Source organism: Akebia trifoliata, chromosome 4 (genome assembly GCF_017979445.1).
Source record: "Akebia trifoliata isolate Shusen 1 chromosome 4, ASM1797944v1, whole genome shotgun sequence".
Taxonomy (NCBI): domain Eukaryota; kingdom Viridiplantae; phylum Streptophyta; class Magnoliopsida; order Ranunculales; family Lardizabalaceae; genus Akebia; species Akebia trifoliata.
The window spans coordinates 15,549,840-15,621,928 of NC_141378.1; the positions used below are offsets into that span (position 1 = coordinate 15,549,840).

Here is a 72,089-nt window from a genome sequence, read left to right on the forward strand (position 1 = left end):
ATAATATCTCAATTTTGAAAATCTAGAAGTGTTTTTTTTATTTATTTCGATGATTTTTTTTTTTTTTTTAAATGAAGAAAAAAATTGAGATTCAAAATGTTTTGATGATTAAACTATAATTTTTTATTTGCAACTATGATCTATACATTTTGGATGTGTCGCGGAGATTTACCCAGTATCAAAGTGGGAAAAATGAAGAATTTTTTTTTGATCTCAACTTTGTTCTTCAATTTTTTTTTATAAATGATTAAAATAAATTAAAAAAAATGTGACTAGATATTCAAAATTAAGAGAACGTCATCTTCATTCGTCATTTATGATAAAAATTGTCGGAAATGATCGCAATTACCATTGGAAAGCCTAATTATGTGAAGAAGATGGTAAAAGGGTAATTTGGATATTTCAATGACATTATACATGTGAGATGAGGCCTAGAGACTGTACAGAAAAGAAAAGTTTACTCAATGAACTATTAAAAGAGCACCCAAAACTTAAGGACTATTTAGAAAAAAGGCCCTCTGCCCGGTCCTTTAAGTAATTTTCCCTTGAAAAAATGAAAAAAAAAATTGTGAATTTTCTATGAATTAAATGGGAGATTGTGACAGCATTGAAGGGGGGGGGGGGGTGGTTTCAATTTGCACGGGTCTATTTGCACACACCGAAATGGCTCATTCCATCCACTTGCTAGCTATTTACAGCTTAATTTTATAATATCCCTTTGCACACATCTAATAATCAGTTTTTACCTCTATTTTCCACACACCTAAAGGACCGAACATTTTTCTTCATCTCTTCTTCTTTTCCTTGTCTTCTTCTTCTTCTTCTTCTTCTTCTTCTTCTCTCTCTCTCACACATTTCTTCTTCTATTTTTTGCATCTAATCGATGAAGGTTTTAAGCTTTGATCTTACTTATTTTTCTTACCCTAAAACTTTCAATCGACATGAGAAAGTTTTATTCAATAGGTATTTACTGAATCTATTCTATAAAATTCGATAGGTATTTACCGAATCGGTTTTGTAATGTTTGGTAAAAAATTTTGTTCAATAGTACCTACCAAATGTATTTGGTAATATTCAATAGATACCTACTAAATGTGCTAAAACAAGTTCGGTCTGAACCTACTGAACAAAACTGTCAAAAAATCTTTGTAAATGCCTAATTTTGATAATGTGCAAGGAAGATAATGTCTTTGCACACATCACAAACCAAGTAACACTTAGGTAGTCCCATCACCACTTAAACTTTGTTTCATGGTCGTTCGGTGTTGATATTACGCCACATTGTCTCCGTACAGTCCTGGGCTATGATGCCTTGACTATAACTTGAATGTGACGTAGTAAGTACTTAAAAGGAGGGGAGAGAGAGAGAGAAAGAGAATTCAATATAGAGATTTGTTCATGAAACTCATCCAAAATCTGGACTACGTTGTTTACAGTGATCTTCTTTGTTGCCCTAGTGTCTTATTTATAAGCACAAAAGGATATGAAATAACGTAATCACCCCTTCTCCCATTGATTGTGCTTTCCACCTCACATATGATTAATCCACGTGGACCCATTCAATTTGCATCATTTATAATCTTCGAGTTCTTTGATTCAAAATTATCGTTTTAAGGTTTTAATAGCAATTTTCCATCTTTCTTAATCATTAAATATAAAATTTTAAAAAAAAATTAAAAAAAATAATAATAATAATAAATTAATTAAATAAGGTCACTTGAAAAAAAATATCTAAAACTTAATTTCCATTGAATCACCGTCTCACAAAACTTAGAAGGAGATGAATATGAAGAAGAGGAAGAAGAGGAGGATGATGAGGAAAGAAAGTAAAAAGGAGGAAGGGAGAAGAAGAAGAAAGTGGGTTTTGAGTTTTCGTTCGGTAGGTGATGGTGTGTGCCAATACTAAAATTAAACGGTGAAATGATAATTACCTTTTTTTTTTTTTTTTTTTATATATATATATACAAAAAATCACATAAGAGAGTGCATTCAGCCATTTAGGCGTATGCAAATAGCCACCTGGGCCAGGCCATCATTTTCATTGTGTTTTTCAACTGCCAAGCCCTTGAACTTTGCCCTCAAGTAAGACTATTGTAAAATGACCTAAATGCCCACATATCCAACCCATAGCAAAACCCTGAACTTCTTTATGTTTCTTCCAAAAATCCATGAACTGTAAGGTATATCGATCCATCATCTTCAATCTCTTGTCAAAACCCTTATTTTTTCTACTTAAAAATGAGAATTTCCATTGGCACCCCAACTTTTACTTATTACACTCCTAAATTTAAAATTTCAAAAATTTACAAGATGAGAATAACATTCTGTCAATTTATGAAAGAACATTAGGTGTGGATATTTTCTTCTCTTATCAAAGAGTGAAACGCACGAGATCAACATTAAGAGGTAGGAGTAGACAATCATTGAATATCAACTTGTTCTTTTTTTATGGGTTATCGTATAAAGTAGCAATTCATGTCCTTTTTTTAGTATCTTGTGCAAGCATTATGAAAAGAATTTTGATGTAGAAATGTTAATAGAATTTAAAGGGTGTGTGTCAATTTTAAGTCTGGTAAGTAAAAATTGGATAAGTAAATGTTGGAGTGCCAATAGAATTCCTCCTCAACAAAAAAAAAAAAAATACATCATGTCTGTTTACCCAAAATGTCTCTGGCTCTTCAGTTTTAAAAATTGGATAAAATAGACTCAAAAGAAGGAAAATGAGGGTGAAGAATTTTATCCTGGATATTGAAGATGGATTTTGGGGTCGAGCTTGAAGATGAGTGCAGTTAGAGGTTGAAGCCATATCATTTCCTGAATGAATCATCGTGTCACATCATTGTAAAATTGCGAGACGAACTGCAACATTATTGAAAAAAGAATAAAGAAAAAAGAGCTTCAATATATTAGAACACATGGATCCTTAATAATTATGCTCCAATGAGCATCAACCAGGAACAAGCATAGTAATGAGAGAATGAAATCTATCTTTCTTTGCTTTTTTTAAATAAAAAATTATAAATTATTGCAACACAAATTACATCAACAGTATGCAGAAAAGAGAAAGAAGAATTGAAATCTATAGATCATCTGCGCCTTTGCCTAGAAAAGCTGCCTGGTGATCCAACAGGTTGATTTCCTCTGTAATTTCTGCTTGGAGAATCCATGTGTCCCCTGAAGGAAGAGTATGCAGATTTGACTGGTTCTGGAACTGAATCTAACGGAATCGATTCCACAAAGCAAGCCGTGTTGATACGTGTCCTCTCAAGTTCTGCCTGAAGTAGCTCGGAACTGTATTGTTGTGCAAGCGCCTGAAGCAAATATAAAGAGCCACTTCAACATAGAGCACAAAGTTTAAAATATTAAGAGAAACCATTCTCCCTTGCCTCCTTCACAATGTTGTGGCACATATTCAAGGGGATTTGATCCACCATTCTTTAGGTCCTACTAAGGAAATTTCTTCAGCCAAAATGACACCTTTAACTACCCTAACCATCCATATTCATTTTGGCACTCTGAAAAAGAGAAAAAAGGGAGAGGGGGCGGGGGCATTCCAAAAAAAATCTAGGGTTATTTAGACAGACCGCATATGTTTACAAACTGATAACATGCCCCCACTTGATAGACTGATTAAAATTTACCTGAATGCCCCTCATCTTCAACCTCTAGTAAAAATCCTTGATTTTTCTTCTCAAAATCATACTTCTTCAACCCTTGATTTTTCATTTTCAGGTAAGTAGAAAAAACAGAATTTTGGATAGAAAAAATCTAGGGTTCCTACAATGGCAACTTGAGGTTAAAAATGATGGATTGAAGATAAGGGTAAAGAGATTAGAAGAAATGTTGAAGACCTTGAAGATGATATATTTTGGGAGAAAAATCAAGGGCTTTTCAGCCAGAGGTTGAAGATGAAGGCATTTAAGTCATTTACCATTTGTGAATTATATAAGACCAATGTCAAGATGGCCATGTCATCGGTTTGAAAATAAACGTGTGGTATGTCAAATATTTACCAAAATGTGGAGGGGTACGTCTAAGTCACCCAAAACTTTGTAGGCTAGGCTGGGTTAAATTGATCAGATTTAGACAAATTCTAGGCTAGAAACATCTAAGTGGGATCCATTGATTGATGGGTTCTCAGCTCTCTGACGAGGAGGCATAGAGTGGACTTCTTACCATCCTCCTATGTTTGACATGATTTTTTTTATAGGTCCTATCTGGACATAATTATTCTCCAAGGTTCAAATATCCCATACGAATCATATGAGGGGGAGTCTTACAAGTAGGTCATCTGGTGACACGGTCATTCCTTGATGTCTGTCATCAGCAATTGCATCCTCACTCCCACGAGTTGGCCGACGGTGATGCCCTGGATTCTCCGTAGCCTCTGGTACACTCTCACAGGCTTTCTCCAACAACACCGCTTGCAAAGACTTCAGAGACTCACTCGCATCAGGTGTGATATATGGATTCAATATGGTTTCAAAATATTCAAGCTGCAGACACATTAGCAATACAATTATTTAATTGATCCTTGTGCGCTTGAAACAGTTACAGGTACCTAAGATGAGACAGAATCTCTGCAGGATGCAATCTTAAATCTCATCTCAAAGTTTTTCTTTTCTTTTTTTCCCCTAAAATTAAACACCAATTTTCAACTCTCTTTAGGAAAATGACAGATATATTTGTAACAATGCCTTGAAGTTTCAGAGCAATCAATGATTGCATTCCATGATGTTCATTAAGCATGCAAATGAGGAATGCTGATATCATAGTCATAGTAATGATGATAATTCACCTCAAGCATGAGCTGACAGAAACCATTTGAATCCAATGACTTGAGTTCTTTGCCTTTGTTCTCATGGAAAAGGCTAAGGAAAGTATCAATCAAACCCTCCACAAGTGTGCCCAAGGTCTTATCGAGCAGGGGCTTCGCACCAGAAAAAACCTGCAACAGTGAAATTGTTATGTGGTCATAATCCAAGATCTGAAAATGAACTAGTTAATTTATAAATAGGTTTAACACATCCAGTATTCTCCAGTAAGGCCAAGCTCAGCCTCAAACTTGAGTTTGATAGCTGGAGAGATGAGAGATGAAAATGAGACATAAGATTAATGAAAACGTAACATAATAATTATGCAGGTATTTCAGTCCATGAAAATATTATCTTAACTAACTTATACAGGAATAAATATTTGTAAGTATGGGTGTCAGTGTGGATGTTAAAACTAATAAACTTTGACAGTTGGACACTATATTCACATATTCATATTTATTTGAAAGTCATGAACAGTGTAAACATAAAAAAAAAATATGAAAGAAACCAAGTAAATTAATGAACGTAAAGCCAGAAGTGTACCTCTGCATGCACTGCAACAAGAGTATGCAGTAACTCTACAGCCGCGTCTCGCACACCCTGCAAGGAATATGACATTTATGAGTTCTTTTGAAAAACAAAGCAGGACTTGTATTTGATACAGAGAGAAGAAAAAGGACTAACTAATGTGACTATTGTTTATTCCTTACTTTGACAGCAGGTGCCCCTCCCCATTGAATTCCAGCATCCAGTAGATAGTTCACCGCAACTATTCTGATCATGTTTGCCTGATGGGAAGGCACAAGGGAAGCACAAATCAAAAGTGTGTATTTTTGGAATTCTTGACTGCTTAGAAGCTGCAATTAAGAAAGTGAAGACCTCGAGTTTCCGAATGCAAAGTGTAAGCAAAATGCCTTGAAGCATGCCCCCAAAAGGCATATTCCAAGGCACCACATTTTAAAGACTGCTTGATGCATATCTTTCCTTGATAAGTCTATGTATTATTACTTGAAATATTATCCTTCTATTCTTCACACCTCCGTCTAATAAAACAAAGCTTGAAAGACCTTTTACATAACTATCTTAAGTAAAGAAAACAAAATCAATTCTCGAAATTCAATTTGAGAGAGGATAATTTTTCCAAGATCTCAGGTCCAGTGAGTATGGTGTAAAACCCTTTTGTCAACAATCCTCATCTTTTTAGCAATACAATATTTTTTCTTTGCTATCGTTCAGCTGTACATTGGGGGGATTGTATTCAATACTTGTTAGAAAATTAATTAATTAACTAAATTATGGTCAATGTGCTTTACAAAATCAGAAGACATGTTTCCCCTTTTAGTACTTCTGAGTTGAGGGGTTTTCAAACATCAAACTTGGATCCCCTGATCTGACAAGCATTTTTCCATATTGCACCCTACCTTAGCAAAAGTATACTCTGCAAGGACCTTTTCCTCAAGAGCCGCAAAAGACATTGCTAAATCTCGTATGTCAGTATCCTCTTCGTCCTTTTCCCTGCAACAGTGGAAAACAAAAATAGCAAGAGATATGTTAACTTCGAGAAGACCCTAAAATTTGCAATATTTTCAACCAAAAAGGAACAAAGTTCGAAGTACATACCTAGACTGCAGCCAGGTATTTTTGTACTTATTGTATAACTCATAAGAAAGTTCATCTTTGCAGTACCCAATATTACTCAAAATGATCAACAGCCTTTGATGTGGATCACTCACAACGCTGCCAGGGTGAAGACCACATGTTTTTTCTTCAGGTTCCTGTAAATATCCATTTTGTAAGTGTGAAGTTTCTTTGTTTGATCTATTCTGAGAGAGTTCACCACCAATGCGCTCTAGATGACCTGATCAATGTCCACATAATGAAAACCCAGTCCTTTTAGTACTAGAAGAAACACGTCATTAAGTCAATGCTTAAAAATGAGAATGTGGCAACCAATTAACAAAGGGAGAAAAGAAGGGGCGGGGGAGGAATTGAATGTATCCTCTTATACCAGCAAAATCAAGGAAACAGTTCAAAAATGCAAGCCTAACAGATTCCTGGATTTCTTGAAGCTGCAGAAACATATCCTCAGACTTCGTAGCTTCGCTCCTTAGACTCTGAAGCATTCTGGAACAAAAAAACAATGATGTAAGATGGGGAAAAAGGAGACCCATTAGAAGTAGGTGAACATTGTTAAGCACATTTTACGACACCTAGAAGAAGCACGCCATTAAGGCCCAACAGGCTCCATATGACAACAGTAATTGGCCATTGTACATACCAATTGACTAAGCACCTGACTGAACAAATACAAAACTTGGCAACACATTTGCACATGATCACAAACCAGGTCACGTGTGTCACAAAATTGATTGCGCCACAAGACATTCTCCCAAGATTGGATAGGAGATCCACTAAAAATGATGCAGCCGTGAGGTATGATACAATCCCAGTTGTTCTAGCTGTGTGGGCCTCATACTAAGCTGATACTAATTTCTCACATAAAATTAACCGTTGCTATCATCCAACTTGGGTGTGTGATTGCTTCCCACTGATTTGATAGTTAGAAATCACTTATCATTTTAAAAAGTATACTGGTGTGAATAAATTTCAGGTATAAAGATGAAAGATTCGGTGAAAATTTTTCAATAAACAATAATATACAACTAAAATATTCTTTTTTGAATAATAATAATAACAAAATTATAAGGCCTATGTAGCTAATGTGACATTACCATTCTAATTTTCATGTAGAATTTAGTAGTTTTTTTTTTTTTTGATAAGTATAATATAGAATTTAGTAGTTTTTGGCTACTGGGATCTCAGAATATCACTTCAAAGTATAACATAGCAGTTTTGATTAAAACAGGTTGGTTCGGGACGGATATGAGTATGTTCATATCCATATCCGAATTTTTTTATCTAGATCCAAATCCGATTCGGATCCGAATAACTAAAATCATATCCGAACAATTTTGCTTTCATTAAATCCATATCCAGATTCGATCCGACCGAATTAATTGATTTGGGTCAGTCGATCGGATAATGTCAAACCGTTAAGGTTATTTCAAATAAAATTGCTAAAATGTGGCTAAATGATGACTTGAACTCAAAACTTCTCCAATTTGAAGAGAAACCTTGACCACTACACCCAACCGTTGTTGGTTGATAAAAAGATAACTTTAAAAATATATAAAATAGAACCTGCAATGTAATATACCATTCGGATCTTGGCGGATATAGGGATGGACCTGGATCCGACTCGAGTCAACGGACATCAACCCATATCCGAACTATATTTTAATTCGGATATATTTGCAAGAACCAATCCTACTAAATTCAGATTCGGATCACTCAAATTTCGGATAAAACCCATCCCATTTTCAGCCCTACTTTTGATATTCATAATATATACTCCATATGGTTCTTCCTTATAGTTTGTTGACTCGTGAGTATGTTTCCACAAATATTTTATCATTTCCTATGGTTTCAATGAAAATTTTATCAGTATTTCTATCATTTCCACAATAGCTCCATTATTTCCATGAAAATTGTATTAATTGTCGCCAATATTATCAAATAGCATATGCAATGTTGTGCGATAGCATATGTTTTACGCATATGTGATCAAAGAATAATATATGCGTTTGCATGGCACAATTTTATTTATTTTTTGATGTTTCTAAGAAAATAGAAGAAATTAAAAAATAAAAATAAAAATAAAAAATAAGTATAGGACAAAAAGAAGAATTTTTTTGCAATTATTACAATAACCCTGGAAAAAGTATCTTGTAATTTTTTATTTCCAATTTAATTATAATTTATTATATTTGCAAGTTTTATAAGGATGAAAAGGGGATAAACCCAAAATTTGAATAAAAATGATTTTTTTTTATTAATTTGACTGTGGTTAGTGAACATACAAAATATATAAATGAGCTTGAATATTAAAATTTATTATATTCTGCATGCTTACTTGTAGTCTTGTAGGAGCTAATATAGAAGAAGTCCAGTAAAAAATACAAGTTAAAGACAGTATATGAGAGTAGAAGAGTGAAAAAAAAATGGCTTAAAGTAGTGTAGGAATGGTGGTATTTAAAGAAGAATATAGATTAAAAAACTTAAGTTAATGCTCTGTTAAGTGTATATTTTCCTCCACTCTCAGGTGTGTCAAACCCCAGTGAAGCCCCATGACACTCTCATACAAGACTTTCTGATAGAGGATAGTTTCCAGTACAGCAGGAAGGCTTAGTTAAAAGGAAAGCAAAAGCACTTTCAAGAGATCCTAGGCCGAAAGCAATTTCTCAATAGTTTAGTGAGCCTCTAGTACCTTAATCAGAGAGTCAAAACTTTCTGCTTAAAGAAAGATTAACATAGAGACAACTGATATAGATGGGACAACTCTTTTAAAAGAAGGAACTAAGGGATTCGATCAAAGAAAGAGAGAGAAAGGTTCACGGGCAGGTATACAAGAAAGATTGACCTTTCTTTCGCTTCATAGTTCTCACCCTCTCCAACAGATCAGTCTTTCGGAGTAGTTTGTTGGTCAACATGGTATTAGAGTGCTAGGTTCATTTCGTAGAGGTCATAGGTTCGTTTCGTTCCACCCCTATGGGTGAACGGGAGTGTTCAATCTATATTTTCCTCCACTCTCGGCTGTTATACCCCAGTTAAGCCCCGTGATCCTCTTACATTCATAGTTCTCCCCCTCTCCAACAGATCGGTCTATTGGCGTAGTTGGTTAACATACTCCAATGGTCAAATTTTTTACAGATGGCATATGCAAATTATGTGACCCAAAATTGCATAAGCGACTGCATGACACTTATGACTGCCACACTGATCGAAATATTTCTGTTCATAGGCTGACCAAAATTGGTACCAAAACCTTGTTTCTTTAGAAGTAAAATTCGATACCTTGCTCCTAGTTTAAAAAAGGGGAGAAATTATTGAGAAATGTATAGGAATAATAGTATCTATGATAGTAAGCTTTGGAGACTTACAAATTAATCTGATCCATTGCCGAGGCTATCATTGTGCGAAATGCTAGAGGCAAAAAGGATATTGTGTATGGAGATTTGTTCCTTTCGAGAATAGATACAGGGACCCATGATTCATCTTTTGATATTTCCTCTGTCGTGGCCCGCATCCATGAGCAAAGCCTTAATATGTAGACCTTTGTGATTTCCGAATGAAGTGCACGCAAAGTAAACACTGGCAGGCTCAAGAAAATGGACATGGAATTAAAGTTAAGTCCAAAATAGAGTAAACTGACGCTTAACAGTGATAGTAAATACCAGCACTAGGTGGAGCAGACTCTTTCCCTTCAATGGCTTGGCACGCTTTAGATATTTCCTTTATGGCATCACTCATGTATGGGCAGAGAATATTAGCCTCCTCAAAATCGCGGAATGTGTTATGGACCTGTAACAGGAGTGGTGAATTCATTTGAATTAATTTCTAACTGCTGAACCAATAGTCCTAAAACAGGGAAAATGAGTGTGCTAAGGAACTAACACGGAAAATGAACACAAGAGTAATGAAAAAATCTTCACAGATAAAACATAAAAGTATATGTAACCAATTAAAAGGTAAAGGGAGAGTTGGAAGGAAATGTAGTGAGTCAAATCTTTCAACTGATGGAAACAGATGAACAAAAGTAGGATGAAAAAATAAAAAATAATGATCCATTAAAAATCATAAAGATCAGTGCACCAGAAACAACACAAGTATATTAGATGCTTGGGAATCAATACCATCAAACATGTCAATGGTAATTTAAATGGACCAACAGAATCTATACAACCTGTATCTTTCTCTTCAAGTAATAGAGTAAATAATAGCTTCAACAGATAAAGACAAAAAAGGATAAGGTACATTGGTTCACATAGCAAAGATCATAATAACTTTCCAGTCCAGTTGCAAAATTTTGACAGATAGTACAGTGTGAAAAAAGGTAACCAGCTCAATTAAAAGTACACAAATAAAGGGCTAATAATCCAAACAATATAAGTCATACCATAGAGATAACATTGCAAGATCTCTGGAGCCAAGAAATCTAGAAAATTGGGGACTTGCATAGCTTTTAGAGTAGAGCATGTATATTTTGGAACTGAATGGGCAGTTTTGGATTAGCATCGGAGACTTCTATTTAACAAATGTGCAGGGAACTAACAATAAAGTTGTCTCTATAGATCTTACATTTTTGTTTCCTTTTGCAAGTAATGGAGAATTGAATAGATTTCAAATAAGGGTAGAAAGATTGGGGAATAGAGGTCCTTATATAAAGGCCATCTTTATTTACAACTTCTCCTGTCAAGGAACCCACCACATGGTCGAGACTGTATTCCTTGGAGTAAGAAAATTATGGTCCAATCCCAAATTAGCTGTCTAATGTGAACTACATTATTTGCAAACCTCCAAGGGTAAATGGCAGCACTAATGGAGTAATGGGCCACTTAGCATTAGCAGAATCACCTTGTACAATTAGGGGACACTTGGCTTTGATCTCTGTCTCAATGGAATCGGACACTCCAATTGGACCAGAAAAGGGCTTGATCATTTCTCCACAATTATTCCAGACAGAACATTCTATAGATTTGTTATGTGTCTCCTTCTGCTTGTACTTTCGTGTTGGTCACCTCGACCTCCATTTTTTATTCTTCCAATAAAATATCTTTACTTATCAAAAAAAAAAAATTATATGTCTCAATCTACTGCCTAGGGAAACAGATGAAAGATGATTATACGAAATCCTCCCCCCCCCCCCCCCCCCCAAAATAAGCAACATACTTTTTGTTACATTCATCAAGTGATGGTTTCCCAAGCTATAAGAGAGCACAGATTAGCTATGTTGCACAGTAAAATACATGTAATCCACGAAAGCTAGGGACGTAAGCATCATGAGATTAGCTGGTGATTCTGATAGTTGGGAGAGAATAAACATAATTTATACTTACACTTATCAAAAAAAATAAATAAATAAACATAATTTATACCGCAAAAAAAAAGCACCAAAGATGGAATCCCTATGAACAACCCAAACTAGAATTTTCAAACAAATCCAAGAATGCAAAATTCAGTTTTGTGCAGCAGTTTAACATACACACTCTTTATAAGATGATTACAACCAAAAGGAGAAGTGATTGCATGTTTCCAAGCACGATTGTTGGATGATTTCAATGCCTATAACCATGTCTGCTCTAGGTTCACTCTATTGTTGCCATCAAAATTAGGCTTTGAGAAACCACTAAAAGAAGCATCTGGATATCCCTGCAACAGACTGCACTCCAGGCAGGAACATAGACAAAGCTAAGAACAATCAAATTCATGTTCACAGCAGCAGTTCAATAAATATGCATAAGATGCCCTATTTTTCCATGTAAATGAAGGCATTCCAAGTGATGAAAATTTTATAGTGTAAACAAAATTGAAAAAAAAAAAAAACTATGGTGTAAAAGTGTGGATTTTGGATGATGATGACAGAGAACAAAAACTCATCACCATCCTAACCTTGTCCCAGCTAGCTGGGGTTGGTTATACAAGTCCAATTTCAGCATTCTATTCTGTTGAGGACATTTCCGAAAGCCAAAAAAAGTATTTCATAAATTACATGGCTCACTTGTACAGAATTCAAACAGTTTTAACAGACTTCATTTTCAAGGCAACAACTTTATACGAACTCACTAATAACTTGGTTTACACAGTTCATGTTTAAGAAAAAATAAAGCTATAACTTCAAGCTCTATCATGTAGAAGTAATGGAATAAAGTTTAGTTACCTTGACTTCGTATACAGATATAGTACTGTGTATCATTCCACCAACTTCATCAAGAGAATGACTTGAGTACTTCACATCACCAACTTTATCCTCAGTCTTACTCACTGCTGATTTAACATTTGTTTCAGCAGCAACTTGGGAAGACTGCCATAAAAGATATATTCACTTTAAACAAGGGAACAGAGAAATCTTCGCTTTGCAATGACAGGAAAGCAAAAAAATTAACAAAAAGTAGAGCATAAAAAAGGATTTTTCCCACAAGATCTAGAAAAAAAAACTAAGTCGATGGTTCATTGGTCAAGCTTGAACTAATATAAACATGAAAACATGCCTTGAAAACTGAGCAGGACAGATCCAGATTACTACATAAGCAACACTTGGTATTTGTTATACGGAAGGAAAAAACTAATAGATAGTTCAAGACAGAATCATCATAAGTATTAGGCATAAATTCAAGGACTGTAACAGCAGGGACTCTATACTGTTATGTAACCAAAATGAGTACAAAGTGTTGTTAATGGAAGATTCCAAGACTTTTACGGATTGTATTGAAGATCAAAACAAAATCATGAGGGTGTCTACATCTTGCATCAAACAGAAAAGAAAGGGAAGCCAAAAACCATCCCCAAGTTGTTGATAGCCCACCAGGCAAGTTCATGAGCAACATTGTTGAAGATTCTTGGTGATTGGCATAAAATGGAAGCAGTCACAGAGTGATAATCCAGATTGGAATTCGATGTATCTACCAAGATTAACCTCCAATACAATCAGTTTTACTGTTATCAAGTTCAAAATTAAGGGAGTTTCTGAGCATCTATGTTGTAGAAAGTGAAGATAAAAACAATTTCACAGATACAGATACGGGGATTCAGAGTCAGACACAGGTACAAAGCGTTAGTTTCATCAAAAACCGAAAAAACAGGATTCATACCTTCGCATTATATTTCAGGTAATTTTGAACAAATTAAACTTTTGATGGGGTTGTGCATGTCAAAACAGATTAAATTTGCAAGTCTGGTCTCCAAGGTATGGGCATTTCACCGCACGGTTGGATCATCATCAAACATAAGCAGGAGTACAAATATTAAGTAGAGACTAACTCTTTACTATTATATTTGCTATAGAGAAAATTTCAACTGGAAAAGCATAACTCATAATCTAGATAAATGTTAAACATAATCTACAGTTCCAAGCTCTTTTGAGAGACTACACTGTAATAGAAATAACATCGCATCCCATTTACCATATCAAAGGGTTCTAGATGAAGTGAAGAATACCTTGGCAAACTTCCCGTTAAAGACAGAGAGGACTACTTTCCAGAAGGCTGGTATATGATGGATAAGGACAGAAGTTAACCTGCGGATATACCTTCCTCTAAGAGCATCCACTTCTTCACCATTTAAGTCAACTGGTTGTGAATCTATTTCAGAACTATCCCCAAGAGAAGTGGAATAGTCGACATCTGACTGATAGTGATACAAGAGAACAAGTATTAGCTGCCTTATTTTAAATAATTTGTGTAAACTGCACTTCTATTCATAAAAAAAGAAGTATTTAACTACATTTAAAATAGAATGATATAGTGTCATTGATTAGCTTTCACATAAATAACTTAATACAATCCAATTTGATGTTTGTACATACAAATTCATTCAAATTTTGTTGGATTTGCCTCCACCTTGCATCAGACAGTGCTCTCTCACGAATCTTGTTATGCAAAGCTTCCATCCTTTCTTCATGATCCATGGTGCATCTTTCAAGCAAACCTCTAATCCTTTGATTCTGACCAAAAAATAAATTCAAACTCAACATTAACTTAAAACAATATCATAGATGAAACTGAAGAATGCAAGAGTTTGAAGGAAAATATTGAAATCATGCAGCATGTGAATATATGACTTCTCAAACCAAATTGCAAAGGTATGATTATTTATCAAAATCGCCAACCTGAATATTTAGATAATGCCACACGGGGTCTGATCCAGGTTCCAACTCCAACAGCAGTCTCACAGTGTTTTCAAGCTATGAATAGGATATAGCATGAGTTAGAAGCATAAAAATTATGTCACCAAGTAACATGATCATAAATATGACTAGACCTTCAAACTAAAAGCAAGTAATGATAGAAATTGGGCACAAAGATGGTCGATGAATAGAAGATTGGCCAGTACCCATTTTTTTTTTAATTTTGACAAAGAGAACAGACAAGGCAGAGTTTACAAACGTATTTTTTTTTTTTTTGAGCTAAAGGCTTTTATTGACAAGCAAGAGAAAGATTGGAAAAAAAAATGAGGTCAACGAGACCTTCCTATAAAGAAACTAAAGAAAACAAAGAAACCAAATAAAACGCAACTAATAATGGAACATTGCTGCCTACAATGGTACCCTATCTCAGAACAATATCTTTCAAGAAGAAGTCCCTGCACTCCATGAATTAAAGATAATCGACATGCATTATTTCAAATGTTTGCACCACTTGACATGCTAATTGCAAATGAAGAAGGAAGAATGTGTTTTACATCAGCTAGATCTATCTCTGGATCTTCCATTAACTTATAAAGCATGCCTTTGAACTCGTGCATAACTTTTTCCACCTCCTCAAGAACACGTTTTAGTATCCCCACCTGAACATAAATAACATATTATCATTAAATAGTGCATAACCGCGACCACAACGAGCTATGGTGGGAAGAAACCGTACACAAACTAAATATATCTTTTATTCAACCAACTGCCTAAAGTAAAAACATTAAAGTTCTACACAGATTCCCAAAAAATCTACCGTTTATGAACTCAAAGAAAATGTAAATGATTTGATAAGTAATCAGAGCTAGATCATTCCATCGACATGATCAACCTGCAAATAAATTACATGAAAATATATGTACTGTTCTAGAATAAAATTTAAAAGAAGAATTTCATAAAATGGATGATAGACATTTGATGGCTGCAAAAGGCTTACGATCATGTGAGTTGGGACTTTTTGGAATATATGATGGGGAGAATGGGGTTTGGGGCAAAATGGATTAATTGGATTATGAAATATGTTACAACAGTTTCCTACTCAATTCTTGTCAACGGGAGTTCGGCTGGCATTTTTAGGGGATCGAGAGGATTGAGGCAAGGGGATCCGCTTTCTCCATTCTTATTCCTTATTGTAGCAGAAGCTCTGGGTAGATTGTTTAGGAGAGCAGTTGAACTAGGAAGGCTTTCAAGGTTTAGGGTGAAATGATGGGCTGTTGATTTCTCACTTACAATTTGCGGACAATACCTTAGTTTTCCTGGATCATTTGAGGGATCAAGTGAGGGTGTTACGGGTCCTTTTGTGTTATTTCAAAGCCATTTCTGGTTTACATATCAATTTGCAAAAGAGCAACCTCTTTGGAGTAGAAAACGTGAGTGATATACATTTAATGGCTACAACCTTGGGCTGTGGGCATGATGTTTTACTAAAGACTTATTTGGGATTACCACCGGGAGCACCCTACAATAGCATCAAAATTTGGGAAGGGGTGTTGGAGAGAATGGAGAAAAGATTGAGTATGTGGAAGGCCAAGTACCTATCCAAAGGAGGGAAAGTTACCTTGATAAAAAGCACCTTGACGAGTATCCCGATTTACCTTCTATCCCTATTCACGCTTCCTAAGTCGGTTGAAATCAGATTGGAAAGGCTTATGACAAACTTTTTATGGAATGATAAGAGCGGTAGGAGGAAGTATCACCTAGTTAGATGGAAGGTTATCTGTATGCCCAAGAAGAATGGGGGGGTTAGGGATTAGGGGTCTTAGACTTGCTAATAGAACGCTTTTAGGAAAATGGCTCTGGAGGTTTGGAGAGGAAAGGAGTAGATTGTGCAGGAGGGTCATTTTAGTAAAGTACGTGGAAAAGAGACTGGATTGGTATAGCGGTGAGGCTAAAGGCTCGTATGGGTGTAGTGTTTAGAAGGGTATTTTGAAAATGAGTGAGGAGTTAAAAAATGGATTAGATTAAAAGCGGGTACGGGTAATAAGATCAGATTCTGGGAGGACAGTTGGTGTGGCACATCACCTCTAGCAGTTCAATTTCCGTCTTTGTACGCCTGTTCTACAAAAAAGAACTACTCGATTTAACAGTGTTTGATTCGCAACGATTGCAGTTCCACTTGGGATTTGGAGTTCAGGAGAAGCTTTAATGATTGGGAGCTAACAGATGTGATATCTTTCGTTGATCTTTTGCACTCGTGTCCTCTCAACAAAAGTGAACAGGACAAATGGGAATGGAAGAGGGCTAAGGACTTGAGATTTTCTTTCAGCTCGTTTTTTAAGTGCCTCAATCCTTTTGCCGAGCAATCCCCCTTGGGATTTATCATTTAATCAAATTCCGTCCCATCTAAATATCCTTTTTTGTTTGGTTGGCTTCCCTTGGGAAGATTCTTACATTGGAAAATTTGATTGCTCGAGGGTGAATCACTCCTAATTGTTGTCCTCTATGCATGAAAGATGGGGAGTCTGTCGACCATATTTTAATTCATTGCACATTCTCTCACCAAATTTGGTCAATATTCCTTGGTCTTTTCAGTATTCATTGGGTCCTTCATTGTAAGTTCTCCTTGTTATTAGAAGGGTGGGCCAGTAATGCTTTCTCTTCCAAGAAAAGATTTTTGTGGGCTATTCTTCCCTCAGCTATTGCTTGAGGGGTGTGTAATGAGAGAAATAACAAGGTGTTTAACAATAGGATGAGAAACTCTCACAGCATATTCTTAGAGATCTTGGGCTTATTATATCTTTGGGCGAAGCAGAACATCGACCTCAAGGGGATCACTTTTGATGACTTCGTTTTTAGATAGAACTCTTTATGTAGTCTTTGATGCTTTATTTTCTTTTTGGTTTGTTGCTCTCTTAGAGGCTTTCTCGGCCTCTTTGTACTTTATTTTCTTTCATTTAATATATTACACTTATCAAAAAAAAAAAAAAAAATTTCACAAACACGCCCCAAGAACTATGGAAAGCACAAAAACTTGAAAAGATAGGACTAGCTGCCCCTAGAAAAGATCCTATTTTGCCAGAATGAAGAAACAACCTAAACTAAATTTTAATCAGAAAATATTAGCAATTAAGGGATTTGTTTTACTGCAAGATTTCATTAAGTGCACACCAGGATGGCCAAAAAGCTTTTGTAAACTTTTATCCCCTTTTTTTATGATTGTTAATTAGATCAGCAATAATCTGCCCCACCCCAGACAACAACTTATCCCAAAGATTTGAGGTCAGCTAAAAGAATCTTGTTCCTCCATTTCACTCTGTCCAGAACCAACTGATCTGTAACTGAAAGTTGGTTAAAATTTTTAAAAGGCATTCTTTCTTACGTGAGAAGGCAGAACAATCGACTTTGCTTTCATGTATTCCCTAACTGCCAAGTCATATTCCCCCTTACTGATGCTCCCACGAATAGCACTTGGCAAGTTAAATAGTGTTCGGAACCTTTGGAGCATTCCTTGAACAGACCTGATCTTCTCAGCTTGAACCTGCATTTACATCAGTGAACAAAATTCAAGCTTGTGCGACTTAGTTGGTACCTGATAAGTTCATAATCAAATTTTGAATTGGTCCAACCTGCCTCTCAAATAGAGGTTCAAATGCACGATTTGCCAGTGTACTGACACCCTGTATAGTTTTATACAAGTGAGCAGTTCCTGCACCTTCGGGATCGTCCTCTATCCGCTTCAACTTTGACTCAATATCTGTAATTAAAATGATAAAAGTACATAGTTAGAATTGACCAAAACTCAAAATCATTTTGACCACCCACAACTGAACAAGCACTAGTCACAAAGGAAAATGAGCAGAAAGAAATTAGGCAAACAAAACAAATTAGGCAAGATAAAATGGTGGCATACCATCAATGGTTGTTTTGCAGGAGACAAAACAGTCAAAATTCTCTTTAACTAATTGCTTCTTCTGTTGAGTCCTCCCTTTCAGATCAGTTTTTAAGGCAAGAGCGCCAGCTTCTAAATCTGCTGCAGTTGTATTTTGATGTATCCGTGATAGGAATAGCTTTGCATCAAATTTTTCAGAGACATACACCAACTTTTCTGCAAAAAAAAAAAAAAAACAGGTATGGACTGTTATCAAACTACTGGAACCATGAAAGTAAGCGTCAATAATCAATAAGGCCCCAACTAAAAGTTGAAGATGTTCAAGAGATACACATTTTGAGCATACCGCGAAACCCTGCAAACACCACAGGAGTGTCTTATGACAACAAAGGGGTTGACATTTTATGAAAAAATGGTTTTTAGAGAAGGAGAGGAGACAAATTAGCAATGCTGCACTTGGCCTTTTCCTCTTGAGGACAGATTCTTTGGAGATCACTTCCATTTGCAGTACTCAGGGTCTATGGAAGGAATGAAACAGGAGGACATTAGAGGGAAAGGAGGAAGAAAACCAAGATATTGTTTTAATTTTAAAACATTAAGGTCTCTCTGTTTTTTTGGTCTAAGTAGATACAAAAAATGAAGAGCATGCATGCACGCATGGATTATATGGAGATTAGTTCCATTTGCGTTAAGTTGGGGTCTTGGAAGGAATTAAACAGGATAATATTCGAGAGAAAGGAGGAGGAAAACCAAGCGATTGTTTTTAAAGGTACGGTGTCTGTTTTGGGGTCTAAGGGGATACAGAAAAGGATGCATGCCTGTTCGCATACTTAAGTTCACTGAATTAGTTGGACAAATGTTGAATAACTTGGCAAAATTGTAAACATTTTCTTTAAATAAAAATTGTAATATTTTGCTCAATTCTATGTTTTACACTTCAACCACATATTATGAAGTCCGAAAAATGTTTAAAAGACGTCACTTCACCTTCTTTTTTTTTTTTAAATCTTGCTTTTATAGGGTCCTATTTAAGAAAATAAAAACTAACCACCAAGAAAGTCGAACCCATTTTTGCCCCGGGCATAATATTGGCCAAAAAAGCCCGTCCCCTTACAATACTTGTCACAGTATGGGAAAAGGAGCCCGGCAAGAGCTTTCGAATTCGTTTTCAGAGTTTGGCTTGTTGCCCTTGATCATCGTTATTCAATTGAGGATTTGAATCAAAAACAAGTTTTAGCTGGTGATATCAAGATCGGAAGCTCCTCGGATAAGGGTCCTTTGAATTGTTCTTCGAAAAATTAATTTCGTCCTAATTTCTTGCTTCCTTCATAGAGATTTAATCTAGATTGATGTTTTAGATGGGAAGAGGTGATAAGGTTCGGTTCTAGGAAGATTGGTGGTGTGGTGAGTCCCCTCTCCAATTTAGCTTTCCTAGCCTATGCGTTATGTCTACTTAGAAAATGACGCATGTCTCTTCCTTCCTATTGCACACGGATCAGGTTACATCTTGGGACCTTGGATTTAGAAGAAACTTTAAAGATTGGGAAAATCACAGTGGTTTCATCCCTTCTAGGCCTTTTACCTTCTTTTGACCCCCCCCCCCCCTCCTCCTCTGTTGGAGGATCTTGGACCTAGGTAGATAATTCAAATGGAATCTTCACAGTAAAATCTTTCTATGATCTCCTTATTTTGACTGAAGGCACCTCAGTCCATGTTTCTTCAGTGTGGTCTAAGGATCTTCCCTCAAAAATTGGCTTTTTCTTGTGGCTGGCAGCTTTGGATAAGGTCCTTACTCATGATCACCTTAGAGTGAGAGGTGTGATCCTTTCCGGGTTTTGTTCTTTTTGCAAGTCTAATGGTGAATCTGTTAACCACCTCCTTATTCATTGTAGGGTGGCTAATCAAGTTTGGTCTCATTTTTTATCTTTTTTTAATCTTTCTTGGTGTGCCCCTCACTTTGTCCTTGCTTTACTCGATGGTGGAGGTCCACGGCTTTTTTGGGTAAGGATAGGATTATTTGGAATTTTCTTCCCCCCTACTATTTGTTGAGGCTTGAGGAAAGAAAGGAATAGGTGTATATTTGATGGAAATGACCTTACTACCCAGGAAATCATCTTTCGTATTGTGGGATTGTTGTTTTATTGGTGTAAGCAGTTTCAGAAGTTTAAGGGGCTTAAGTTTGGAGATTTTTTGTTTCGATGGAAGTTGATTTGGAACGGGTGATTGCAGTGGGTTGTTTTTTACCTTTTCTCTTTGTTGTTTGCTCTCTTTTATCTGTTTTTTCTTGCAGACTTCTTGTTCCCTCTTCAATAAAATTTTGGTTATAAAAAAAAATGATGGAAATGAGCTTACTACCCAGGAAATCATCGTTAGTATTGTGGGGTGGTTGTTTTATTGGTGTAAGCAATTTCAGGAGTTTAACGGACTTAAGTTTGAAGATTTTTTGTTTAGATGGGAGTTGACTTGTAACAGGTGATTGTAGTGGTTTGTTTTTTTTCCTTTTCCCTTTGTTGTTTGCTCTCTTTTGTCTGTTTTTTATTGTGGACTTCTTGTTCTCTCTTCAATAAAATTTTGGTTATCAAAAAAAAATTGCACTCATCATCCAAGAATGATGCAATGAGCACACTACAGTTATCTAATAATATGAGTTCAGGCATGAAGATACACATAGATATAGTCCAATAAGCATCCCTAATCTTGCGTTGGATATAAATCAAGATTACAGTTCAAATATGGATAACAATGTTCTTTAGAAGACAAACAATAAAAATAGAGAACCTCTACTGCCACAGCAACCTTTTCTTATGGCAAACCAATTATTCCCGCCACCAAATTGTTATTATCACATACCAATATATATATATACTTCCTTTGCTTGGTCCTCAATCTTTCTCTCTCTTTGCTCTCCTCACCTGTGATTATTAACTCAAACTCCTGCCCCTCCTCTTGTCCTCAATATTTCCATTTAAATAGTTTGGCAAGATCGAACATCACTCCAACAAAAATGCACAGGTTCTCAGGCAACAACATTTTCAGAAGAACACAGATTTCTAGTAGTAACGAAAGGATCAATCGTTAGAGCCTCAAAGAAAGAAGGATATAGTCCCCATACTCTTTCCATAAAGATCACTTCAAAAATGATTGACGACCAAGTCAGAGAGTGGAGATGGAGATTAGTCTAAAAGTCTAAACAAGGAATTCGGGAAAGCAAAGATATAATAATTTTCTGAGTTTTTTTTTTGGCTCCTCTCAATTGATCTTCCATGATGCCTCAATGCTTCTACTCGATCCTAGTCTAAATTGCCATGGTTTCTGTGATGATCTTTGCTCCAATATATATACCTCTCTATCATCTTTGATTTTTTTTGTTCGACTTTTCCTACTCGCAAACCCTATCCCCTCTCTCTTTCTCCACTTCTAAAGTTTTGGTTATCTTTTTTTACTTAAAAAGAGAAAGATCGGGATGTCATGATGAAAATTTAGAGACAATTATCCCCACATTTTTTAAATTTCTATATTTTTATTTCAGGGAAAAATTGGTGTGGCAATAGAAGTTCTCTCAAAGTAAGAACAAATACAGTCCAATACTCAAATAGTCTTCAAAGGAAGCACCAAAACTGAAATTCCATCTTAGCATCAAGGAAATAAAGTGAATCAATCTGGAATACCTCGTAAGCTATTATCTGAATTATCTTTATCAAGCTTGGCTGGAGAGCTTTCTGAAGCTTCAGTGATTAACCTTAATGACTTGTTGTCTACAATCCTGTCAGTATACAACATAAAGTTATGCTTGCCAAAGAGGAAGACAAAAGGCACACTATCTAGATATGCTAACAAATGATAAGGTGGAAAGAAACCACAACAGCCTTTAAGAAGAAAAAATTAGAAAAATATCATCACAGATTTGATGAACTGCGATAATATAAACAGTACTCATAACTCAGGATGTAATCCTTGTTTCCATGATGAAAATGTTGAAAATTTAAGTTGCATATAATCAAAAAGCTTGTAAAACAGTAAAATGCATCCAACCAATTGAAATATTTGACATGTCAGCATAATATTAAATTTTGACATATTTCCACCAATATACAGAAATATTTCAATTTCCACAAGGCTCAACATGGAATTTAACTGCCATCTCTCTGCATACATTTTAGCAGAAATCACTATTCATTTCACAAAATATATCAGTGAAACAATAAATTTTGACTGAATTAATCAAATTTCAAGTATAAAATGCATGGCGTCAGTGAATATTTTGATCAACAATAAAAATCAACCAAGATATTGTTTTCTGAAAATACAAATTATTCTAAAAATATTGATAAAATTTGTAAAATCAAAAAAATTGCAAATTACTTATAGAAAGGAATTGTAAGTTATACATAATATTCATTCATTAATTGAAATGAAATTATGATTAATTAAGCATCTATGTGTCATTTTTTTTATGTATTTCAGCATATTTGCACATTTATATAAGCTTGCGCATACAATCATCATTGTGCTGATTGGTCGAATATACAAATAATTACTTTAATGTACATATATATTTAGAAAATAAAAGATATAGATGATGTGAATGTAGTGACAATAGCTTTCAATAAAAAATTTCATTTAAGCAAATTTGACATATTAAGAGGTATATAATTGATAAAGTGCCATTTCCTCAAATGCTTGTCAACATGTAGCAGAACACAAATAATATTTATTTCCATACTCCGATAGTTATTTATAGTTTGATGATTTACGAGTGTGTTTTCATGTCTCTTTTATTATTATTTTTTCATTTTTGTTTTGCTAAGTTGTCTCTTTTATTTTTTCGTACAATGTCAATGATAATTTTCTCAATATGTCAATCATTTCCACAACATTTTAATGAAAATTGTATTAATTTTCTATTGATCAATATTTCATTCTAGGAAGACCAAAATAGGCATTAAAACTGAAATGTAATACCTTGCATAATACTAGATTTTGACATATTTCCACGAAATTTAACCAACAGATTATTTGTATATAGTTTAGAGCAAATCTATTCAATTTTTGCTAAATATTTAGTTAACAATGAATTCAACTGAAATAACAAAATTCTCTGCATAAAAAAAAATTCTTAATATGACTATTAAAATGCAGTGAACATCAGATTCGTAGCAGTCCATAGCATAAACTATTATATTCTATATACCACTTAAATTCTTGACTAATCAAAAACTAAAAATAAAAGGTATTAATTAATAAGCACTCAATCTTAGATATGTTGAAATATGTGCCTAAAGCTCACATAAAGAATAAAACGGGAACAAGGATATCCTTAGTATTATAATGAGAAAAGACGGAGTTCACCAAAATTTGAGTGGGTATAAATGCCCTCTCTTATATATTTGAATTTAATATAATCAGGGTCATTTTGGTATATAAAAAAAAACAAGAAAATTGACAGAACTTTCAGTGGAAACATAGAATAATGTCCATTGGCCATTTAAAATAACAATGACGATTTTGTGTTTGCACAATCTACCATCATCGGGCATACCAGGTGACACAAATGCTTCTGATGTGACATTAAACTGTGGTTTGAGTCCTTTGGATTAATGAGCATGACTATATAGAAGTAAATCAACTTCAGTCCCCTTGGACGGACAAAAGAAAACAAAACCACAAACAAGAGTTAATGATCACTAAAACCAGAAGCCGCCCATGAGCATGAGAGTGTAGGACACGCATTTAGAAAGAGAAAAGAAGGTTACCCTAGTCCAAGGGGATCCACACATTCCATGCCTCGAGGAAAGGACAATAAATTGGTTAATCCCTTACGAACCGTTGTTGTTCCCTTCTGCTCCAAACTTTGACCCACTGGTACTACTCTTGTCTCTCTCATTTCACGAACTCTTCGACCAAGCTGTCAACAAAAGCATAATTGAATCACCAAAACATTTTCAAATTGTTAACAGAAACATATGAATGGAATAACAAGTATTCAGTAACAAAAGGTTTAGCAGATGTAGCCACATAAACCTATGAACATATTATGAAAGACAAATGCAAAATAAGATTATGATCGAGAACAACCACTTCAGGAAAATTCCTGCAAAAATGTCATCCTCTGATTGATATGTATGAACATGGTTCAAAATTTCACAGAACATTCCAATTTTGGCAGAAACCGGAATGAAACATTAACCCCGAACATGGACTGTTAGGGAATGTTTCGGTCAAGACCATTTTGGTAATTTCCCAATTGAAATATTGTGTTGAAATGAGACTTTAAGGCTTGTGTTTAAATAATGGGAAGAATGCAGAAACAAGAATTACAAAGATGAGAAGGCGGAAGATACAAAGCAAGGATGAATGATTATAAACCAATAAGAGGCCAATATAGATCCCATATCCACTCTATTTCTATTGCAAGTTTCATAGTGTCAGTTATATATAATTCTTCGAGGAATAACATTCATAGAATCCATTCGCACCACAACTGATTAGGAAGAAATTAGCCAAGTAAAATATCTTTTATTTTCAAAAGAGATAACACCTCGACTTTCCTTGACTAATAAGACCCAAGAAAGCCACCACACATAGAGATCACTAAGACCAAGCATAACCCGAGCTGTCAAGGGAAACCACATCAAAATTGAACTCCAATGCCCCTTTTAAGGAATCAATTTCCATTTCCTCGTATCTTTCTTTTTATCTCTGATATTCTGTTATTCTACTCTTTGCACAACTCACAAAAGATGGCCACTAGGACTGACATACGCAAATTTAGCCTCAATCAAGCAATATCTCAAAAAACTTAACAGCTTGTCTTGGATTTTACGTCAGCTAAAGAATAAGAACACCTATTCAATATCCAGTCTGCTCGTCCAATTTATTTGAGTTGTTTGATTGGTTTTATATTAATCTGATTTGGGAAAAAATAATTTAAGTTTTAGAATTAAACTGTGGCTTAGCCAAGATGGAGTGAAAACTCAACAAAAGCAACATCAAAGACAAGTGATTCTGGTTAGCTTCTCAGAAAATGTACCTAAGCGAGGACATATGGTCGAACCGATTATCATTACACGTGTTCTCTTCTCATCATGTCAACCCTCAACCGATTATCATTATACGTGTTCTCTTCTCATCATGTCAACCCTCAAATCCCCTTACTTACTTCAGCAAGAATCTAATTTCCCATTTTTCCAGAACAAAATAGTTATGAAATTCCCATAGCTCACCAAAAAGAGATAAAAATTTAAAGGAAAAAAAAAAAAGGTATGGAGCAAATTGAACAGATATCATTAAAAATCACAGCTTTTTTGCATCCGAAAACTGGACTCGAACGTGCAAAAATTTCACAACAAAATTCTCCAATTTTCTCGAATTTAGCATACTAATTCCAGAAAAAACGCAGAAATTTTCTACTTAAACTACAATTAACAAAAATCGATATCATAAACAGCACCAAAACTACATAAATAAGTACCTCAGCCTCATCAACTTGCTTCCAACGATTGGGCTCGGATCCATCCCACCCACGATCGCCATCATCTTCACCTCCTCTTGAACGATTTTTGGTGGCGATTCCACGATCCTTTGAAAAATCCTCATCACCAGATGAGATACTGAGTAACTCGACCTCCGAATCATCTTCATCAACATCCACAGATTGTTGACGAGGTTTTTTCATCTGTGAAGGATTGGAGTTAGGATTTTTGCGAGGAATTGGTGGCGGTGGTGGTTGAATGAGATTGACAATTGGTTTGGAGGGTTTTTTAGAGGAGGAAGATGAGCTTCGATGTTTCTGGTAATTTGTTTCTCTCTGAGATTGCTCCTTTAAAGCTATCTGTAGAAGCTCGTCTTCATCGATTTCGTCACTGTCGCTTGACATTTTCGGTTTTTCTTACTTTTCTTCTTCAGATCTGAAGTTTAATTATGACTTTGGAGATAGAGAGACAGAGGTGATCAACTCGGCCGAGATAATCCACATGGATTATCTCACTCGTTCATGAGGGAGACCGAGATGAGTCGGACGAATCATCTTAGTGTCGGACGAGATTTGAAACCATGATAGTAATGCCCCTCAAGTTTTTGAGTATTTAGGGCTGGACTATTTGCACCCACGTTTTTGCTTGTCTCATCCTCTAAAACGTAATTTTCTAAATTACTCAGTCAAACCCATTTTAAAATAGAGTAATTTTTTTTTTTTTTCTTAAGTAGATTAACTTTTGGAGAAAATTATTTTAAGGATCCTTACGGAGGGATTTATTTCTAAATAGTCCCTAAGTTTTGCATTATAGCAAGACATTTAGTAAACTTTTTATTTTTTTAATGGTCCCTCGTTATTTGCGACCTCACCATTTTTTTATTTACTATCGAGTTCATCACTTTTTATTTATTGTCAAACTTGACGATTTTATATTAAGTGTCGAGTTCACAATTTTTATTGTAGAACTCACCATTATTTACTATTAAATTCATCACATTTTGTTATTGTCGAACTTGACACTTTTATATTTAGTGGTTAACTTGACACTGGTAAAACCCACCCATATTCAATTTTCAAGGTTTTTTTTTCTAAAGTACATGGAAAGATCGATTGAAATTTTGAGATAACAATTTGTTTAAATGATTTTAACCCAAAAGCATCATTCTTGATCGATTTTCATCCAATCACTATAAAAATAAAAAATAAAAAATAAAAAATAAAAAATAAAAAATAAAAAAAATTGAAAAAATCATAATTTTTTACATACATATTCAAAATGTTTTGAAAGTGACTTCTTCTTACTTCATAAATTCTCTTCAACATAATGGAGTCTTTGAAATTCGATTGAGATGCCAATAATCCAATTTTTTTTTTTAATAAAAACAATAAGTTCCAATGATTAGAGCATTCAATCATAAGAAATATGGGAGATGAAGTCTAGAGACCATCAAGAAAATAAAATTTTGCTAAATGGACTATTAAGAGACCACCCAAAACTTAGGGACTATTTAGAAAAAAAAATAACCCTCCACTAAGATCCTTTAAGTAATTTTCTTTAACTTTTATTCAATAAAAGTTATTGAAAACTTTCATTGCGACTTGATCTTAGTAGGATCCTATTGGAACCACCTAAACAAGCTCGATAGGAAGTTACTGATCAGGACACAGTACAAATTTTGTTGAATCCTTTTTGGTATGTGAAAATTGTAAAATGGGTAAGACAAGTAAAACAATGGTTTTTCAGATAACCCTTTGGGTATGTTTGATTGCATGGAAAGTGACTTTCTATGAAATTTGAAATCCATGAAAAATAGTGGTGGAAAATAGGTAGGGTTGGAAAATCAAATTCCATTGTTTGATTTTACTTGGATAAAATCATGGGAAAAATATGAGAAAAAAGAAGAAGAAGAAGGAGAGGAGGAGAAGGAGGAAGAAGATGAGAGGAGGGGGAGAGGAAAAAGAATATGATGAGGAAGAGGGAGAGGGGAGGATGTAGCGACGACGGCGACGGTGACAGTGGTAAGTGAGGAAAAAGAAGAGAGAACGTGGTGGTGGTGGCGGCAGCGGCAGCGGCGGCGACGGAGGTAAGTGAGGAAGAAGATAACGAGGAAGGTGAAGGGAGAACGAGGTGGTAGTGGCGGCGGAGGTGAGAGAGAGAGAGAGAATGTGGTCGGAGATGGTGGTGTCGACGACGACGAGATTAGTGTGATTATAGTGGTGGTAGGGAAAAAGAAGATATGAGTGGAAAAGAATTAGGGATGAAAAATATTGATAAATTTCACTTTTCCACCTTTATAAGTGGGAAAGTGAAATCCATATTTTTGTGAACTTTTTGATTGGGATGGAAAATGAATTTACATTTCCATGTGCAATCAAACATTAAAAAAATGTCATTTTCCATGGAAATTGATTTCCCAAATTTTCATATGCAATCAAGCATACCCTTTGTGTTTTTCAGATGACACATCCCTTGATTGTTGTCTTCTTTGAGAGATTAATAACATATGACCTAAATACTCTCATCTTCAACCTCTAGCCAAAAAAAATATTTATTTTTCTAACATGAACAAGTTATTTAAGAATTGTTTGAAAATTATTTTTTTACCCTTTTCTTCAACCTTAAGATTCAATCTCCTTGCCAAAATTGTATTTTGGGGATGAAAGATTTCTTTTATAGAAAAATCAAGTAGTTTCTATAAATAAATAAAAAATTGTAGATGGTGTTAAATAGGTGGGAAATAATCTAGCCTAAAAGAACTCGAAGACTATGGTTTTTGGGAGAAAAAAGTTGGGGGTTTTATTAAGTGAGGCTGAATTGAGGGTATTTAAGTCATCTTTGGATGGGAGAGGAGAAGACCAGATGACAAACTCTGAGAAAGTTAGATCGAAGGAAATTAAAAGAGATTTGTGGAAGGATTCAGAAAATGAATCTTTTGGTCCTTGCTCCTACTCCAGTTTCGGTTCACCTCGTTTTCAACAAAAGGGCAAGAATTAATGATATTGAAGAAAAATGGCACCACTTCGATTTTTCAATCATTAAAATTTCTCTTAAAGCCCAAACTCTAGGAAAACTCATATCCATTGCGAATTAGAACATCTTTCACCACTGATTTTTATTTTATTTTATGTTATAGTGCATAAAGGGAGGAAAATGGAGTGCTAGAGCCAAATTGCCACACCACTTGTCTTCCCAAAATCTCACCTCTTGTCTCCTCTTCCCAACTTAAATTGATCCTCTCACTGAAATCTTGAGACACTTTCTAAACTCATTTCCACAAGCTACAACCATAAGACTACTTTGCCTCCCCAGTCTCCCACCCAAACCTTTTCTCACCACATTTTGCCCAGATGATTATTCTCCACAAGTTTCTTCCCTCCTCTCCTCCAAATCTCCATTGTTGATCAATTTGATAAATTTTCGGTTCGATTATTAAAACATTGATTATTATTTTAGAGAGCTATTAACACATCAACTTTACTTATAACACACCACTCTAATGTAAATTTTAATTTCAAAAGGATTGGTGTGTTGTCAGTTAAAGTTGGTGTGCCAATAGAATTTCTCTTATTTTGCTGGTTTTCGACAACACTAATCATCGTTAGTTGTACCAATGGAAATTATCGGACAACAACAAAAGGAATTCTCAACAATAGTTCAAAGAGATTGTAACCATCCGGTCTATATTGTTATATCAAATAACAAGAAATAAATTCAGGTAAATAAATAATAATAAAAACCATAGATTTGATGGTCGCGAACATGTTGATATTGGTGTAGAGGTTTTTCCAATGGTTTAAATCATCAAAGATCAGATTCTAGTAACAACTGGTAAATACTTGTAATCTAGTTCAGACCCAAGGATTGATCAGGCTGTTTATGGGGAGCAAACTATCCCATAACATTGACAGGATCTGATGGAATTGGGCAGGGATAATGAGTCCTCCATATTTATTTAAAGAATACCATTAATGAGGTTTGAAGTTAGTCCGTGCTTGCAGAACGCTTGTTTGGCCCATATTCATGCATGAGTAAGCATTCCCACTAGAGATGAGCTGCGAGAATGGGAATCTAAAACATGAATTTCCATCAATAAATTGTATTTTCTCATTATAAAGAGACATTATGAAAAGTTTCATCTTGTAAACAGAATATGAGAGGATGGGTACACTACAGATGGCATTTGCAGATTCATGCTTTCTTCTCTTCAGCAGCATAGAGCACTTTAATTTCTTCAACATCATCATAGCTGCCCAGGAAGATTGGGGACCTCTCGTGGATCTTCTTTGGAACCAAGTCTAGTGCCTGCCAACATGATTGGTGTAATCAGTATAATATCTTAAGTACATACAAATTTTACCATTGTTCAAACTTCAAATTTTAATTTTGCGAGAAACTGACCTAAATTTTCTCCCTTTTTAGATTAAGCAATGGCTTATTGAGGCTTCTTCTAGATTTTAACTTGAGGCATGTAACAGGAGTTCTAAAGGCACAGAGGTGTTAATGAAACAAAACTTAATTCTACCATGTTTCAGGCTATAGAGGGTCCTGACCAAGTGAAGCAACGGCTATTCAATTTTTAAAGTTCACAAAGTTCCATTTCGAGCTATAAATTTAGTTCTTTTAGGAATAAGCAAGACAGTTCACAGTTTTTAGACTGTCTCGTAAGGTTGGTCTCCTCACCATGCATATCGTTTCCACCAAAAAAACAATCAATTTTTGAACATTTCTCAAGCCTTATGAAAAGCGGTACAAGTTGAAAAAAAAATCAGAACTGTCAATGGATAAATCATATTTAAGTCATCAAGATGCAGTAACAGATAAATCCTATATAAGTCTTGATATGAAGATATACTGTATCCTCTTTGGAGTTAAAGGGGTAAAAGAGGAAAGATAGTGAAGTTGGAGGCGTAGTATCAAAAAAGGGGTAAAAGATGAAAGATAGTAAAATTGGAGGGATATTATTAAAAAATGGGAGAGGGGAGATAAAATACAATAAAGTTGAAGGGGTAAAGAGGAAAGGCAATAAAGTAGGGTAGTGTGGACCCCACTCCACCGTATCTGGAGTGAGACATTTATACCCCCAAACGGTAGTAGCTAGAGTAGGGCCCACCATCGTGTTCTACTATATAGTTATCAAAAAGAAACAATAACATATTAAAACAAAGTTTGATTATCTAACAAGTGATGTGACAAGATAAAAGTCTAGCAACTCCAATAGTCATGAAGGTCTTATAGTCCATACCCGTTGCTTGCCCGTAAAAGCTTGACCACCTGCTTGTTCCATCAAGAACGACATTGGAAAAACTTCATAGAGAACACTGCACAACACCAAGTATAACAATATCATTCACATAATTCAGCGTACCGAAGAAAGATTGTGAGAAATCCTCAATGTAACAATAAGATACGGCAAAACATGCTTTAATTTCCTATGTAGAGAAATGCGAGCTTCCAAAATAACATACCGTAGTTTTCCACTAGGACTCTTCTTATCTGCAGGGTACAAAAAGATACCTCCGTAAAGTAATGTGCGGTGAACATCAGCGACCATGCTGCAGACCAATTTAGGGTTATTATAATAAAATCCATTCATATGCGAAGGTAATAAACGATCCATTCACAAATAGCAAAACTAGACAAGTCCATTGTTGTAATCAAGTAGTAATTCAATAAAAGCTAATCAAGAACCTCAAAAGAATTCCAAGCTTCAACTTTCTCTTCTATTATAAATCACATAGCAACTTCTGTATACAAAAGTCAAAACTAAAACCATAGAATCTCAATACCAGGCAGTGATGAAGCAGTGGATGAATGGAGATGGTTTCATATATGCTAATATTATAATACACATAATATGCCAGGCAGATAAAGTACCACCAAATTGTTGAGTGGTCAGCAATAACATACAGAAATTAGGGTTCGACACGAAGGTATTTAAATTTCAAGGTTTTCCATGCCAATCTTTGTTAGGGACTACCTATTTTTGCTTGGCAAAGCGGGATTATTGGTCAGTAATTAGTAGGTGAACCCAAGTGGTGGTGTCGACCCTTGGACTTTAACCAACTTAGCCAGCTGGCACCATATTGTGGGAGCTACCTACTTAATCTGTTGAAAGAATTATCCTCAGTTCTTCAAGGAGGCTATTTTCATGAAAATGGCTATGCATTTTGTACTTTCTCCATTTTCCCTATTTTGGTAAATACTTTCTCCCTTTTATTAGAAATAACTTATGACATGGAATGGTATCCAAGAACATAAAATAAACCAAGATAGACGAAGCCCCTAAAGCGAACACTTTTGGTACATAATCAAGTGTCAAGGAAACAGTCTTGCACAAATCTGGTTCTACATGAGGAATTTACCACCGAACTGGTCCATAAGCAGATCCAACAAGAGAATAAACAATTAAATTTCATTAGTTCAATGATGGTATGTCAAGTTGATGAGTGTCTTATATTATTTAATGATTGTTCAAATAACAGAATCCTTCTTTAAGATAAGGGTGCAATACATTCAAGAGTGTGGACATGAGCGGTTGGTTAACTACGTAGTAGTTGTGATATCTTAACAGAAAGAATTCAGAACCCTATAAATTTGAACATAAAAATACCTTCCAATGTATCTAAGGGACTTTGAAGAAGAACCATCTTTAGGGAATTTGCAATTCTCAACATACCTGTAAGTCAAAAAAGAATATCCAAAAGTTATCTCCCGGTAACTTGAGAACGATTAAAAAATATTACTAAATTAAAAGGCGCATACTTTGCTGTTGGCTCATCCCAGTTCTTGGCGTTTCCTTCGTTCACTGAATAGATTTTTCCCTTCTTTGGAATCTGTGGATAAAACAGAGGAGAGAAGGTATAGAGAATATAATTTCTGAAATATGTTGAGAGGATGAAAGGGTACTAAAAGACGGAAAATATCATGTTAGCAATAAACTGCGATAAAAACCTTAATGTCTGGATGAGTCAATATGAACTCCCCAAGGGATGGATCAAGCGTGAAACCGTTGACACCACTTCCAGTGCTCATTACAAACTGCAATCTCAAACTCCAAAATATAAGTTACAAAATAACTGAAGAACAAGTTGAAAATGAAGCCTAAAATGCTCAAGAAGCTTTTTTGGATGGGTATGCTGGACTTGAACCACAACCTCAAAGTTGTTTGCAATGTGTAAAACCAACTGAGCTATGGGTCTAAGCCCCAAAATGCTCAAGAAGCTTGCTTCCATAAATAAAACTTGCAATACAAATGCATAAAATATAGAGAAATTTCCCAAAACGTGATCAACCTTTGACGAAATTCCCATTCCGGCTAAGAGTGAGATCACAGGTTTTTCAAAGTGACAATCTCGATGGTTTTAATTGAATTTTTATTTCAAAGTGACAATCTCGCAGGTTTGCAGCGATCTCACTACTTTAAACCAGCGAGATTGTCACTTCGAAAAACCTGTAATCTGGATTTTTCATGTTCATGAGAATTAAAATTAACATTTAGCCAGAATCGGAATTTCGTCATATTCTGCTCACAAAATGGTAATTTACCCTAAAATATAGATGTCCAAAAGACTAAAACATAAGAAGAACATAAATCGTACCGTACAAGAGCTCCCATACATGCAATAGCCAGCTGCAAGCATATTATTCCCAGGTTGCAATACATCATCAAGATTTGGTGCACCTTTATCTTTCACCGTATAAATCCCAAATATCTAGACCAAAGGAAACAAAAATTACATTACTACTTTTGAGTTTTCTTTTTTTTTTTCACTAAAAAAAAAAAAAAAAAAACTTATGCATATATGATGTGAGATGAGGATCATACGGTTCCAATGGAAACACCACAGTCGATGTTAGAGGAACCATCCAATGGATCAAAAACAACAATATATCTGCAAAATTAGCAATAATTTAAAATGGGTTATTAGGAAGAATTCGGGAAGTAAACACCAAAATAAGCGACAGAATAATAGAGAGCATCGCCAGGCACCTTCCACGCAATGAGGGGTCCACAAAGGTAGCCTCCTCATCCTCTTCGGAAACTAGAATACACTGCCAGTGATGGTTCAAAAGATGGCTCACTAATTGTGCATATAAATTACTGAGAATTTGAAATTCTCTTTCACACATAATTGAGTGGATTTCGAAAGCCTTACTGTTCGGCCACTGCTTATCAAAGCATTGATGAAAACTTCATTTGAAAGTACATCCAGTTTTTTTTGCTCCTCACCCTACAATAAAATGAATTCCACCGAAAAGTATTGTAAAATATCAAATGGCACTCCAAAGTACAATATAAATTTCGCAAAAACGTAAAACTATTAATATGCAAACTATAAAACAATCAGTAATTTGAACCCAACAGAGAACTTGCCTGCACATTTGTCTCACCAGCAAGCCCAATGAGTTTTGCAAGACCGGCCTGCGCAAATAAACAGTAGAAGGTCAAGCCAATTTAATAAAATAAAACCTTGTAAGATAGTATACATATTACATGTTTCCAAGACAAAAAAACAACAGAACAAATAGTAAGCTTCTCTAAATCCTTTATATTCCAGCCTTTTATTCTCTTTTTTTTTTTCCCATCTTCTAGAACTCATTTTTAGGTGTTAATTCTTACAAGAAAAATTAAAGGGACTTGTTTGGATTTCCATTTTTTAGCTAAAAAAGCTAATTTTGAAAGCTTTCATCCCGGAAAAAAAAAAATAGATTTTTTCTCTGCTCATCCAATCCAAACAGGAGGTCGAAGCCTGTCTGATATATTCTGTAGGTAGATGAAGCACGATTGAATTTCATGATGTTTTCTTTGTCTAATAAAAACTTCATTTTCGTCTGAAATTTTGGGAGAAAAAAAAAAAAATCAAACCCATAATAGAATTCTATCACAAACGTTCTAATTATGAGATTTTAGAACACAGAATCCGATTAATGAAACCTTTAATTGCCCCCCTATAACAATTAAAAGAAAAATTATACATATATATATATATATTATATATATATATATATATATATATATATATATTAAAACAGAGTAAAATTGTCATAAACATCACAAATCCGCCTTGTTCTTCAACCAAAAATTAAAATTTGATTCAATTTCAACAACAAAAAAAAAAGAATAAAAAGATAAGACTTTCTTTTGTTGAAAAAGTTGAATTCTCTCTCAACGGAACAAAAGGGTATCCCAAAACAGAGAAAAATAGCCATAAACATCACAAATCCACCTCGTTCTTCAACCAAAAACTTAAATTCGAATCAATTTCAATTTCAACAAAAAGAAAAGAATCGAAAGATAGATTTTGTTTGTGTGGAAAAACTCGAATCCCTCTCAAACGGAACAAAAGGGTATCCCAAAAAGATAAAAATCGCCAAAAACATCACAAGTCCGCCTCGTTCTTCAACCAAAAACTAAAATTCGATTCAATCTCAATTTCAACAAAAAAAAAAAAAAAAAAGAATCAAAGGATAGTTTTTTTTTTTCTTTTGGAAGAAGAGAGAAGAGAAATTACTTTGTTGACAGCAGAGCAGACGAATTTGCAACCAAGAACAATGTGACTGAGCAAAATACTAAAATCTCCACGAGACTCTGGATACTTCGATTGCTCATTAAGAACATATCGAGTGATGGTCATCAAATCTGTTCTGTGAGCATCTGCTGCGTGATCCATGGTGTTGAAATCGCTCAAAATCTTTCGATTTTATAGTAAATTTCAGAGATAAATTTAGATTTTAGGGTTTCTCTTAAAGAGAAACGAATCAAATCGAGTTCTCGTAGAGAGAGCCAAGAACTAATCCAGTGGAGATAAATAGATAGAAATATATATAAATAAATAAACAAATAAGGAAAGAATGACGACTGTTGAGAGAAGGAGATAGGGCTATCTGATGTTAATGGAAGTTTCGATTGACACGTGTTGGTTCCGCCATGATCGATCTCTCTCGTGGTCGTTACTGAAGATAACTCTCTCTCTCTCTCTCACGCTCTGTCTGGCCGTTATGATTTTTGTTTTTCTGATTCGAAGCGGACGAACAGGGCGACTTCAAGGACAATAAATTGATGGATTTTCCTAGGAACTAAACTTCGTTGGACACTTAGTTTCAAACGAACGGTTAAGATGGAGAATGAAATACAGGTATTTCTAGATAATGTTTTGATGAGAATCTCTAGGAAATAGTTTCCCAGCTCCATCGTTCGTTGGATTATAGTATTTTGGAATTCAGACATACCACTCCACGTCTACTGGTGTGTTCAAAGTTCAAACTGATGATATGGAACCTTAACCTTAGTCTATTCCAATAGACTAAATAAAATGACTTAAATGCCCTCATCGCAATCTATGATACATACCCTCTTTGTTTTTTTATTCCTCAATGGAGTCATATTCGACCTCTTGAGCATATATAGCCACAAAATTCATGGAAAATTTTCAAAAATAGATTAATTGCATAAATTAGTGATAAATTATCTAATGAGGTAACAATTTTACTGTTCAACCTCAAAATTATCTTTGTCAATCTAAATCTTAAGAAGATGACAGGGTTTTCAATGGGGGCTAAAGATTATAAATTGGGAAGAAATTAAAAAAAATATCACGTGTTTTATACTAAAGGATTCTCGAAATTAATCAAAGTGAAAATCCCATAAAATAATTGTTGAATACAAAATAAACTATAATGCTCGAGTAGAATTTTGCACCTTATCATTCATATTTACAATTTTATTTACGTGAACGTAAAAGATAATATAATTTTGGGTATAAAAAATAAAATACTATCTATAAGAAAATTGAAAATGAGATCCAATAGATTGAAAATAATTTATTATAACAATCGTAGAATATGAGCAACACGATTGTCTTAAGAAAAGGTTTTTAATTATATAATCAGCAAAACGTGGAGGAGAATGAACCTACCGTTGACCTAAGATAAAATGGCTAAAAATAACCAATCAAATTGTTATTCAGAATACGTCTCTTGAAATATGAGCCAAACATCCATGGATTTTGGACTTAAGAATGCGCCACGTGTATAATAGAGGATATGAAGCTGGTCAAAAAACTTTGGAACTATGTAGTACATTATCGTTGGTCTATTGTTTAATTCTTTAATAAAAATACGGGAAGAATATTCGCATAGTTCTGATCTTGTAATTCAAGGAGTTGGATAGTTAAATAACTTAATATCTTTTCACTCACTCTATATACCGAATGCCATTTTGAGTGTTGATTTTTTAAGCCAGCATGGCTATCACAATAGATCCTATAAATGGGTCCACATCTCATGGCAAAAAATGTAATCTAATGAAATAAATCATCCATCCGAAGGAGCGGAGTTGGATAGATATCTTACTTTTTGTAGTACGTGATAGTCTCCCACCTACGAATAATAAAAGATAGAGGAGAAAGATTCTTGAAATGCGGATTCTCGAAGGCTGTTGACTAGTTGTCAGGAGAGGGATAGAGAATAGTATCACTTCAATGTCCTTTTTCGACTTTATCTGGTTAGTTGATTTAAGAACCGGATCTTAGGATCGGATCAGTACCGATGAATTAATTCGATCCAACTCGACCGAGTCAAACCTAAGCTGATTCAAACCAATTCGACTTATCTTTTTGGAAAATCAGTTTCTTTTTATGAATTTGGGAAGGGGAAAAAAAAAGTATCCAAGCAAATTCTCTTTAATGTTCATATAGGAAATACCCATTTAGTAAAATTAAATAAATACCAAAATGGGTATGATTTGTTTGAAAAAATTGCAAAAATATGACTGGATCGGTAATTTGGATAAAATACTCAGGCTATTTTGGTAAAACACCCAAGATAGTACGATACTTATTCTTTGAAACAAACATCATGTGATGTTGAAAATTGATTTAGAGATAGATGAGCCACGTCAACAATTGTCAATCGTTTTTGTTGACAGCTGACCTTGACTTTATAAAAGCCAAGGCTATCGTGATTCATTTAAATGGTCAGGAACTCCAAGACTTTCATATTAGTACACGTCAATGCATCATTTTCCTTCTATTATAAAAATGGATTTTTCCAACCAAAAACAACATTTGATGCAAAACATCAAACACACATCTCAGCAGGTTTCCTCCTGATTAGTACAGTTTATTTGGGTTCCACTTTGTTTGGCAATCCTCAAGAAAGTCCTCCAATCTCAATTGATTAATTAGATGGAGGGTCTCCTACGTTGAGACTAGTATTTTTCTATAAAAAACATGGAAAATTTGTATCAAGGGAAATTATCCCTCCACCCCTAACTCCATGGAATATAGTTTTATATTTTGACTATGTGAGCACCTACTCCAAACATGGTTTTAAATGTTGTTTGAGACCTAGACAACTCGTCTAATACGTTTTGGTATCGTCCACCAACGAGACGAATAGACAAGTCAAACGTATCAAACGAAATTTAAAATCATGATTCATTTTTCTCATTGTTGAACGAGGCGACTGAAACGTATCAGAAAACTTGTTTGAGATGACTCAATCTCATTCATGGACGAGACGAGATGTCAAAATCAATTCTAAAACCATGACTCCAAATAAGTAGTGCAACCTCTTATCGCCCTAATCTCCAAGCTATACTCCTGAGGGTTTTTTATTTTTTTTCCAATATGTTTTGATCTATCAATCAAAGGTTGAAAAGTTGTAGTGCAGCAATAGCAAGCATACATCTCCTAATTATTTGGGAGTCGAAGTTGAATAGCTTGATGCAAATAGGAAGGTCCTTGTTACTGGAATACGTAGGTATTTTAGCCTCCGTTTGCTGAGGGGTTATGTTTTCTACTAACGCACTATGACTTGACAACACTCCATCAAACGAACAACTGAGATGCAATGATAGTCCCTTAGAATGACCTAATGAAATGAATCACTAAGAAGATTTATTGAATCCTAAGAAACTTGTATTTTTTATGTTCTCCATCAAAATGTTTGAGGATTGAAAAATCCTATGAATATGTTTTACGTTCACTATAAATGAAGTGTTATTTTGAGGAACAATTAATGCATAATGTAATGTACAATTACTATAATACTATGTATGTATGTAAAAAAGGAAAACGCCATAGTAACATTAAAATTGCCATCAATTTACACAATGTTGTCATGGATGTGTGTATGGAGCCATTGATGCTTTTCATTGAGATACGAGTGCAAAGCATCTATGGTTCTTTGCGCACCTCCACATCAACAATGTGTGAATCAATGTTAATTTTGATGTCACTCCAACACAATTCATGTAAAAAATGAATAATAAAATGTTAAATGTGAAAAAAGAAACAACATCAGCCTCCCATGATGCTTTAGACCTTAAAATTATGATGAATAAATAGAACATTCAAAAATGAAAAAATAGGGCATGACATACTTAGAGAATATTAAGATAAACATGTAACGTATACAATAATTTATGTTATTGTGATGTTTATTTAATAATCCGGTAGTAGAAATGTGTACAGACAAAAGTGCATGTTCATGGGTCAAAATGCACTTGTTGAGAAAATAAAAAGTTTGCAACTTTATAGTTGCATGCTTAATAAGAGAAAATAAAACTAAAGAATATTTGTTACTTAATATTGTCACTCATTTAAAAAATATGACCTCTAAAAATAATAGACTAAATATAGGAAATGATGCACGACCTTGGGTAGCAGCGGAGTCACGTAGGGATGAGTGGGAGCTATAGTCCCCAATAAATTTTTTGAAAAAAGAAATTGATAATTAGTCCCCTTCATTTTAATCATTATTCGAGAGATCTCATGTGTATTTTAAACTGAAGAGATGTAGACCCCACTGAATTTTTTTAAAAAAGGGCTTTACCGGGCAAACCTCTCTATTACATTTTTATTACAAAAAAATCCCTTGGAATTCTAACAACTCTAAAGGAACCTTGCTTTATCAAGTTTGTTACTCAAAAAACCTTGAAATGGACCCATATTTAAAATAAAAAAAAATTAAATACTTATAATGCCCTCACTTCTTTAAATTAAACAACTATTATATCATATATCCTTTCAACATATACTCTCTCTTTCAAACTATGGATCATGCATTTTTTATTTTTCAAATCTGAGTCTTACTATGAAATCTAGAGGGTTATGATGTTGGATTGTCAATGTGATCATGTGGCCCCTATGACAGTTTTGGGAGACAAATTTGATGTTGGAAGGAGAAAGGATATAGTAGGTATTTGATACAAAGAAATGGGGGTATTACTGATATTTAACATTTTAAATTGATGTGAGTTCTACTTGAAAGTTTGTTGAGTAACAAATTTGATAAAGCAAGGTTCCCTTGGAGTTGTCAGAACTCCAAGGGAATTTTTAATAAAAATGCAACAAATAGGCCTACCAGGTAACTATCTCTTAACAAAAAAAAAAAAAGGTGATTTAGTTTGCAAATTTTGATATATATTAGAAATACCCAAATATTTTTGCAAAGTGATAACATGCGTTCCTTATCCTCAATCATCTCAGATTCTAACTAATGTAAAATAACTTAAGGGTTATCACCTTCAACCTATATTCAATTGTTTTTTAAAATGTATCAACTAACACCTCCTCCAATTTTGATTGATATTAGAGATATCATTGTGCTTTTCAAACTTGACGACATACATCACTTGTATGGGTCAGCCCACTACACATTTTTTTTTTTGAAAAAAGATTAGTGATTTAACCCCACCACCACCACCCCAACACACATCTTGATTGACTTAGAAATTATTCAACCAGTGATTTAACCTAATCTCATTTTCATTCTTTAGTCAAAAGTCTTTCATTATATCCCCAAAACCAACCATTTTCAAGTTTATCGTAAGGTTTTTTACCTTCTTTTTTAGCTTTGAATGTCTTTCCACTCAATCTTCAAACATCAAAAACCAATTATGATTTCTAGACAAGTTTTCAGGATTTTTTTTAATAGAAAGGTCATGGGCTTCTGCACGATATTGACGATGCTTTAACCTAATCTCATCTTCAACCTCTAGTCAAATACTTTAGATTATATCTCCAAAATCAATCGTCTTCAAATTAATTAAAGGTATTACCTTCGTTTTTAACCTTGAATATCCTTTCTCTTCAACTTCAAATATCAAGAACAAGATTGAATTTTTAGATAAGTAAAAGTTTTTTTTTTTAAGGTAGAAAAACTAAGGATTGCTACAAGACATTAAAAATATTGATATATTTAAAATGATATGAATATGTTAAAAGAAATTAAATTGCCATAGAGATTAACAACTTGAAGATTAAAGAATTTTAGTGTAAAGTCTTCAACCTTAAGATGTCATCTATCTCAATCATCGAACATCAAGATCAAGATGAAATTTATGGACAAGGAGAAGGATGTACTTTGGAGTAGAAAAATCAATGCTTCTCTATAGTACATTGAAGATGTTGGCTTGAAAATGAAGTTAAACACCGTTTATCATCAAGTTATCAACTTTAGTATAACTTAATCATTTGAAAATAAACTTTTGTTACTTGTTGGAATCACGCCTCTTTTTTTTTCTTCTTTCTCATATGCGGCAGTTAATTGTATAGTAGACAGTAAATATGATGCTTAGTGTTGAATGTTGATGAGTCTATTTTTTATTGCGTTCAAAAAGAAGAGGAGATCAGATATCATGGAAGAGCTTAACTAATATTGTAGTTTCAGGTGTTGATGACATGATATATAATTTCTTGTTGGTGTGATAAAGCAATTCTTACCATTTTAACCATAAAAACGGTTGTTTTGAACTCTTAATTTCTCTACATCCAATCTCTTTGGGATATCAAGCTTAATGCATTTTTTATTATTTATGATTTCAATGGAAATCTTTTGTGACTCTTATAGAGATTATTGGTCAAACATCATTTGAAGTGACGAGCCCAACATTCGTAAAGAAAGAAACCACGATTACTGATCAACCATTGTTAGCATTTAACCCCGAGTAACCAAAAATCATGGCTTCGCCCCTAACATGTGGATAAGTAAACATTCTACTAGCATGAATTACAAGAAATCACATGAAATGAGTAGAATCTAAGACTGTCAATCGGGGTGGATTTAAGCCTGATTTAATTTAGGGTTGGGCTCGAGAGTTTGGCTAGTGGGTGATCCAATATCTGATATCATTATGTTATTTATAATATGTTATAACTCGTATGTTTGAAATTAGGTTCACTTGACAAAGGTGATTGTTATTTGACCCAACTCGACCATAAGAAAGGTCAAACTCAAGTTAGGATTTTCAAGAATAAGTATCATCGAACCATTTATGACCCAATCAAACCCAATAATAACCCTACAACCTTATTAGAATCAGCTGACACACATAGTCTTCTTTTTTCTATTTCGGTGGAAGTTTTCTATTTCGCTTATTTATTTGTTATGGGACTTTTAAAAAGAATTAAAAAAAAAAAAAAAATACAAATACCAAATCAAGAATCTCACATCTCTATATGTGACAACTTCTTTGTGACATTATTGTTATTTACAATCTTATTGATTTCTAAACCTCTAAAAATATTTTTTTGTCCATGATTACCAAATGTTCAATTACTCAATTAAGATTATTGTAAAAATGATTCCAATGGAAATACTTGGAAATCCCAAATGAAGTATGAGTACTCTCTCATCAACTGTATAATGCAATCAAGAATTTGTTGATCCAAGAGTGGGTATCAAAATGCTTGAATAGTCAAGTGGATGAATTATTTTGTCACTTCAACTTGGAATGCTAAAAGAATATTTGATTCCATGTAACTACTAGATGTATTATCAATTTATATATAGAGGTTGCATTTACAAGAATAAATGAAAAGGCCAGTCGAAAGTAAAATTAATTAAAGGCTTCTACACGAGATTATCATGGTCCTTATTGTTAGATTTTTGTTTCAAATAAACATTGGTTTAATTATATATATATTATTTTAGTTAAAAATATACAAGAGTCACTTTTAGAGATATGGTTCAAGTTTTTCATTTAATAAATATGTGATATTGTTTAAATTGTGATAATATTCAATTGATGGTTTTCATTGTTGATATGTTCAGCATGTTTGATTGAATTAAGAGATGATCTCAATTGTTGATTTGATTACTATGAACTAAAAAGTACAATCCCTCAGATATATGCAATCATAACAATTGATTCTAAAATTAAGAGCGGGCATCGAAAGTTCAGATAACAAGTTAACAATCGATTTTAAAAGATCAACATTATACAATTGAGATTACATATGTATTATGATTGTTATTGAAATTGGTGATTAAAGATCAAATGAATCATAATAGACTAAATCCAATGAGTGTGATGAATCCATGTCTCCGCAAAATTTTAATTACCTTTTTGCCCTTAATGGCACATTTTTAGAAAATTGACCTTTTAGTATTTACAATTTATTATTTTGATTAAAATTTTGAACAATGCTATAGTGACCTCAAGATTGAATCTCACACTGCAATTTCTTGATGTGGAAGTGTTTAAGAAACATCTATTGTTCTTACACACTTCCACACAAAAAGTGCAATGTGAGGTACAGCCTTGAGGTCATTCCAGCACAACTCAAAAAATTCATAGTTATATGTACCATTATACATGTTCTAATTCATTTATATTTTTAAAATTCATAATCTCTTCATACAAGATAGATGTTGGCAGCATACTTAGTACATGCAATTCAGTCAAGAAGTGGTGTTTCCAATGATGAACATGTGAATTAACACATAAATTATGACTTTGGGAAGAAAACTAATATTTGGATAATGTCTTATGAAAAAGTCAATGATCGTAATTTCATCTTATTTAGTTATTCAAATGTTTGTCTTTCATGCAACGTCTAATTTTCTAAATTGTCATCCCCAGCCTATTTAGGCCTAATTGAATAAATACCATTTTTTTTTTTTTTGATAACCGAGTATCACTATAGACAGCAGACCAAGCATGTATCTAGGCTTTGCCTAGTCTATAGACCATGTGCTTGTCCAAGGACTAGTCTCGGGGCACGTGCAACGCCCGCACATCACACTCACCAAGTAAGAGTGCCCTCGTGGGTGGCCCCTGAGGAATTAATGCTCATACTAGGTATAAATACCATATTGTAATAAGTTATTCCTACTTCTTCTAAAATCCACTAGCAATCTTATGTAGTATTATTTTGGGTGAATAAGTTCTAGTAATGTTAACCAAACCCCAAAGGATTGGTGAGATGGCCAAAACCATGCCTCAAGAAGGCAAAGCTATTGAGTTCAAAACACCCTTTAAGGTCCACCCTCAAGGATTTATTTGAAAATTACCTGATGTGAGGGGGGTTGCATGTGCTTGAGGATTAGTTGGGTGCTCTAAGAGGTCTGGATACATTGGTTTAAAAAATAAATAAATGTTAACCATATCCTCTTCAATAGTGTGAGGACACAATTTTATTTTTCATACACTACTAGCTTGTGCCACTTTCAGATATGCATTACATAAGTAGGTCACATGTCAGACATGGTGATCTAAAGCTGATTTCCAAGAATATTCATGAAGATCCCCTGTCCAAAATGATTTTCTTAATAACCGAGTGTAATGAATCTAAAGTTGCTGAAAAAGATGGATTCATAGGGATTTAAAACAATCGGACAATTGATAAAGTATGGAAGTAAAATAAATCAAATATGAACCCGAGGATCGCGTATTCTTCTTGCAAAGATTAAGGAAGCCGCAAAGTATTCCAAGAATCTGGAATACTTTGCGAAATTAAATGTCGCATAGCTAATTAAGAAACTTTCCCAAAAATCAATGAGAAATTGGTGAAAACCATGTTGGCTAAGTTTTTATCGATAAAGTCTATAAATACCCAAAGGTAAGAGATGATAGATGAACAAGGCTAAGAGATTCATATTATATTTTGTTTTCTATTCTACTTTCAAAAGTTTTTTTTGACTCGAGTGTCTGAGTAGAGTTGGCAGGTAATCCCCTCTCCTCAGTACGAGGAACTTCGCCAAACTAAGGAAATAAAAGACGATAACTGACAATTGGAAACACTAATCTTGAGATGTGTCAAAATCATACATATAGTTCATTTTAAAAAGTACTATTACTTACTTTTTCAATACTTGCAATATTTCTATTAGATCTTTGTATGCCATTTTATATTCACATTTTTATGCATTTCTTGTAAGATTTTTCATTTTCACCAAGCTCATGAGTTTTATCTTATGCACATAATGTCTCTTGTACATGTATTACTTCTTTGTCTTTTTTTTTTCTCTGTAATATATCAACAACTTCTTGTATATTTTGAGTGTTGACGTCTATTAAATCTTTGTATGCCATTTTAGATATATTTCTAGTAAGATTTAATTGTCATTCCCTTAGAGTTCGAGTTTTATCCCATGCACATATCATCTCGTGTAGTATACCATGTTCTTCTTCTTCTTTTCTTTTAAGGTAATACATCAACAACTCCCCATCCTAGTAGCTCAAAGTCCATGATGAATTTCAAACAGGGAAAAGATACCCTATTTTTCCATTCTAGCGTACTTACCTACACTTATATTTCCCAATAAGAGAATCTTCACTATTTTTTACAATCTAAGTACTAGTGTTTATTAAGTCTTTATATGCCATTTTACAATCTCACTTTATATATTTATTGTAAGATTTTATTATCATTATAAGCTCTTGAGTTTTATCTTATGCACATATCATCTCTTGTAGATATATCATATTCGATATTTTTTCTTCTTCATTTTGTTTTTATTTTATAATGCACCACCAACTCCCCTTCCTCGTAACTCAAAGACCATTTTGAATTTTAAGTGGGAAAACCTCTTTTCCTGAGCTACCTCAGTTATTTGCACATTGTTACTCAACAAAAGAATCCTTACGTATTCTTTTTTGTAGTTAGACATTGATGGATTGTGTTATTTCTAGAGGCTCTCCTAATCTATCCAGTCTTATTGGTGCTTATGAGGAACACATATGTAGGAATCATGTCATGTGAAGTGATATGTCACATACATTTGTTTTTTTGTTTTTTATTTTTTCCTTCTAGTTACTAACCACTTGACACATCCCTCTTTTATTCGAGTTTTAGTTTGACTTCATGCGAGTTTCATATACATGTTTTAGTATAACTTTAAAGTTTAGGTGGCAACTTAACGAGAGTATAACTAATAGATTTTTACACAAACTATGGATTCAAAAGTAATGATTTTTTGAAAATCTAAGATAGAAAAGGAACATTTATACTTTATAATACACATTTCCATCTTTCAAGAGAAAATATTATAACCACAATGCCTTTTTTTTTTTTTTTTTAATACCAAATATCGTTCTTATTGTCAACTAAAAATACTTAATAGTAAACATGCTTAACTTCTTTATTTATTTATTTTTGCTAGTTTAACTTAACTGATAAGTATAAGACCCGGCGTTGGACAAAGTGCAATGAAAGAATATGATTAGTTTAATGGGCCCCAAATATTTGGAATAAGGTTTTGTTGTTATTCAAAGCAAATTGTAATTAGAACTAACCAAATTAGCTTTCTTCAAACTATCCATTATTTCAAAACTTGTCCGGGGCCGAGTTGACCCATGTGAGTCATCTTGGTCTCAGAGAGTTTGGCCGACCAAGTCAATTGGTGTGGTTTTGGTCTGTATAAAAAGTTGATTTAAGGAATTTAAATATTTACATTTATATTAAATTAACATATATATATATTTCAAAATTAGTTATAGACCGATTTAAAATGGTTTGATGTACCTCGAGCTTTATGACTCGTCCGAGTCATAAAAACCATGATCCTCCGCTACTGGTTGCCCTCCATAAAAACTAAAAGTCTAGATGGCGGTTTTATTAGTTTTATTAATAAAGTACAATTTTCCGAATTAATCCCTCCTCTTTCTACAAAATGGCCAAGACTTTTTCACATTTATGCGTGATTAATTAAAATAGATAAGAACTTAATAGTCATTTAAAAAAACGTTCGCGTTAGGTTTATTACATTTCCCGTTCTCAAGGCGTACGGACGCCCTAACATAAATTTCCCCCAAAAAATCAAAAAGTTAATTTCCGTCTCTCTCTCTGTTTTCTAGGTGTTTTGAATTTTCTAGGGTTTCGTTTTTGAATTTTGATCCCTCTCTCTCACCCAATTAAATCGTTATTTCTTATATGATTCATGAATTACTTGATATTAATCTTTAATTTCAAGATCAAAATTCGAAAATTCGATTTCTTTCTGATATGAGAGAGCTGTAAATTTGAAGTTAGCTTTAATGGCGGATCAAGAACAAGAGGACTTACGTATGGCGTTGCGTATGAGTCTTCATTCTCCACCAGAAGCCAAGAGAAGCAAACCAAGAGAAAATGCGGTTGTTTCAACAAGTCCAGAAGAGTCTTCAGATGCAAAAAATCGAAAATTACAGAGAGAAATAATGGCCGCAGCTGCAGAGAAGAGAATGATCACGGCAAACAGAGCTTCTGTTTCAAAGGTAAGCGAGAAGAAATTCAATGTTTCCGAGCTTTTAATAGGAAAAAAGGAGGCAGTTTGCGAGGGAGAGAAGGGAAAAACTTTGAATTTTGGGGAAGAGTTGTCAGCCGAGGATGCAAAACAATTGTTTTCGATGGTGTTTGGGAATGGCGTTTCAAAGCAAATTCTGGCACAATGGAGTAATCAGGGTATCAGGTATGAATTTATAGATGTTGAAGTTGTTTTGATATTTACTTGTTATTGGTATCTTTTAAATTTGAAGGGTTTTAAACAAATAAATCAATAAAATTAAAAAAAAAAATTTCTATTGGTTATGGGGTGTTCAATTCTCCATCAGATAAGTGAGTTTTGTACTCAATTTACCAATTCCTGCTAACTGGGGTTGTAATTGGCTTTTGTTGTTCATGTTCAAAGCATCTCAATTGACTTTTCCGAAGTTTGTCACTTGTATGAGTTACTCCTACATTTTCCTAGGGAAAAAAATTCATGCTATGTACTTCATGTTAGATACATAGATGATGTTCTCCAAATGGTCATCTTTGCAAACCCTAAAGATGCATGCCTATAACATTATAGATTAATATCGCTGGACATACTCATAAAAAAATTTGCCAGGTATTCATTAGTTCACATATTATTACTACCAGAAGGTGGCATGTGCAAAGCACATGTGTCTAAAGGGCTAATTTGTTATGTAAAATATTAATCAAAGGGTGGTTTTGAAGATTACATAGTGAAAAGGGTATTTTTGTAATTTTGAAACTAATCAACATGACTTTAGGGACACCCGATTGCAATTTTCTTGGTTTTTGACCAAAATGACCCTAATTATATTAAGTTTAAATGTAAAGGTAGGGGCATTTGTGGGATCTAAAATTTGGTGTCGAACCACTTCTACTCCATGTTCTCTCATTATAATAGTAAACAAAACTAAATTAAACTGCGCATTGGGAATTCGCTTGGATGTGATTGTTTGTGCCTCACATGTTATTTTATCTAATTTTTTGATGTCACGAACTGTTAAGATGAAAATTTCCTTTTTACAAGTGAGGATTGCTTGTAACATGAGCTATCAAAATTCAAATAGAAGAGTATCTGAGCTATCTAAAATGTTCATCTCCACACGGCCACTAGACCAAGACAGTCCGGGAAAAAGTGAGATGAGTCCCAAATGTTTTGTTCTAGGTAGCACACATACCAAGATGCCTTGGACGAGGCATCTGAGACCAAACTTAGAATCATGCAAGCACTGATCCCGTATGACATATGTTTTACAGGGATCTTTTCCTTGTCTTGGCTAATGTCTATAACACAATAGCAAGTTTTGGAGTAGGCGTCCTTGGTGATCATGCTGTTAGAGATCTTGGTTATACTTCAGATTTTCTTTTCTCTTTTCCTGGTTCCGGCTTTATGTACTTTTATTCCTCTACAGTTGATTTCATATGTTTAGAGTTTATTTGTTAATGTTATGCAAAACATTTCTTATAGGTTTAGCTCTGATCAAGAAACATGTATGGGTCTAGTGCAACATGAAGGAGGCCCTTGTGGGGTGCTAGCAACCATACAAGTAATGTCACAATTTTTTACTTTTAAGCTTGGCGTGTGGATGTTTCGTTTAATGTTTTGTCTATTATTTGTGTTTTGTAGATGCTATCTGATAGTTACTAGACCTTGGAAAATAGTAAAGAAACTTAGTAAGGTTGCAACAACATGGGGATGATTTTATTTGACTTCTAGTTTCTTTTTAACCTAGTTATTACATTGGTGCGTCTTTGTCTACTTTTCTTTGTTGTGCAACACTAAATTCCTTATTTTCCAGATTTGTCTAACTTAGTCTGATTCATTATATGTTAGGAGGATTATTTGAATAATTCAACGATCCTAATTGTCTAACGCTTGATCAAAGTATTCAATGATAAGTATTAGATCTAAAATACTAAAACCAACTCTAGCAAAGATAAAGAATTTGAGGCAAGATTTTGAAAATCTGATGGGTAAGTGCCAATATCGAGACAATGATACGAAAAAGGAAATAGATACAAGGAGATGATGATCAATGATTATGACCGTAGAGAGGGTGATTCTGGTGATTGTAGGTCAGGATTTTATGAAAATTTGAGCATTACCTATTGGAAAAAAAGGTTTTGAGCATAGAATGATAACTCACCTCTGCACTTACTGTTCCTCAAGATTCCTAAGGAGAAGTCTTCTCACAGATCACTAAGGTTTTTTTTTCAAGGTTTTCTCTAGGTGCTTATACAACCTTGTCATTGTTTATTCTTTGAATTCTGAAATTCTTAATTATTTCCTGTGCTGTGGGTTATTGTTGGAACATATCATCATCACAGCATGCTTACAATTTTTTTCCCACACTTGACTTTTTGGTTGCTGAGATGATAAACAATAGAATTAGTCTTGTGTTATGATTTTTGACATAATGATGTCTGTGATATTTTTGGTTCTATAATTTTGTCGCTCCTATTATCATGACAGTTATTCTCATAATTGTCGCTCATAATTTTTGGACCATTTCATAATTTATTAGATAGAAATTTGTCTAACCGTATTTCTGCTTGGCTATACAGGCATTTATCCTCAAATACCTATTGTTTCTTCCGGAGGAATTAGGTAAAAACACAGCCGACATGCCATCACAAAAATTGGTGCCAAGCAGATTTTCCCAGAGTGAATGTGTTTCATTGGATGCTTTTGGTTCCCTGACCGAAGACGGAAAGTCAAGGTGATTATCCTACTCATAAGAATATTATTACCCTATATCAATATAAACTTTGTTATGATCAAATTCAAAATTTGATTTGGTATTGAATTTTACGTTAAAATCTCAAGTTTTATTATTTCAGGAAAGGCCTTTAAATTAATAGAACCTCTAAGGAACTCAACAATCTGCCTTTGTTGGTAGTGATCTATAAGATCATTCTTTTGTTCCCATTTTTTCCCAGCTAAATCCTAGTGTGTTCATTTTTCAAAAAAAAATCTCTTTTGCCTGATGGAGAAATTTTTGTTCGTTGAATATTATTATTATGGGTGATGTTGTTGTACCAAGCTATGGATTTGTTTGTGCCATCTAACATGGCCTGAAATTTGCACACAGCACAGTTCAACGGAATTCTTATAAATCTAATTATATTACAATTCTTTCTCTTAATTTGAATACTGCAATATTTCTTTTCTCAAGTTTGATACCCTTTCATGCTGACCAGGTATCAAATGGACTACTACATGTTACTAAAATAGGACAAAACATCAATGTTTGTTCTCCATAAAGCTTCTGAAAACTTCCAAGAGATACTGACATTAATTTTGATGATTTGTAGTTTTATTGTTTGCTTTCCAACCACACATGATTGTTCATAACCATTTATAGAGCTCTTCCTGAGTGATCTCGGGGTGCAGGAATGTCCTATCCTTTATTTTTATTTTACTTTTTATTTTTCTTTGGGACGGGGGTGAATTTTGTTTCCTGTGTATTTGATTTCTTGGAGAAAGTGGTTTGCTTACATTTGCAATACTCATAAGATCTTCTGCTCTCTCTTGTGTTTCTGTCCAGCTGCATAAAGTATTCTTCTCCAAGACACAACAAAATGCTCTTTCTTAGAGAATAGCCATCATTTAGTTGCGACCCAGATCCACGGGTTCTTGATAGCAGGGATTATGAGGAATTTTCTACTTAGGGTTTCAAGTTACAATTTGCCAGAACTTTCAACCCAAATTAACATTTATCTGTTTTGAGTGTGGAATTCCAGTTGTTTTGTATTCTGTGATACTTATGTTATGGGCTTATAGCTATATTACAAGGATTCCATTTTCTAAGAATTTGCCAGGTCGAACAGTGTGTCCTAATCCACAAGCTAGACATGTGCAGATACATGTTATGTAAGGAATCTTTAATTTATTCAGGAACTGTTATCATCTGTTATTCTTATATTGTTTATATATGATTTCAATGTGTAGCAACTTAACTAAAACATTCTTTCTATATTGCCTACTTAACATGAACTTATATTGATCTGTCATCGTATAATGGACTAATCGTATGATGTTCTTGTGTCATTTTGAACACTGGCTTTCAATAATCTATTGCCTCAAAGGACTCTGCATGTTGACATCCCTTCTGAACTTTTTGCAGAGCTTTGGTTCAAAGTATGGTAGAAATATTGTTTTCATGTGGAAGTAAGAAAAGAGCTGTAATTGTAACTCTCGATGTTCCCAGTTATCGTCCTGAGGAGGTGTCTAGAGAGGGTCAGAATGATGAGGTGAGGGCTTCCTAGTTATTTTTTGATGTTTTTTTAGCAACATTGATTGGTAATGAACCAGATACACATCAGTGTTTTTTCTCCTTCCTGAATCCTGAATCATCATTTATCTACGTGTTTATTTTGCTTATATTTAACTTGCAATGTTGTGTCTACAGATAATTGCAAGAGCCTTGGATGGTCTTCATATTGAATCAGCTTCTGACTTCCAGAATCATCTAAGAGTCAACGCATACACTTCACAGATGAATGCTTTCCATCACCTTATGGGAGTGCTTCCTATTTTCCGAAGTCGTTTGGGAGCAATGTTGTTCCTCATTTCTGCTCTACTTTCTCGTGGACTGGTATGCTTTTTAGCTTAGAACAGCTCTCTTTATAACTAATCTCCAAGTGACTGTATTATCACTTGTGATTTCATAGCTTGACTTATAAGATGGATTAGTGTGTATACACACAACCTAGGATTGAAACTTATGGCACAAAGACAGTATTAATCAGTTATTCCAACTAATCTCCAATTCATCTTCTTAACTAGGCATGTTTAGTATAGTTTTCAAGTTTTGTCATAGGAGATGACGTCTATATAATTCATGCAAGTGAATACGAACATCTTTTAATTCTATTGTTATCTATACTACATTTTGAAGAGAAAACTTGAATTCTTTCTAATAATGATTAATGAGGCTCACCCCTAGAGCTGTGAGCCAATCCTTGGGCTGCCATTTTTCCAGAAAATCCTACAAATAATAAAATATAATGAATGTTAATTCTAGATTTTGAATTTGTCTTTTTCTTCCTTACAGCCATGACCTTTGAGCCAACATATGCCATTTTTTGGCCATTTTACCATTCAACCGTAAACTCTTTATTAGGGGCATATTGAATAAAATATTGTTTAACTATTACTAAAGAAAATGTGTATGCGTGTGTATATATATTCTCATTTCTTTTATGTTTACTATTTAATTGTACAAATAATCAATGCTTTTGAAATATAAGTTTTCCATGTTTATACTTTATAGCACTGGCTTGTCAACTTTGTTATGTTGAATAATTTTTTTGCTAAGAGCTGATGTTCTTTTGTTGCTTGAGACCTTGTTATTAATGCAGTGAAAGTGTTTCTTGTAATAGGAGTTTGCTCAAGCTGATAGGGATGATCCTAGCTTACCATTAGTCACTGCTCCATTTGGACACGCCTCACAGGTATTCATACATGTCACTGTAGGATGCATGTATCATGTTTTCATGCACGAGTTTGCATTTAAATCATGTCCTAGGATTTGATTGAATCAGGAAATAATGCATATGTTGCCCTTGCTTCGTATTGAACAGGAAATTGTGAACCTATTGCTTTGTGGACAAGCCGTGCCCAATGTGTTTGATGGGAGAATGAATTTAGATGGTGGAATATGTCTGAAGGGCATACCTACTAGTGTGGAAGTTGGATTCCTTACTCTGCTGGAATCCCTCTATTTGTGTAAGGTTGGCCAGCATTTGAAATTCCCAAAGTGGCCGATCTGGGTTGTTGGAAGCGAGTCCCATTACTCTGTTCTTTTCGCTCTTGAGACTAGTGTTCAAGATGAGAACGAACTTGAAGTGCGGGAGTCACAGATTCGAAAAGCATTTGATGCTCAAGATCAGAGCGGAGGAGGAGGTTTTGTCAGCATAGAAGGTCTTCGTCATGTACTAAGGGAAACAAGTATTAACCTCCCACATGAGAAGCTCAACCAACTTTGCAGTATGGGCTTCATAGTTTGGACCGAATTCTGGCAAGTTTTGCTGGAGTTAGATAAGAGCTTGGGAGGTCTGAAGGACTCAACAGGACTGATGGGCAAGAAGGTTTTTGATCTCTACCATTTTAACGGGATTGCAAAGTCGGTGTTGAGTGGCAGCCAAGCTACATCGAGGGGTGAGAGTCCGTTGCAGAGACCGAGGCTCTCGAAATTGAGGGTTTCAGTTCCCCTGAGGTGGACACCTGCTGAGTTTATGACAGGTGTTGCATTGCCTCCAAGCTCAGCTGGGGACGGTCCTAGTGAGAAAGACACCGCGATTGAAGTGACAAAGCCCGAGCCACCTCAGCATGCACCGTTAGTGGATTGCATTAGAACCCGGTGGCCCCGAGCCATATGCAATTGGGTTGGAGATCCCCCAAGTATAGTCTGAGTGGATTTTTTTTACAAGCTGTTGTTGTAGGAAACACAGATGGATAGAAAAGTGAGTTGAAGAGAAGCAGAGTAAGAAGTAGGCTCAATTATTTACAGTGACTGCATCGTCAGCAAGGGAGGAGTATCACATTTCTGAAGTAAATTGCTGTAATTTTTCACAATCTTCTTATTCCCTTGTTAGTTTATGAAGGGAAGAAACAATTCCCTGAAACTTTATTAATAATTAAGGCAATTTTTATTTGATTTTGATTCTTATTTACTAGGGAAGCTTTGCAGGTCTTTAATAAAAAGTAGATTGTTTCTGGTATCAGTTTCTAGTTGTAATGTTTTTTTTGGTTTGGTTCTGTTCTTTGTTCTTGAATCTTCACTGATACGTGCAAGTTGTTTTCTCTCCATTAATGTTTTCTTGCCAGGTTGATTTATATGTGAGTCATGCTGGAGTAACATTAAAATTGACATCGATTCTTGCATTGCTGATGAGGAGGTGCACACATATCCATAGATGCTTTTCACTTGAATGTCGATGAAAAACATCTATGGTTCCACGTCAGCAATGTGAGAATCGATTTCAATTTTAGTGTTACTTCAGCATTTTCCTTTATATTTTCCCCTAATATGTTTGATTGTGGGTGGAAAATGGTTTTCCACCTTAAACAAAATGTCCAATACATGAGGGATTGGATTTCCCACCTTGACCCAGGGATTTTGAAATCCAGCTTGATTTTCCGTACACTCTCTCTTTCTCAACCATTCTCTCTCTCTTCAGAAACCCTCCATTGTAGTTCTCTCTCTCTCTCTCTCTCCTTCTTGCCACCGTAGAAACCCTCATTTCTCTCCACTGTACCAAAATCCTCCATTTCAGCCTCTCTGCAACTCTCATCTGTAAAACTATCAGATAACGAACAACTAGATCCAGATCTTCATCTACAATAATGAAGGAAAACTCGAATCCGATTCTACAGCAGAGCATGTCAAGAAGGAAATAAAAGTTTGAACCATCTCTCTCTTCCCTTGTTCTTGGTCTTCTTCTTATCCTCTGTTTGCAATAAAAGGTTGAACCATCTCTCTCTTCCCTTGTTCTTGGTCTTCTTTCTTCTTATCCTCTGTTTGCAGGATTGCCCATTGCCCTGGTTCTCCTCTGTTTGCCACACTTTCTCTCTTAGTCAGAGGGAGGTTGCAATCAAAGGGTGGAATTCGTTTTTCCACTCCCTCCGATTTTCCATGGTTATTGTCCCACAGATTTCAAGGTCGATGAAATTGAAAATCTTTGCAATCAAACATACCGTGCACCAAATGACACCAATCCTATGTTTTTCACTTGTTCATCACACTTGGTGGGCCCAATCTTGGGCAAAAGATCATAAACTGAAAATCGGCAATCTTAACCATAGTAACCAAGTTCCGATTCCGAATTATTTGGCAGCGGTTCAGTTCATCTAATTTGTATAAGTGTATCAAAGTTTCTTCAAAAGTTTGGAAAATTTTGAGGATTATACAAATGATGTTTTTGGGTTTCTTACCCAAATCCTTTTACATTCAACCTCAAAAAGTATTTGTCCTTGAGATTTGAATGTTGAACAAAATAAAATATAGAAAATAAAAGGTATTTTATATAGATATATTATATTTAGTGATTAATCAATAAATTGTCATTGATTTAATTGTCCAATCTATTTTTCGGTGAATTTTGGAAAATTTTGAAGAATAGTCTTGGTCGTCCAATCAGTGATTGAAACTTGAATGGAGAAAACATTGTTATTAGTGATTGCGAGATATGCTCATGTCAGGCTCGGATCATCCGACCACTCAACACTGCGTTGGTAAAAACAAATTATTACCAAATCAGGTGTATGACCATTTTCATAAATATTAAAAATTGATTGGTTCAGTGAGTTTTTTCTCCCCCTTTTATTTAAAGAGCTTCTATTGCCACACCAACTTTTGCTAACACCACCCCAAGATGTGTGCTAATTCTTTGGTGATTTACATATGTATTGGGGTGGCTTTAGCAAAAGTTGGTGTGGCAATAAAAACTCTCTTTATTTATCTTTTTAGCATTCTATGGCGATGAGGAGGTTTGCATTAGAGTGATGATCAATATACAATCTTCCTCCTAGTAAGCCAAACATAGCCACACACGAACGCAAGCGAAAAGGCACAACACACTCTACATAAGTCATGGCTGCCCAAAGCATCCCATAAATCATACTTCCTTTTTCATATATATATACACTCATAAAAGGGCAAAATAATTTAAAGTGTTTTAAACATAGAAAGTGATCGAGATGGGCAATCCTGTCGTTGGTTCTACTCTATGCATGCATGTACATTTGTTCCAAGAGAGATTTGAGAGCCCACCACACATACCTCAGTGTGTGCGCTATATATGTGAAGTATGAACAATTGAAGCAAATGTCTAAGACCCACGACCTTGTTTAAGCAGCAAATCTTTCATCTCTCTGTAACTTCCAAGCTCTTCCAATGCTTTGGCAGTTGTTTTCAAAGTGAGAAACCTAGAAGATGTTGAACTCACATCAGGATCTATGATGCTTTTGTTCCGAGTTTCAGGTTTGGAAATTTGTGGTGGTGACTTGTTCAAGTTTGAGGAGCTTTGGCAGAGTGGTGGGGCTGTCTGTAACATGTGCACAAGGGAACCGATAGCAGCATTTTGGGATTGTCTTAGTGGGAGTCTTCCACGTTCTATAGGCTCATTGAATTGCCCTTTGCCATCAAAAGATTGAGACCTGGAAGCACCATGTATAAACAGTAGTTGAGTTGAACAGCTCAAGAATACGATACAAAAATTTGAAGTTGGACAAACCCTTTACTAACTGAGTACAAATTCAATTCTTTGAAAAAGAAAAGAAAAAAAAGCATAATGTGAACACAAATTTAGGGACCAAAATACAACTCTTCGAATTATAACAAAAAAACATTATGCGAACACAAATTTATTTTATTAATCAGGAAGTGAATTTAAGCTTATTTTTTATTCCAAGAGTTGACTAACGAGTCCAACTTTGAAGCAGGCCACTTCAAAATTCTGGAGGAACCCTCACCAAAACATGACATGTGTCTTTTTTAATTTATTTCACGCCCCTACTTTTCTGCTAATATTTGAGATACCTCATTGGAGACACCATGTGTAATCTAAGGGAGGGGTTCTACTGAAATTTTAAAGCGGGTTGGCTGTTTCAAAGTTTTTTCCTTGACTAACAAGGTGTTTTCACCTTCAAGGCTATTACAGTTTTGAACAAATGAAGGTCATTTAAGTTTTCTAATGCCATTATACTTCTTCAGACCTTCAACCCAAACAACCACTGAACCACGCAATGCTATCCAACCCACTCGTGACCCTAAACAACCATATGTTCGACTACATCAGCATTAAATACATACTAATTCATTAGCATTAAATAAGTACTAATTAGCAAAACATGAGACTGTTCTAAAGGTATGAGAAATAAACCAAGATATCTACCATCCAATTCGAATCTTGTAGTTTCTGGAGGGATGTCATTATTCACAAAAAACAATAATGGGGAAAGTGGTTGCTATTTTGACTTGTGAGCATATAATTTGGGATTACGAGCATATTTAAATGAGTTTATTTTGAGGATCCCAATAAAAGTCGGACTTTTTCTACTCAAGAGCAATGAACAATCAATGTTAAAGCAGCATGAACGTTGAAAGTTCAAAATGAATGAGAAGACCCAAAAGAACGTGGATTGAGGCAATGAGAGCAAATACGAACCACTGGTAATAACAAAAGACAAATTTTGGACCATTAAATGAACAGGATCTGTTCAATCAATCCCCAATTTTGGAATAAGGCTGTAATGGTGATGATTTACCAACCAAAAGAAATGTATGAGGAGTTAATATCAGGCAGCGAAGGAAATATCAGTAAACTAATAAGAGAACACCAATAAATGATTGTTCAAGAATCATACCTAGTAAGTGGATCCCATATATCATCATCATCCACAACACGTGAAATTCTTGCTGAACTTTTGGCCGATATCTTTGCTCTAGAAAGATTTCCAATTTCATCTTTCTCCAAAGAATTCATCTAAAGCAGACAAAAGTAGGCATCATGAAGCATACAAGTTTTGAAAAAAAGAATAAAAGAAAACGTAAAAGCTCAGAGGTCATGGCTATGAAAAAGGGGTTAACAACACAATACCTTCTGTGTTGTTGCATCACTCTGAGTATCTCCAAATCTCTTAAGAGCTCTAGCATTATGAATAGAACCACCCATCCTTGAGCCGCTACGAGGAGATAGAGATGGGTCATTATTGTTGGGTAACAATGGAAATGGGTGATTTTCGGACCCATGTGGCACCAAAGGAAGAGAAAGAAACCTCAAAAGGGGATCAATTGTAGGGCTCCCAACATAATCAGATACAAATTGTGTGGACATCGGGATTAATGGCTCAAGCCTCACATCCAATAGAGTTGGCCGATACAGCACTGACAGACGAAGCCTACAACAAGAAGTATCTACGGGAGTGAACCCAAATTTCTTCATCTCAGCTTCCTCTCTATGGGTTAATGGCTCAACAAAAGAAGATACCCTATGAACAAGGCAAAATGTGTTGATTTGGTTCGACAAATTAAGGTCACGAAAGAGTTTGTAGGCGGGTAAGATCTTAACAGTTAGATACAACGATCTTAACAGTATAATTGACTTCTTGTACAATGAGTGAGAATCAGAACCACCATTTCTCTTCCCCCTCAAACTCGAACTAGAATTAGAATCTCTACTCTTTCGAGTCTCATACTCTACAACCCATCTCTCTATAATCTTCTCTCCATTGTCCTGCCCATAATTCCTATAATTCGAAAACCTCTCTTTCAAAGAGAGTTTCTTTATTGGTTTACTAGCGAGAACCACATCGATAAACATAGGTTGGAGATTGTTCTGGTGAAAGAGATCGAAATTCTCTAAAGCTTCCGGGCATTCTCGAAGGGCTAAATTGAACCATTTATCCCTCTTGTTGACACTCAAAGACGAAGAATTACGCCTAGATAAACAAGGAGACCTTGATTCAAGTATTATGTGAAGGGCTTTGGCGAAGAACTCAGTAATTATTTTCTCCATTTCTGCTAGTTCCGGGTGAAGATTGGTCTTAGATGAAGAACCCATAATTCTCACTAAAAATCTAAATAAACTGCTTCATGACTGATAAAACTTGAAATTCTCTAGTAAAAGCTACAAAATTCACCAAATAAGATGAAACCAATAAACCCTAGAATTCTAATTGAACAAGAGAGAGAACTCGAACAGTTTTGCAGAGAAAACCCTAGATATCAGACGAATTATAACTTCAACTCCAAAATAATTCGCAAAGAAGAAGATTTTGTGAGAGAGAGAGAGAGAGAGTACCGTTTACATGTTTTTGTTTATATATATATATATATTTTTATAATTTGAAGAACCCTAATTTGGTTGGGTTTGAATACGTTGAGGATACAGAGAACAAGTAAGATAATTACGGATATGTCCCGATTTGTAAGGAACTTCGAAGTCTTCCGTCAGCTTCTAAAAGACTATACAGAAAGGAGGAAACAGAGCAGAAGGAACAAGGAAGACACGGTTTAACAGACCGGATTTTTTATCGGGTCTAAAGGTGTCGAGTCCGGTTTGGACCGGTCGAATCGCCCTAAAGTCAATAATTCTCAACCGGTTAAACCGATCATAAACTGCACTCCTTGGGCCTCACTACTTTCTTCAAGACTTTCCTTTAGGGGTTGTTCTCCTTGATTTGAAAAGCTGACTCAAAAAATTAATTCTTGAAAGGGAAGATTTCTTTTGTTTGCGAGCAGGTTGGAGTTTGCAAAGTCTACTCTTCTGAGCATCAAGGTTTTTTCGTGCAATTGCTTTGTTAATCCATCCTTGATTGTTAAGGAGATAGAGAGAATGTGTGTTAGATTTCTTTGGTATGGTCCAGACAATCACAGGAGTAATAGCTTGGTCAATTGGGAAGACATTTGTAGACCTTTCAAAGAAGGAGGCTTGGGATTGGAAAACATCTCTGCTTGGAATTTAACCGTAATCTCTAGATATGCTTGGATGATTGCCTTTAACAAAAACATGCTATGGAGCAGATGGGTGAAACACCACCTTGTCAAAAACGAGAACTTCTAGACTCTCAAAATTCCAAGGGAAGAGTCATGAAGCTGGAGGAAAATTCTTAAAGGTAGGAAGTTAGCCTTAGACAACACATTACACTTGATCAGCAATGGAAGACCTACTTCTTTGTGGGTGACCCTTGACACCCATCATGGATTTTAAATTTTGATTTTCTTAAAGAACTAGCCCACGATTCGCTAGTTGGTCCTAAAGCAATGGTTTCAGCCATTATTAGAAATGATAGCTAGAGCATTCCTATGAGGAGGGAGTCCTATTTGTCTGATATTTCTTCCCTCCTTGGTTAAATTCCCATCATTGATGGAATTTCGGATCAAGTGATTTGGAAGGGCAATGCAAATGTCTTATACTCGGTTAGTTCAGCGGTGAAACATTTGTCTTCCCATTCTAGTCAACCTATTTGGGAGCACATGGTTTGGAACAACAGCAGCATTCCTAGACAGAATTTTATAACATGGCTTTCCCTCAAAGGTAAATTAAAACCTTGAAAAAACTCAAGTCTTGGGGCTTAACTGTTGATGCGACTTGCTGACTTTGTAGAACCCATGAAGAAAACACCAACCACATTCTTAATGGATGCCAATATGCGAAATGAATATGAACCGAAATTCTTAAGAAGTGCTTGGTGAGTAGAATTGTTGGAGAGTGGACTTATGAGGTAGAATGGGCTGTCATAAGCTTTAAATGAGGTGCTCCTATCTAAATAATTAAAAAGGTAGTCTTTTATGCATTTATTTACCACATATGGAGGGAAAGATGCAATAGGATCTAAGAAGGCAGATTCAATGAACCGGATCAAGTGCTTCGGAAAATTGTTGAAGATGTTAAAATTAAATTTGAGGACACCTTGACCGAGGTAGAAGACTCTGACCACAACAGATCTTTCTTGCATGCTTGGGGTACTAACACCATTTTTGTTCACAAGCCAAGTACCTTCTGCTCTTTGTTGAAATCAAATCAGGGAGTGTATGCCCTTAACATTGATGGTTCGTATTTGAAAACTAGAGGAGGCTCTAGGGTGGTCTTTCGAGACAAAGATGGTGAGATTGTGGCGACAGTAGCTAGGTGTGAAGACCCAAAATCGATTATATACCATGATATGCAAGGTATTCTTTATGGGTTAAAGCTCACAAGATCCAAAAGATTTTCTAAAATCCTAGTTCAATCGGACTTCATTATAGCTGTTAAGATTTTAATTGGCAAATGAAACACCCCTTAGTACGTCTAGCACTTGGTTGTGTCGATTAAGAGCTTATTGGCCGGCTTCGACGCTATAAGTTTCATGCATGCATTTAGAGAAGCCAATAAGGTGACTGACTACCTTGCTTATTTTCTTTTCTCTTCGGGTTGTTCAAAGATCGCTTGTGGATCTTCGCCTTCTCTTTTTTCTAAAAGAGACTGTCTTTTCCTGAGGTTGTAGCTGGTCTGGGTCTGCCTTAGTCCTGTTGACCTTTCCACAAAAAAAAAAAGCTCTACACATCACAAAATCAGTCTCATTGGTGATTTCTACCCGTCAAATTTGATCAATTTTCATCGTGGCTGAAATGTGAAAAATCCATTTCTAGACATGGGCCTGGCTGGCCCATTATTAATATCTCAAATCCAATGACCAAATATATCCATGGCAGTGTGACCCCAAAAATTAGTTTGCCACGTGGCTAATTTTGGTGTGTGTGGGTCATTGGAGTTCAACGAACCTTATTGGGGCTACCACTTAGCACATAAGTGTTTTAATTGACAAAGTTTCCAACTGGGGTTGTTTAGTGGGCTAGGATTGCAGGATAGAAGTAAATAGCTGGGTTCATAAAGCCCAGCCCATGTTTTGTCTGTTTCCAACATGGGCTATGTAAGAAGCATTTTACAGTAGGGTGGAACGAGGCCTGTCCCAACTTGATTTTAAAATTATGTATCCAAGTAGCGTTGTCAATGGGCCAGACCATAAACAATCCCATGATAATTGGGCCTCAATATATTATCTCTAGACCGAACCACGTAATGGTCAGAGACAAATAAAAATCATTGATGTCCAATTCCATTCATGAAAAAATCTACCACAATAATTTTTTGTAAACCATTTTTGATGGGGTTAGAAGCTTCAGAATGGGCTGATTTTTTGTGAGGATGATCTCTATAGTGAGAAGATCATCATCACCAAAACTCAGCCCATTCTGAAACTTTTAACCCCAATTTACAAGTTGAAATATCGTGGACCGTCAATTTGTTAAACCACTTTTGATGAGGTTAAACGTTTCAGAATGAGATGATTTTTGGTGAGGATGATTTCTATGGTGAGGAGATCATCCTCACCAAAAATCCATTCCGAAACTTCTAACTCATATAAGACAAAAATCAATTTCATAGATTTTATCACAATTATATTGTCCCATGAACTGTCCCCAATATTTTACATTATTTTACATTTAGTAAAGCCTATTTAAATCTTACTAAGGGTCTTAAGCTCACATCTTGGCACCCAAAAACATGATCCGATGTCATAGGCTAGCAAAGAATGAAATTCTAAGAATTTTGAATTTTTTTATTATTTTTCACCGTTAAATTTTAATTTTAAGTTTTGAGAGCTCGGTAGTCATCCATTTTCAACACCTTGGATTAAGCTACAAAAATATTTTTTACAAAAAATAAATAATTTTGGATATGAGTTTTTCTATGAAATCTAGAAAGATGTTGTGTTCGATTGTCGATGTGGTAATCCATGTGGGCTTAACAACCCTTAGTTAAGATTTGATGTTTTCCATTTTTTAATATTAAAATAACTAGTCTTGTAGGCTCTCTCCATGTAGAGAGTGGAACCCCACTCTTTATTTTAACGTTTACTTTTAAAGAGTTTCTTGGAGAAAAAATTTCACTTTTCACTTTTTAAAATAAAGAGGCAATAGACTTTAAAGAGTTTGTTGGAGTCGTTCTAAGTTATTTATGATGGGAAATGAATGTGTCAAACGTTGCCTAATTGCATTGTTGACTGATTGACCTTTCTTTTTGTTTATTGGTCTAATTGATCTTTCTTCGAATGATAATAGAAATTTAAATTAAAGTAATAAGATAAATTTAAATAACAATTTTTATATTTAAAAATGTATTTAATAAAGGATAATAGTAATCAATTTACATATAGATGCCTAAGACCATGCCTCAAGAAGCAAAGCTCTTGAGTTTGAACCTCTCTTAGGGGTCACACTCAAGAATTTATCCTAAAAATGACTTGGTGCATGTGGGGGAAAGGGATTGGATGTGGCTCGAGAATTTGTCGGGTGGTCTAAGAGGCTTGGATACCTCGGTTTATAAAAAATCAATTTATATATTGTAATTAATAATGACATTTGAATAATTATTAAATAGATTTAAAAATAGTTAAGGGAAAATTATAAAATAGATTTTTTTAAATAAGGAAGAATGATAAGTATCGTAAACTTGGGCTCAAGCTCATAGCTCAACTACCCTCAATTGATATTCAAAGGATTTTTTTCAAAAGATTTGATGTTATAAAACAGCGAGATCGAGTGAACGAGTCATATATTGTAGAGACACGATTTAATTCATTCTCACTTCTGGTGACTTAATCATAGATGCATATATTCTCACCAGTGTCTATGTGTAATTATTTTGGTTGACGCAATCCCACAGTAGATCGAGTTGAGAAAAAATAACCAGCAAGAAATCAAGAAGATTGAGTTTAACAATCTTGGACTTGGAAAAGAGAACTTCCAAATCTCCTTACATGTATTTCTTCCAAGACTGACCTGATATATCAAATGTTAAAATCCAAAAGGTGATTATAGCTCTCTATAATAAGTAAAATATGATAGAACTAAGCAAAACGTGATCTAACAATTAAAGACACCGCAACTAAATTTTGACATGTGTTAGTCGTGTGCATAAGAGCTTCCACAAAACTTTGGAAAAAATAATAATAAATTTCAAATATGATGTAAGTGAGATATAGTAATATAGTATGACCTAACAAAAGATTTTCAAATACTATATAAGCATAACTAAATAACTTAAAAGAGGTGCAATTTTCTTAGAAATACCTTGTTACTCTGTCAAAATTAAAATTGACTTTATTGTCGAAGTGTAAAAAATCAAAGATTTGAAACTAAAAGAAAATCGATGAATGTTGGAAGAAGATGAACACCCGATAAGATGAATCCGAGGCTTATTGAATTGGTCTCAATTTGATGATATCTAATCTAGACCTTATCCATTGACAACCCTAATGTTTGCAAAAAAAAAATAAAAAAAGAAGGAATGATAAAAATTAGTATAAAAAAATTCAATAAAAAGTTCATGTTTCAAATAAAATATTCTTAAATGATAAAAATAAAAAAATAAAAAAAAGAAGAATAAAAGGTGGGATGAAAGGAGACCAAATCCCTTTGGGAAGATTTCTATTCCTAAAGTTACCAAGCATAGTACATGTTCACTTTTTGGCTGGCTTAATTAAAAACTCAAAAAATACCTTTACGCCAACACGCATGCAATTGACATTATCAAATGCCTTGTAGTTGATGCCACATATTAATGCTATGGAAAAGTACCGTTAAATAATTGGGTCCAGATTAGGGTTTTAAATCTCATCTCAGACTAAGACGACTCGTCTGATACGTCTCAGTAGCATCCACCAATGAGTCGGATTGACAAGTTAAATGTATTGGGCAAGATTTGAAACCACGGTTCATTTTTCTTATTGGTGAATGAGATGACTCAAACGTATCGAAAAACTCATTTGAGACGATTCGGTCTCATTCATAAATGAGATGAGACATCAAAACGAGTTTTTAAAATATGGTCCAAATTGGATTGGACTCGATATGGATCCCTTACTAGATTTGGATATTGAAATTAAGATCAAAATCTGATGAAATAGCCAACCGACTAAGGTTTGGAATTTGGATCGAATAAAAGATTTAATCGTTCATACCTTAAATTTGTATTTGTTTTTTTTTAAGCCAGACTTGAACCCATGACCTCAAAGTTGCCTTATAAACTGTCAAACCAACTGAGCTATGGGTTGTACTCATATAGATGTTATGTTGAATGATCAAAGTGTTGAGAAAATCGTTCATATCTTGGAGACCATCATTTATAAAAATTTAATCCATTTTGGCATTTGTAATCTCATCAACAATTAGTTTGAATTGAAAAATCTTATTGTTCATTTAAATCATTATTTATATTAACTGTTTAGAAAATATTTCTCTCTAGTAATGTATAAGGTATCTCCGAGGGGTTGGTTCAATAGCAATTTCGAATCGATAAGCAGTTAATGTCCATAGGTCATGAGTTCGATACCCAATATGAGCATTAATTCCTTAGGGATTAATTGTGAGAGCACACCCTCACGTACCTGGTGCGTGTGATGTGTGAGTGTTGCACGTGCCTCGAGACCATGATTTCTAGACTCGACAAAGCTCAAATACAAGCCCAATCCACTGTCTAGTATTGACAACGAGATTAACTATAACTTTATTGTTTGGTTTCCTGTGAGAAGTCACCTTAGAATTGTTGTGAACTTCACTTTTAGTACTTTGTTAATTTAGATTATGCTTGGATTGGGCATGATTCATTGTGCGTCTGAATTGTTCAACATGAAATCAATACAGGTACAATCAGTGAAAGTAAGAAAATAATTTTGAGGATGATAGTGAAATCCAACCCACTAAAAGAGATAAAAACGTGTCTCACACTTTTTGAAAAAAAATCAGTAAATATCCTTTTTAGCTTAGCTTAAATCCATCTCTGATTATTATATAAGATATTAAGTGATGTGGAAAACTCTATAACCTTTAGCACTTTAAACCCTTCAAATATGACCAACTTGCTTTGACTCCTAACATCTCTATTTCCTACAGTGGTAAGAGCGGAGGGAGTACATACTCCCCCCACATGTTAATCTAAATAAATTTATATAAATAAAAATATCAGTAAATATCTCTTTGAATTTAACTTAAATCTAATATCTCATTATTATATAAGATATAAAGTGATGTAAAACCTCTATAACCTTTACGACTTTAAACCCTCATAATATAATAACACATGGTGTGCTTCGACTCCTAATATCTCTCCTCCCTATAGTAGGAGGAGTAGAGGGAGTACGTATTCTCTACATCTTAATTTGATTAAATTTATATAAATAAAAATATTAATAAATATCTTTTTGGACTTAACTTAAATCTAATCTCTTATTATTATATACAATATTAAGTGATGTGAAAATTCTATAACTTTTGGCACTTTAATCCCTAATAATATAACAACAGTCTAACGTGCTTCAACACCTAATATCTCTCTTCCCTTTAATAGGAGGAGTGGAGGGACTACGTACTCCAATATCTTAATTTGAATAAATTTATATTAATTAAAAATATCAATAAATATCTTTTTGAGATTAACTTAAATCTAATCGCTCGCTATTATATATGATATTAAGTGATGTGACAACTCTATAACCTTTGGCCCTTTAAACCCTTGTAATATAGCAATGGTCTGACATGCTTCGACTCCTAATATCTTTTTCCTCCTTATTGTAAGAGGAGCAGAGGGAGTACATACTCTCTACATCTTAATTTGAATAAATTTATATAAATAAAAATGCCAAATGAATATCTTTTTGAGCTTAACTTAAATCTAATCTCACATTATTATATACGATATTAAGTAATGTGAAAATTCTATAACCTTTTGCACTTTAAACCCTCGTAATATAACAACGGCCTAGCGTGCTTCCACTCCTAATATCTCTCCTCCCTATAGTAGGAAGAGTGGAGGGAGTACGTACTCCCACATCTTAATTTGAATAAAGTTATATAAATAAAACTATTAGTAAATATCTTTTTGAGCTTAGCCAAAATCTAATCTTTCATTATTATATAAGATATTAAGTGATGTGAGAACTCTATAACCTTTGGCACTTTAAATCCTAATAATTTAACAACAATATGACGTGCTTCGACACCTAATATCTCTCTTCCCTATAATTGGAGGAGTGGAGGGACTACCTACTCCAACATCTTAATTTGAATAGATTTATATAAATAAAAATATCAATTAATATCTTTTTGAGCTTAACTTAAATCTAATCACTCATTGTTATATAAGTTATTAAGTGATGTGAAAACTCTATGACCTTTGGCACTTTAAACCCTTGTAATATAACAACGATCTGACGTGCTTCAACTCCTAATATCTTTCCTCACTATAGTAGGAGGAGCAGAGGGAGTACATACTTTCTACATCTTGATATGAATAAATTTATATAAATAAAAATATCAAAAAAATATCTTTTTGAGCTTAGCTTAAATCTAATATCACATTATTATATACGATATTAAGTGTTGTGAAAACTCTATAACCTTTTGCACTTTAAACCCTCGTAATATAACAACGGCCTCGCGTGCTTCCACTCCTAGTATCTCTCATCCCTATGGTAGGAAGAGTGGACGGAGTACGTACTCCCACATCTTAATTTGAATAAATTTATATAAATAAAAATATCAATAAATATTGTTGATACATGATTTTTGATTTCTAAGGATCACCTTTACGAGGGTTTGAAATCGCCACCATTCCTTTTTGTAAAAGGGTGTGACTGATCACTCATAATGTAAAGGTGTCGTTTAGTGACTCTCGTACAAATAAGATATCAATCCACCTAAGATCTTAGTAAGTGATTTGGTTAAAGAGAAGGGAAGGTGTTAGGCACCCTCTCTCTCTCCATCAAATGATGATAATCTCAAAAGAAACTTAATCGTTTGAACAACATAAAAAAAACTAATGATCGAATGATAGACAATTTGTACCATTATCCTTAGGGGATTCACTATCGATCTGGATCATCAAGATCATTTTATGGAAGGAGATGATCCTCATCAAGATCATACCTTAAGAATGTACTTTTTGAAGAGTTTTGGCTTGTGGTCATGATCCAATTCCCATGATATGAGAAATGTCACATTTTCGATTGCCTTAAAATAATTATTGAGGGATTTAAATCAATTTTCTTTTTTTCATTAAGAATGGTCTATATTTTCGATCAAACCGAAGTCTAATCTACCGGAGGTAAGGGAAGGGGAGCATTATATCTTAGAGGCTTGTTAAAATAAATAAATAAATAAAACGGAAAGGGAGATAGAGAGGGTAGAGAAAGGGAAGGTGCAATGCTTATGCTTAACCCTACCTTGAGGCTTAGGCTTTCCTATTCTTTCTCTTTTTTTAATCTTCTTCTTTTTCTTCTTCTTCTTCTTAGATCCTTAATAAGATTGTGAGGGTAGATATTTTATAATAGATGAAGTGAAAGGAGAAGAGAAGAGTTGAGTTGAGATTTTTTTTTTGTCTTTTTTAAGGCTTGATAGCATGTCCATTTTGAAATGTAAATGGGGTATCTAAAGGTATTAAGGGTTATTTTTAGATATAAGATGGGGTGAAAAAGTAAAAAAGTGAAAAATGACATGAGGTTTGAAGGTGAGGGATGTAAAATTTAAGGTTAAAATGAGGATATTTGTAGAAGGGGAGGTAAGTGGGTAATTTTTTATTCAAATTGATTGGATTTCTCAACCCATTTGGGTCGAGTGTTAGGTAGGGTGAATGGGTGTGGTGTTTGGTTAAGAGAATTGGGTTGAGTGTTAGGTGGGATGAGGGGGTGTGATGTTTGGTTAAGAGAAGGGGTTGTGTAAGGGATTAGGTGGTTAAATTTTAAGAGAGTGAAAAATGTGGTGACCTGTGTTCAAAATGTATGGAGATTGGGTATTTAGATAAGTTGATTGGGGAGAAGGAGTGTGGGGATGGCTTGTGAGGATGAGTTTAAAGAGAATGATGAGAAAATGGTGTAGGTTGTGATGTGGGTAAGTGGTTTTGTTAAAGAAATGTGATGAGGCTATGTAGTTGAATGAGGGAGGTGTGTTGAGGTGGTGACATGTGTCCCATTTGATGATTAAGTATTGATTGGTTGATGTGAGTAATGATTTATGGATTATGGATTATGGATATGGACATGGATATGAGTTTTGGGTTTGGGCTTGATTGTGTTGGATTTTTGTCTTGATGAGTGCTTAGGTTTTAAAATTGACTTGGGTTTAGGGTTTGGGTTGGAGTGGGTTGCATGGGGTTAGTGTTAGGTTGCGTTAAGACGTGGGCTAGGGTTATGTTTGTTTTAGAGTGAGGTTAAAATAAGATTTAGTGGGTTGAAGATTGGTGGGCCTTAGGTGGGCTTAGGATATTTTTGAGTTCGAAATTGGAGTGGTGAGAGATGGAGAAGGTAAGGGGCTTGTGAGGCCTTATTGTGGGTCCATGAGATCCTTAGAAGTCTTAGAATCTTTTGATTTGATCAAAATATCGAATTTCGACGATTTGAACTTTTTAGGCTCGTTGACGGATTTTCCTAGAAAACTGCTTTTTTAGGTCGTTTCGAGTAGGGATCCGTTCAAATTGGGGTATCTACAAATAACCTTTTTAGCTTAGCTTAATCTAATCTCTCATTATTATATATGATATTAAGTGATATGAAAACTCTATAACCTTTGGCACTTTAAACCCTAATAATATAACAACGGTTCGATATGCCTCGACACCTAATATCTCTCCTCCCTATAATAGGAGGAGTAGAGGGACTACATACTCGAACATATTAATTTGAATAAGTTTATATAAATAAAAATATTGATAAATATCTTTTTGAGCTTAACTTAAATCTAATCTCTCATTATTATATTAAGTGATGTGAAAACTCATAACCTTTGGCACTTTAAACCCTCATAATATAACAACGGTCTAGCGTGCTTTGACTCCTAATATCTCTCCTCCCTATAGTAGGAGGAGTGGAGGGACTACATACTCCAACATCTTAATTTAAATAAATTTATATAAATAAAAATATCAATAAATATCTTTTTGAACTTAGCTTAAATCTAATCTCTCATTATTATTATATACGATATTAAGCGATGTGAAAACTCTAAAACCTTTACCACTTTAAACCCTCATAATATAACAATGGTTTGACGTGCTTTGACTCCTAATATCTCTCCTCCCTATAATGGGAGTAGTGGAGGGGATACGTACTCCCACATCTTAATTTGAATAAATTTATATAAATAATTAATTATACCTACATCTTTAGTAAAGTGTCCTTATATTGTATATTTTAGTTTCTAATAATAATTGTTTATGATGAAGACTGTGGCTAGCCTCAAATCAATATTAGTAAAATTTCCAACTCTTGGCATTTTATATTTGATGAGATTTGTTTACATCTAATGGATATTATTGTTTTAATTTGGTACCACTAATTGATGCAAGTGGGCCGAGTTGCACTAGATCGCGATCTATCAAATTGCAAAGGTAGGGCCCACAATTTGATTCCTTCGTGAATCAAACAATAGCCAGGATTCGTTGGGGACCATTTTGCCAAGGAATTAAGATCGAATGGTTGTCCTATATAGAGGGATTGTGGATCTATATCCCATAAAGAACAATTTTTTTTTCCAATTGTGGTTATAATGTGAAAAGTTATTAACTTAGACATTAAATAAATCAATATAGAATCATACACAATGCAATGGTTGTGAGTGGCTTGGGTTGATCTATTCCATCCAATAAAAATCGGATTGAACCCTTGTCCAATCATTTTTTTTTATTATCAAATTTCGATATTAAAATCCAAATCCCATCAAATATAATTTACATAATTTATCACATTTTATCGGACCATAGATTGGTTATTGGATTTGATCTTTATTGGAACCCAAATCCTTGATCCAAACTTGAAGTTATCAAATCAAAATGAATCGGATCATCGAATGTAGTGCTGATCTTGTTTCAAGGATTTAGTGACTCGGCATGACTCACTTACTATACCAACTAGTTGACAGATGCCAATATCGACTGAGAAATCCTTTTAAGATTTTAAAGAGTTAAATCGTGACTCTACCAAGTGATGTCATTTCAACGTAATCTGATATGATAGGTTCGACTCATTGGCTTCATCAACAAAAAGAAAAAAAAAAAAAAACAACTCGTTTGAGTCATGTTTATGTATCAGAAGAGAAGATTCCGAGCTGACTCATCTTTGTAAAGATACACATAGTAAGATTTGGTGGTAATTCACTGAGAAGCGTTTGGAGGCATAAAGAGAGCCAAACAATTTTCAAAATATGGGTTAGAAGCTTCGAAATAGGCTGATTTTTTTATGAGGATACACATAGTAAGATTTGGTGATAATTCACCAAGAAGCATTCGGAGGCATGAAGTGAGCCAAACAGTTTTCAAAATATGAGTTAGAAGTTTCAAAATAGGCTGATTTTTTGTGAGAGATCATCCTCATCAAAAATTAGCTCATTCCGAAACTTCTAACCCTAGTTTACAAGTTGAAAATTTGTGGGTCATTTGATTGTTGAACTTTTTAACCCATGTTTGGCACAATGTTTGGATTATGAGTGGCAGTTGGTTGGAGTTGGAGTTGGTGGAGTTCATTCTAACTCTTTAAATAAAATCTAGTGCTTGGTTTCATGCAAGAATGTAGTCAATGAATTGTTCGCATTTGACTGAGATCCGATATGACTCCTCTGTTATTTGGAAATATTGTCATAGTCAATAAAATTCAATTAAATCAACTGGGTTTTATATATTTTGATAAAATAATTAGTTTTTGATAATTTAAATATTTATTATCTTAAATAAATAAGATTTTGTGATGAAACATATTCTAATCTAGGACTTAAAATGGGTTGGGTTCAAGCTGGATATGAGTATATCCATATCTATATCCAAATCAAACTCGGATCTTATTTAGCTAAAATCATATTTAAATCATATTGATTACACTAAATCCGGATTTGGATCTGCCTGGCCAAATTACTTGATTCTAGTTGAATAATTTTGTATTGTTCAATAGTTTTTTTTGTTATCTCTTTTCTATTTGTTATATTATTCTATTTTATTATTATAATTTATTTATTTTCTAAGAATTTATGTTATATTAAAGTAGTAGATAAAAGATATTTTGAAAAGTATATATATATATATATATATAGTAGTGTTCTTTTGACAAAATCCTAGACAATATTCTAAATAAAGTTT

At 34.4% G+C, this 72,089-nt stretch overlaps 4 protein-coding genes across 5 annotated transcripts; 1 reads left to right on the forward strand and 3 right to left on the reverse strand.

Annotated features, from left to right (window-relative positions):
• Window positions 1-2,882: 2,882 nt before the first annotated feature.
• Window positions 2,883-26,370, reverse strand: LOC147404104 (exocyst complex component SEC5A-like). 2 transcript variants are annotated; one of them, XM_086439952.1, is made up of 21 exons: window positions 25,920-26,368; window positions 24,202-24,353; window positions 22,117-22,211; window positions 18,470-18,664; window positions 18,186-18,313; window positions 17,939-18,097; window positions 15,114-15,218; window positions 14,542-14,616; window positions 14,239-14,376; window positions 13,872-14,060; window positions 12,595-12,738; window positions 10,112-10,238; window positions 9,818-10,028; window positions 6,826-6,941; window positions 6,438-6,675; window positions 6,239-6,332; window positions 5,528-5,605; window positions 5,361-5,417; window positions 4,799-4,948; window positions 4,281-4,496; window positions 2,883-3,311 (listed from the first exon to the last, which is right to left on the reverse strand). In XM_086439952.1, exons 1-21 carry the CDS (start codon window positions 26,322-26,324, stop codon window positions 3,087-3,089), a joined length of 3,297 nt encoding a protein of 1,098 aa, XP_086296078.1. In that variant the 5' UTR covers window positions 26,325-26,368; the 3' UTR covers window positions 2,883-3,086. The 2 variants fall into 2 exon arrangements, 1 of the variants encoding a protein (XP_086296078.1); XR_015177701.1 differs by lacking the exon at window positions 2,883-3,311 and having other exon boundaries at window positions 4,356-4,496; window positions 4,799-4,947; window positions 5,359-5,417; window positions 25,920-26,370.
• A 3,622-nt stretch (window positions 26,371-29,992) lies between these two features.
• FBP (Inositol monophosphatase family protein) lies at window positions 29,993-35,926 on the reverse strand. Its single transcript, XM_086439953.1, has 12 exons — window positions 35,436-35,926; window positions 34,298-34,345; window positions 34,080-34,154; window positions 33,914-33,975; window positions 33,749-33,815; window positions 33,522-33,635; window positions 32,875-32,961; window positions 32,686-32,756; window positions 32,534-32,599; window positions 31,389-31,475; window positions 31,166-31,241; window positions 29,993-30,225 (listed from the first exon to the last, which is right to left on the reverse strand). Exons 1-12 carry the CDS (start codon window positions 35,592-35,594, stop codon window positions 30,112-30,114), a joined length of 1,026 nt encoding a protein of 341 aa, XP_086296079.1. The 5' UTR covers window positions 35,595-35,926; the 3' UTR covers window positions 29,993-30,111.
• Window positions 35,927-46,935: 11,009 nt separating this feature from the next.
• LOC147404106 (ubiquitin interaction motif-containing protein) lies at window positions 46,936-54,104 on the forward strand. The gene is made up of 7 exons (XM_086439954.1): window positions 46,936-47,598; window positions 48,892-48,970; window positions 49,989-50,143; window positions 51,551-51,677; window positions 51,836-52,021; window positions 52,809-52,880; window positions 53,010-54,104. Exons 1-7 carry the CDS (start codon window positions 47,189-47,191, stop codon window positions 53,838-53,840), a joined length of 1,860 nt encoding a protein of 619 aa, XP_086296080.1. The 5' UTR covers window positions 46,936-47,188; the 3' UTR covers window positions 53,841-54,104.
• Window positions 54,105-55,995: 1,891 nt separating this feature from the next.
• On the reverse strand, window positions 55,996-59,777 carry LOC147404107 (autophagy-related protein 13b-like). Its single transcript, XM_086439955.1, has 3 exons — window positions 58,029-59,777; window positions 57,796-57,914; window positions 55,996-56,586 (listed from the first exon to the last, which is right to left on the reverse strand). Exons 1-3 carry the CDS (start codon window positions 58,989-58,991, stop codon window positions 56,259-56,261), a joined length of 1,410 nt encoding a protein of 469 aa, XP_086296081.1. The 5' UTR covers window positions 58,992-59,777; the 3' UTR covers window positions 55,996-56,258.
• Window positions 59,778-72,089: the final 12,312 nt, after the last annotated feature.

Coding starts and splice junctions, on each gene's coding strand:
- LOC147404104 (XM_086439952.1), bottom strand. CDS start 26,324: ATGTCAAGCGACAGTGACGAAATCGATGAAGACGAGCTTCTACAGATA. Junction 14,061..14,238: donor AACAAAATTTGAATGAATTT/GTATGTACAAAC, acceptor TATCACTATCAG/TCAGATGTCGACTATTCCAC. Junction 3,312..4,280: donor TGTCACCAGATGACCTACTT/GTAAGACTCCCC, acceptor TATTTGCTTCAG/GCGCTTGCACAACAATACAG.
- LOC147404106 (XM_086439954.1), top strand. CDS start 47,189: ATGGCGGATCAAGAACAAGAGGACTTACGTATGGCGTTGCGTATGAGT. Junction 48,971..49,988: donor GGGTGCTAGCAACCATACAA/GTAATGTCACAA, acceptor TTGGCTATACAG/GCATTTATCCTCAAATACCT. Junction 51,678..51,835: donor GAGAGGGTCAGAATGATGAG/GTGAGGGCTTCC, acceptor TTGTGTCTACAG/ATAATTGCAAGAGCCTTGGA.
- FBP (XM_086439953.1), bottom strand. CDS start 35,594: ATGGATCACGCAGCAGATGCTCACAGAACAGATTTGATGACCATCACT. Junction 34,346..35,435: donor TCTGCTCTGCTGTCAACAAA/GTAATTTCTCTT, acceptor TTATTTGCGCAG/GCCGGTCTTGCAAAACTCAT. Junction 32,757..32,874: donor TGACTCATCCAGACATTAAG/GTTTTTATCGCA, acceptor TTTTATCCACAG/ATTCCAAAGAAGGGAAAAAT.
- LOC147404107 (XM_086439955.1), bottom strand. CDS start 58,991: ATGGGTTCTTCATCTAAGACCAATCTTCACCCGGAACTAGCAGAAATG. Junction 57,915..58,028: donor GTGATGCAACAACACAGAAG/GTATTGTGTTGT, acceptor TGTCTGCTTTAG/ATGAATTCTTTGGAGAAAGA. Junction 56,587..57,795: donor ATATGGGATCCACTTACTAG/GTATGATTCTTG, acceptor TGGTGCTTCCAG/GTCTCAATCTTTTGATGGCA.